This window comes from Nerophis ophidion, linkage group LG01 (assembly GCF_033978795.1).
Source record: "Nerophis ophidion isolate RoL-2023_Sa linkage group LG01, RoL_Noph_v1.0, whole genome shotgun sequence".
NCBI lineage: Eukaryota > Metazoa > Chordata > Actinopteri > Syngnathiformes > Syngnathidae > Nerophis > Nerophis ophidion.
In genome coordinates, this window is record NC_084611.1 from 89,777,657 (window position 1) to 89,838,604 (window position 60,948).

The 60,948-nt window shown below is 44.8% G+C and overlaps 1 protein-coding gene across 1 annotated transcript; it reads right to left on the reverse strand.

Moving 5' to 3' along the window:
• Window positions 1-2,648: 2,648 nt before the first annotated feature.
• LOC133561709 (hexokinase-1) lies at window positions 2,649-60,538 on the reverse strand. Its single transcript, XM_061915179.1, has 18 exons — window positions 60,206-60,538; window positions 51,243-51,405; window positions 44,203-44,351; window positions 35,228-35,347; window positions 35,040-35,135; window positions 34,869-34,968; window positions 34,581-34,764; window positions 22,962-23,117; window positions 22,659-22,892; window positions 22,275-22,579; window positions 19,644-19,792; window positions 19,406-19,525; window positions 19,207-19,302; window positions 12,937-13,036; window positions 12,688-12,871; window positions 12,454-12,609; window positions 8,866-9,099; window positions 2,649-3,705 (listed from the first exon to the last, which is right to left on the reverse strand). The coding sequence occupies exons 1-18, from the start codon at window positions 60,266-60,268 to the stop codon at window positions 3,555-3,557; spliced, it is 2,760 nt and encodes a 919-aa protein (XP_061771163.1). The 5' UTR covers window positions 60,269-60,538; the 3' UTR covers window positions 2,649-3,554.
• Between the last annotated feature and the right edge of the window lie 410 nt (window positions 60,539-60,948).

Consider the following 60,948-nt stretch of genomic DNA (forward strand, 5'->3'; position numbering starts at 1 on the left):
ATGCCATAGTTTTAGACCAATCCTGCTCTAATTCGACACGCACATGCTCGTCAGTCTCCTTAATGTGTGTACTAACTTTCATAGTGATTGGTCAAAACACCCTGATGTTACAGGGGGTGTTTTTTCGAGCTGTGCGAGAAATTTCAAGTCTTGACAGCGACTATAGTTTTCGGCCAATCTTGCTCAAATTTGACAGACACATGCTTGTCAGTCCCCTAAATGTGTGTATTAACTTTCATAGTGATTGGTCAAAACACCCTAAAGATACAGGGGGTGTTTTGTCTAGTTGTGTGAGAAATTCCAAGTCAATCAATGCCATAGTTTTCGGCCAATCTTGCTAAAATTTGACACACACATGCTTTTCAGTTCACTGAAGGTGTGTACTAACTTTCATAGTGATTGGTCAAAACACCCTGATGTTACAGGGGGTGTTTTGTCAAGCTGTGTGAGAAATTTCAAGTCTTGACTGTGGCCATAGATTTCAGTCAATCTTGCTCAAATTTGACACATACATGCTCGTCAGTCCCCTGAAGGTGCGTACTAACTTTCATAGTGATTGGTCAAAACACCCTGAAGTTACAGGGGGTGTTTTTTTGAGCTGTGTGAGAAATTTCAAGTCAACCAATGCCATAGTTTTAGACCAATCCTGCTCTAATTCGACACGCACATGCCTGTCAGTCTCCTTAATGTGTGTACTAACTTTCATAGTGATTGGTCAAAACACCCTGATGTTACAGGGGGTGTTTTTTCGAGCTGTGCGAGAAATTTCAAGTCTTGACAGCGACTATAGTTTTCGGCCAATCTTGCTCAAATTTGACGGACACATGCTTGTCAGTCCCCTAAATGTGTGTATTAACTTTCATAGTGATTGGTCAAAACACCCTAAAGATACAGGGGGTGTTTTGTCTAGTTGTGTGAGAAATTCCAAATCAATCAATGCCATAGTTTTCGGCCAATCTTGCTAAAATTTGACACACACATGCTTTTCAGTCCACTGAAGGTGTGTACTAACTTTCATAGTGATTGGTCCAAACACTCTGATGTTACAGGGGGTGTTTTGTCGACCTGTGTGAGAAATTTCAAGTCTTGACTGTGGCCATAGATTTCAGTCAATCTTGCTCAAATTTGACACATACATGCTCGTTAGTCCCCTAAAGGTGTGTACTAACTTTCATAGTGATTGGTCCAAACACCCTGACGTTACAGGAGGTGTTTTGTCGAGCTGTGTGAGGAATTTCAAGTTTTGACAGCGACTATAGTTTTTGGCCAATCTTGCTCAAATTTGACACACACATGCATGTTAGTCCACTGAAGGTGTGTACTAACTTTCATAATGATTGGTCAAAACACCCTGACGTTACAGGGGGTATTTTGTGGAGCTGTTTGAGAAATTTCAAGTCTTGACGGCGGCCATAGATTTAGACCAATCTTGTTAAAATTTGACACACATGCATGTCAGTCCACTGAAGGTGTGTACTAACTTTTATAGTGATTGGTCAAAACACCTGATGTTACAGGGGGTGTTTTTTCGAGCTGTATGAGCAATTTCAAGTCTTGACGGCGGCCATAGATTTCAGTCAATCTTGCTCAAATTTGACACATACATGCTCGTCAGTCCCCTGGAGGTGCGTACTAACTTTCATAGTGATTGGTCAAAACACCTGATGTTACAGGGGGTGTTTTTTCGAGCTGTGTGAGCAATTTCAAGTCTTGACGGCGGCCATAGATTTCAGTCAATCTTGCTCAAATTTGACACATACATGCTCGTCAGTCCCCTGAATGTGTGTACTAACTTTCGTAGTGATTGGTCAAAACACCTTGACATTACAGAGGGTGTTTTTTTGAGCTGTGTGAGAAATTTCAAGTCAATCAATGCCATAGTTTTCGGCCAATCTTACTCAAATTTGACACACACATGCTTTTCAGTCCCCTAAAGGTGTGTACTAACTTTCATAGTGATTGGTCCAAACACCCTGACGTTACAGGAGGTGTTTTGTCGAGCTGTGTGAGGAATTTCAAGTTTTGACAGCGACTATAATTTTCGGCCCATCTTGCTCAAATTTGACACACACATGCATGTCAATCCAATGAAGATGTGTACAAACTTTCATAATGATTGGTCAAAACACCCTGACGTTACAGGGGGTATTTTGTGGAGCTGTTTGAGAAATTTCAAGTCTTGACGGCGGCCATAGATTTAGACCAATCTTGTTCAAATTTGACACACATGCATGTCAGTCCACTGAAGGTGTGTACTAACTTTCATAGTGATTGGTCAAAACACCTGATGTTACAGGGGGTGTTTTTTCGAGCTGTGTGAGCAATTTCAAGTCTTGACGGCGGCCATAGATTTCAGTCAATCTTGCTCAAATTTGACACATACATGCTTGTCAGTCCCCTGAATGTGTGTACTAACTTTCATAGTGATTGGACAAAACACCTTGACATTACGGGGGGTGTTTTTTTGAGCTGTGTGAGAAATTTCAAGTCAATCAATGCCATAGTTTTCGGCCAATCTTACTCAAATATTACACACACATGCTTTTCAGTCCCCTAAAGGTGTGTAATAACTTTCATAGTGATTGGTCAGGCACATGCGGTGGGCATGTGCCTGTGCAACGGTTAGAAAAAGAGACAGCAGACAGAGCTCCACAACAAAATATAATTTAATCATGAACTGACTTTCACGGTGTCCATCACAACTCTATACCCATGTGAAAGAAACAGAAAGACCCCTAGGTCTGAGTGTAAGGCATGCAGTCTCCACGGAGCTTTGGACATTGAAAGCTTACAGTCGGACACACGTACACTCTTGTCACAAATACACGGTAAAGCGCTCGCAGTATTGTTCCACTTCTCCCTGGGCCCATTAAGCATGGATTGATCACGACAACAAAGCTTAGTAGTTCACTAGTAGTTCTAAAATTTACGTTAACTCTCCCGCCTGCTCAGAGCCGCCGGAGGACTTGAAGACGTGAGGTACACGGACAGACACACGACGGCGGGTCAGAAACGTAGCACAAGATGTCATGAGGAGGAGTCGAACAGCCGTGACTCGTTCGTTAGAGCCTCTGCAGCGAGCCCTTGGTGATACCGGTAAAAACGGCTCTGTTGGTTCGGCGAGGACGACATCCGGCGTTTGGAACGCCGCGGCCATACCTGTCGTATAAAAAGTGCGGGTGTTTTCTTGTCTCGGCGGTGTAAAATGCTAATGACCTCTGGGATCCAAAGTGGCCTCAGCTATATAAATACAGTCATATATTTGCCTCCATATAAAAATAAAATTAGCAATACACAAATATTACATGGCTAAGGAGGTTCGATCCGATTGGGACAAAGCACGAACAAGAACGCAAGAAAGCTGCTGGTGCAGTAGAAATAAATACTTAGCAGTGGCTGCGAGTTGGCTGTGCTTTGTAGCACGCCACCCTGACTGTAGGGGGGGGTGCAGAGGTGGAGTCACGGCTGTTAGGCGTAGGCGGGGTGGTTGTGCGGCGGGTGAAAGGTGGCGATGGCGCAGCGGGGTCAATATCCTCCGAGGTGGGGCGGGGGTCTCAGTGCTGCTGGGCCTCCAACTCCCTCTGGCGGCAGCCCACCGCCGTGATGAGGGCGGCTCCCTTCCCGCTGCCGTCCTCCGACAGCAGGAAGGTGACGTCGCATTTGGGGGAAAGTTCCTTCACCGTTTGATGGAAGATCCGGGAGAAACTGTTGAAGAAAGATGCATTGGAAGTTTTCTTGCAATAATGCGTCTTAGTTCTTAAACGTACCGTATTTTACGGACTATAAGGCGCACTTGAAGTGAAGTGAATTATATTTATGTAGCGCTTTTTTCTAGTGACTCAAAGCGCTTTACATAGTGAAACACAATATCTAAGTTACATTGGCACTGGGAGCAGGTGGGTGAAGTGTCGTCACAATGGCAATGACTAGGATGGCGAAAGCGGGAATCGCACCTGGAACCCTCCAGTTTCTGTCACGGCCACTCTACCAACGGAGTTACCGTATTTCCTTGAATTGCCGTCAGGTATATAGTATGCGCCTGCCTAGAATTACTGCCGGGTCAAACTATTTTCGCAAAATAATTAGCATATGCCTAGAATTTCCGCAGGGTCAAACTCGTCACGTCACGAGTGACGCCTCACCTGTCATCATTTTCAAAATGGAGGAGGCTGATTTCAATCATTTGAAATCGCATAAAGGGAAGAAGATTAAGAGCTATTTAGTAGGATTTAAGGTCCAACCTATAGAATATGCTAAAAAGAACAGTAACCAGCTATATTTTATTAATATACCATAGCTGCGTGTGTCAAATATTTGTCATTAAATGACTCCCGCCTCCTGGTGGTAGAGGGCGCTCGTGATCCTTCTTGCGACAACTCGGCTGCAGAAGAAGTGACAACAAGCAGCAAGAGTTTATTTTTTCCTCTCGCTTGCACTTTTAACATGGGGGATTACATATCTAAAATAAAACAGTTTTCTAAACTGGACTTTCAATTAAAGCAGGAGGTAATAAAGGAAGATCACCATCCAGACAGAGACTTTTAAAACTGAAGAAAGATAAGGAAGACTTCTATAAACAAGTTATCGATGCTTTTGATCAGAAGGAGCTGCGCATGGACTTCATTTATAAGTAAAGTTAAGACCATAATAAAGTTTTTTTTAATTCAATGTGGTTTTCATGATGGTATCCTTACATCACACTCAAATTTATAAGCGCAGGCCTAAATTTACCGCATGCCTTTGGCATGTGCCGGAGGGAAAAGAGGTTTTAAAATAATTAGCGCATGCTTGCCTTTACTGGATGCCTTTGGTAAACGCCGGAGTGAGAAGAGGCTTTAAATTAATTAGCGCCCCGGCGGCAATTCAAGGACATACTTTATTATATACATTTTTTTCTAAATGTAAAAGACTTCCTTGTAGTTCTTTGGTCAAAATGTTGCATGGATTGTGTTTGACAGATCATCTTCAAGTTGCTTCCGAATGCCTCGTTTTGTGGGCGGTCTTATTTACGTGGCTCACCTTCGACAGCGTTTTCTCCCCGCCATCCTTGTCGAAGCGGTGTAGCATGCAAGGACGGGCGTGGAAGAAGTGTCAAAAGATGGAGCTAACTGTTTTAATGACATTCAGACTTTACTTCAATCAATAACAGACCAGCATCTCCTCATCCGTGGCTCACTAGTATAACAACAACAACGCCGGAAATGTGTCTTGTGGAAAACCGTCCGACCGAAACTCTAGTAACTAAAGTTCTTTGGGTGAATAATGTAAAATCACTACACCGGTATGTTTTAGCGCTTTCATGGCGAGTTTACTGACAGATATACGTAAGAATTTTGTACTTCTTTTTATTACTTTATAAAGTATAACTACTGTATATACTTGCCAACATTGAGACCTCCGATTTCGGGAGGTGGGGGGCGTGGTTGGTCGCTAAGAATGCGCTAATTATTTTGCGAAACGAGTAATTCTAGGCAGTCGTATACTAATATCGCTAAAATTCGCTCCATTCTGTCCACTAAAGACGCCGAGATCATTATCCATGCGTTTGTTACGTCTCGCCTCGATTACTGTAACGTATTATTTTCGGGTCTCCCCATGTCTAGCATTAAAAGATTACAGTTGGTACAAAATGCTGCTGCTCGACTTTTGACGAGAACAAGAAAGTTTGATCACATTACGCCTGTACTGTATATACCTTTATATACATATATACATACATATATACCTGTACTGTATATACCTTTATATACATACATATATACCTATACTGTATATACCTTTATATACATATATACATACATATATACCTATACTGGCTCACCTGCACTGGCTTCCTGTGCACTTAAGATGTGACTTTAAGGTTTTACTACTTACGTATAAAATACTACACGGTCTAGCTCCATCCTATCTTGCCGATTGTATTGTACCATATGTCCCGGCAAGAAATCTGCGTTCAAAGGACTCCGGCTTATTAGTGATTTCCAAAGCCCCAAAAAAGTCTGCGGGCTATAGAGCGTTTTCATTTCGGGCTCCAGTACTCTGGAATGCCCTCCCGGTAACAGTTCGAGATGCCACCTCAGTAGGAGCATTTAAGTCTCACCTTAAAACTCATTTGTATACTCTAGCCTTTAAATAGACCTCCTTTTTAGACCAGTTGATCTGCCGCTTCTTTTCTTTTTCTCCTATGTCCCACTCTCCCTTGTGGAGGGGGTCCGGTCCGATCCCACTGTCCCTAACCACTATCTAGCGAAACCACAGCCAAGGGAACGGGCTTGGCAGAATCAGCGGGGAAAGAAGACCCTGTTGAGCTTGACTCTAGTCTGCAACTGTGAAGAGACATGAGGGGTGTAGAATAAGTGGGAGGCCCCGTGCGGGGCTCCGGCCCCAGGGCGTCGCAAGTGAAATACCACTGCCCCTTAATGAGCAGTGAATTAAACGCACGATATAAAGATATCCAAGGAACCTGGGGAACCCTGTTACGAGCCCTGGCGGGTGCATGGTGGGCACAATGATGGGCCCTCGTGTGCGCGTGTGGGGAGGCGGACAGGCAACCCCGGCGTGAGCCCACTCCATGTGGGGTGACCCCTGTTACGAGTCCTTAGTGGGCGCGGGCACAAATAACCTAGTGCAGGGGTGCCCATTACGTCGATCGCGAGCTACCAGTCGACCGCGGGGGGTGTGTCAGTCGATCTCCAGCCAGGCTTTTAAAAAAAAAATAGACCTAAAAATGAGTGATCATCAATCTTCACCAAGACGTCACTTAAATGACATTCACGGTACCGGAGGGTCTTGTGAGATGACGCTGGCTGCTGCAAGATCATTATTATGAAAATATGACCGAGAGGAAGGCGAGAAACACTTTTTATTTCAACAGACTCTCGCGCCGTACCTTCCGTCAAAACTCTAAAGGCCGACTGCACATTTCCTATCTTCACAATAAAAGCCCTGCTTCATGCTGCCTGCGCTAACTAAATACAGAGTCTCGGAAAACTGGCGTGCACAAGCGATCCCTCAGAAAGCTGGCGTGCACATCACTTGTGCACGCCAGCTTTCCTGTAACGATCTGTCACTTACTTTCTGATAGTTTTTCGTGTTTTGTACTTTATTTCCTGTTACTGTTGGGATGTCGCATGGCTGCAGTTGTGTGACCTCAAGTATGCAAAAATCCAGGAGAGCAGAAAGCAGGTAAGATGATTTTAATTTCATCAAAGTAAAAGATATAAACAGAAAGCAGTCTTGCATGGAGATGTTCCCAACATGGTTTTAACTTCGAGCACTGAGGAGTGCTCGAGTGAAACATAAATAGACCTATGTTGATTGACAGCAGCTGAGGACCGCTGCCAATCAACGGCGAGTGTGACAAAAACAGTGCTCAGCGGAGTAAACAGGAAGTATGACAAAATAAGAGCACTGAACAGGAAATAAAGTACAAAACACGAAAAACTATCAGAAAGTAAGTGACAGATCGTTACATTTCCGAGACTCTTATTTTGTTAGCGCAGGCAGCATGAAGCAGGGCTTTTATTGTGAAGATAGGAAATGTGCAGTCGGCCTTTAGAGTTTTGACGGAAGGGACGGCGCGAAAGTCTGTTGAAATAAAAAGTGTTTCTCGCCTTCCTCTCTGTCATTTTTTCATAATAATGAACCGGCAGCAGCCAGCGTCATCTCACAAGACCCTCGGGTGCGGTGAATGTCAATCAAGCAAGCTACGGAATTTGCCGCCAATGTTTTTCTTGTAAAGTGTATGGAAGCTGGATGAATTTGATGCCAAAAACCAACCACTTACATGTGGTATTGTACAGAAATCAGAATCAGGTAATACACCAACTTATATTCTTGTCTTCGTGGAAGAAAGACATCTATATGTGTTACACATGCTTGTATTATCATTAAACACATTTAACTTGTTTACAAAAATGTCTCTTTCATAAATAAATAAATATAAATGATATATATAAATGAGGTAGATCCCCTCGAGTTGGTCAATTGAAAAGTAGCTCGCCTGCAGAAAAAGTGTGGGCAGCCCTGTCCTAGTGGATCTGTGTTGCGCCTACGGTGGATGGCGGGCAGGTAAGCCCCACGTGCGAAGTGTTTACAGCGAACATGGTGATGCCTATTACGGACCCGAACATGTGCGGGCACGACTGCCAACAGACAGACCCGTGTTACGCGTGCGAGGGCGACGGGTAGGCAAAACCGGCGTGTGCCCACTGTAGGAAGAGGAACTGGTTACGAGCCCTTAGTAGGAGCGGGCGCGACTGCAATCAGCAGACCCGCGTTACGCATACGATGGGAGGCGGACCAGGGAACTCTCCTGCGACCAGCAACCTAGGAGATTCCTGTCACGGGGTCCCGACGGGTGTGATGTTTTCCTGCTGTGAACGGGACTCTCACTGCTGTGTTGGATCCGCTTTGGACTGGACTCTCGCGACTGTGTTGGATCCATTATGGATTGAGCTTTCACATTATCATGTTGGACCCGCTCGACATCCATTGCTTTCGTCTTCTCCAAGGTTCTCATAGTCATCATTGTCACCGACGTCCCACTGGGTGTGAGTTTTCCTTGCCCTTATGTGGGCCTACCGAGGATGTCGTAGTGGTTTGTGCAGCCCTTTGAGACACTAGTGATTTAGGGCTATATAAGTAAACATTGATTGATTGATTGATACTTGGCGGCAATTCAAGGAAATACGGTATGACTCTTTAATGCGCCCTATAATCCGATTCGCCTTATATATGAGAAAAGATAGAAAATAGACCATTCATCGGCAGTGCGCCTTATAATCCGGTACGCCCTATGGTCCGGAAAATACGGTACTCCCGTAAAAAGATGCTCAACCGTTCACGGATCTAACCAAAACTTACTGTGGATGCAGCTTGTAGAGCGTTCCGTCCACACCCACGGTCACATCCAGGTGGTCCAGTTTTCGGTTCTCCCGGATCTTGTCCACCACCGCGGCCATGCCGGCCCCGCAGATCTGTGCGGCGCGGCGGGACACGGTGCCGCACACCTCCTTGACAATGATACTGTCGTCACAGGTGCTGTCCAGACCCAGTTGCTGCAGGATCGCTCTGACCTGCAACAGCGCCAGACGATCGCTGTGCGAAGGGGGGGGGGGACATGTCAGAGGTCAGCAAACAGCAGGAGAGTCACCGGATCCCTCACAGCTGTTGCCAGAGTCCAAGGTAAGCTTGAGTATTCAGACACTGTATTTTTTTGGATGTATTCTACTGCATATTTAAATCATTTATAGACTTTATATTCTATATCAGGGGTCACCAACGTGGTGCTCGCGGGCACCAGGTCGCCCGTAAGGACCAGATGAGTCGCCCGCTGGCATGTTCTAAAAATAGCTCAAATAGCAGCACTTACCAGTGAGCTGCCTCTATTTTTTTCATTGTATTTATTTGCTAGCAAGCTGGTCTCGCTTTGCTCGACATTTTTAATTCTAAGAGAAACAAAACTCATAGAATTTGAAAATCAAAGAAAATATTTTTTAAAGACTTGGTCTTCACTCAAATCTTCAGCTCTCATTGGATTGGTTCGCAGCCGAGTGTGAAGCGACCGGAATGAGAATCGGCACCTCCAAGTCCGAGTCCATGGTTCTCACCTGGAAAAGGGTGAGAAAAAGGAGACCCTGCCCCAAGTGGAGGAGTTCAAGTACCTAGGGGTCTTGTTCACGAGTGAGGGAAGAGTGGATCGTGAGATCGACAGGCGGATCGGTGCGGCGTCTTCAGTAATGCTGTATCGATCCGTTGTGGTGAAGAAGGAGCTGAGCCGGAAGGCAAAGCTCTCAATTTACCGGTCGATCTACGTTCCCATCCTCACCTATGGTCATGAGCTTTGGGTTATGACCGAAAGGACAAGATCACGGGTACAAGCGGCCCAAATGAGTTTCCTCCGCCGTGTGGCGGGTCTCTCCCTTAGAGATAGGGTGAGAAGATCTGCAATCCGGGAGGAGCTCAAAGTAAAGCCGCCGCTCCTTCACATGGAGAGGAGCCAGATGAGGTGGTTCGGGCATCTGGTCAGGATGCCACCCGAACGCCTCCCTAGGGAGGTGTTTAGGGCACGTCCAACCGGTAGGAGGCCACGGGGAAGACCCAAGACACGTTGGGAAGACTATGTCTCCCGGCTGGCCTGGGAACGCCTCGGGATCCCCCGGGAAGAGCTAGACGAAGTGGCTGGGGAGAGGGAAGTCTGGGTTTCCCTGCTTAGGCTGCTGCCCCCGCGACCCAACCTCGGATAAGCGGAAGAAGATGGATGGATGGATGGATGGTCTTCACTTGTTTAAATACATTTTTACTTTGCTTCTTATAACTTTCAGAAAGACAATTTTAGAGAAAAAATACAACTTTAGAAATGATTTTAGGATTTTTAAACACATATACCTTTTTACCTTTTAAATTCCTTCCTCTACTTTCCTGACAATTTAAATCAATGTTCAAGTATTTTTTTTTTATTGTAAAGAATAATAAATACATTTTGATTAAATTATTCATTTTAGCTTCTGTTTTTTTGACGAAAAATATTTGTGAAATATTTCTTCAAACTTATTATGATTAAAATAAAAAAAAATATTCTGGCAAGTCTAGAAAATTTGTAGAATAAAATTTAAATCTTATTTAAAATTATTTTTAAAAAAGATTCTGGAAAATCTAGAAGAAACAAAGATTTGTCTTTGTTAGAAATATAGCTTGGTCCAATTTGTTATATATTCTAACAAAATGCAGATTGGATTTTAACCTATTTAAAACATGTCATCAAAATTCTAAAATTAATCTTAATCAGAAAAAATTACTAATGATGTTCCATACATTTATTTTTATTTTTTATTTTTTTCAAAAAGATTTGAATTAGCTAGTTTTTCTCTTTTTTTTTTCGGTTGAATTTTGAATTTTAAAGAGTCGAAATTGAAGATAAACTATGTTTCAAAATTTAATTTTAATTTTTTTCCTGTTTTCTCCTCTTTTAAACCATTCAATTAAGTGTTTTTTTCATCATTTATTCTCAACAAAAAACTTTCTGTAAAAGGAAAAAAAATGTACGGAGGAAAGACAGACAGAAATACCCATTTTTATATATATTGGGATTTATTTATTAAAGGTAAATTGAACACATTGGCTATTTCTGGCAATTTATTTAAGTGTGTATCAAACTGGTAGCCCTTTGCATTAATCAGTACCCAAGAAGTAGCTCTTGGTTTCAAAAAGGTTGGTGACCCCTGTTCTATATTCTGTAAAAGTGAGGACCGTGTTTGTTTGTTTATTTTACATAAAGCTATTTAATGACTATTGCAAATGTATTGGCAAATATGTATACTAGTTCTTACTATTATATTAAACATCCATCCATCCATCCATCTTCTTCCGCTTATCTGAGGTCGGGTCGCGGGGGCAGCAGCCTAAGCAGGGAAGCCCAGACTTCCCTCTCCCCAGCCACTTCGTCTAGCTCTTCCCGGGGGATCCCGAGGCGTTCCCAGGCCAGTCGGGAGACATAGTCTTCCCAACGTGTCCTGGGTCTTCCCCGTGGCCTCTTACTTGCTGGACGTGCCCTAAACACCTCCCTAGGGAGGCGTTCGGGTGGCATCCTGACCAGATGCCCAAACCACCTCATCTGGCTCCTCTCGATGTGGAGGAGCAGCGGCTTTACTTTGAGCTCCTCCCGGATGGCAGAGCTTCTCACCCTATCTCTAAGGGAGAGACCCGCCACCCGGCGGAGGAAACTCATTTGGGCCGCTTGTACCCGTGATCTTATCCTTTCGGTCATGACCCAAAGCTCATGACCATAGGTGAAGAAGGGAACGTAGATCGACCGGTAAATTGAGAGCTTTGCCTTCCGGCTCAGCTCCTTCTTCACCACAACGGATAGATACAACGTCCGCATTACTGAAGACGCCGCACCGATCCGCCTGTCGATCTCACATCCACTCTTCCCCCACTCGTGAACAAGACTCCTAGGTACTTGAACTCCTCCACTTGGGGCAGGGTCTCCTCCCCAACCCTGCACATTTAAACATTTAAAAACTTAAAAAAGGCTGAGTTTAACAGGATTATTTTTCAATCATCATACCGGTTTATATAGTTCAATTTGAAACTATAAAACTTAAGACTCTTTGACTTGTAGAAAATGTGGACAGCTCAGTTGTTTCCTGTTAGCTTGGCTGTACAGTTCTTGTTTCTCTCGCTCACAATGTTTCATTAGCCGCTAAGCTACGGTACAGTCCGTCCAGCCAAGAGGAAACCACCTGTGTCTGCAGTGAGCTCAAAACTAAGATTAACTTTGGCAGACTCTTCAAAGGGTTGGTTGGCAGAGAGCTTTAGTTGTCCATGCTTCTGCCAAGAGTTGGAAACTTAGCAAGAACCCCAGGATCGCAAAGGCACGTGGTCGTAAACAAGCAACTCACCGGAGACACAAGGTGACACGAAGCTCATTTTTTATAACAACTTACTCACCTCTCGATCTGAGACAGAAACTTGGTCTCAAAGATGCCTCTGGTCTTCAGCGTTTCAGAGATTTGTCCCCGGAACAGGAATCCACGTTTGGTCAGATCAATCAGAATCTGCCTGACGATCTCTCCAAGGTACATGCCACTGCACATTTTCTCATACCTAAGGAGACCAGGACAAAAAACCGATGAGGAAACCTTGAGGTGAAAATGTTACTGTAAAACTGAACAGCATCCTGACCGTTGTTTGCCTTCGTTGAGCGAGTTCTCATCCACCGCCTGGTCGTACTTGGTCCTGATGTCATCCAAGCAGCCGTTGTCTCCAAATGCTCCCCATTCCATGTTGACGCACATACGACCTTGGTTTCCCTCCACGATCTCGATGTTCTTGGTCTCCTCCATGTAACATGCGTTACTACCCGTCCCTGAGGGGAGACCAAAACCAGGTTACCTCCTTCTTGGCCTCACCTCCCACAAGTCCTTTACACACCTGCAATCAGGCCAACTTCACAGGTGGGTTCCTCGTAGGCGCAGGTCATCATGGTGCCAACTGTGTCGTTGACTATAGCAACCACATCCAACTCAAATTCCTTAAGGGGAGAAAACGACAGTAGAGGATACTTCAAAGGCTGCTGAAAGATCATCACCTTTTCATTTTCCACAAGTAGACAAGAAGCATGCGTTGGATTTTGTCTTCGTGCTACTGGACTGACTATGCATTTCTTTGAATACCGTATTTCCTTGAATTGCCGGCGGGTATATAGTATGAGCCTGCCTAGAATTAAAAACTCGTTTCGCAAAATAATTAGCGCACTCTTAGCATTAACGCCGGCTCGGGATTAACGCCAGGTCAAGCTCGTTTCGCAAAATATTATTATTATTAGCCCATGTCTAGAATTTCCGCCGGGTTGAACTCGTTTTGCAAAATAATTAGCATATACCTAGAATTTCCACCGGGTCAAACTCGTCACGTCACGAGTGACACTTCACCTGTTATCATTTTCAAAATGGAGGAGGTTGATTTCAATAATTTCAAATCGCACAAAGGGAAGAAGATTAAGAGATATTCTGTAAGAATTAAGGTCCAAGCTATTGAATATGCTAAAAAGAACAGTAAGCAGCTATATTTTATTAATATACCATAGCTGCGTGTGTCAAATATGAGTCATTAAATGACTCCCGCCTCCTGGTGGTAGAGGGCGCTAGTGATCCTTCTTGCGAAAACTCGGCTGCAGAAGAAGTGACAACAAGCAGCAAGAGTGAGCAGCGATCGTTTATTTTATCATCAATCAATCAATCAATGTTTATTTATATAGCCCCAAATCACAAATGTCTCAAAGGACTGCACAAATCATTACGACTACGACATCCTCGGAAGAACCCACAAAAGGGCAAGGAAAACTTACACCTCTCACTGGCACTTTTAACATGGAGGATTACATATCCAAAATAAAACAGTTTTCTAAACTGGACTTTCAGTGGAAGCAGGAGGTAATAAAGGAAGATCTCCATCGAGACAGAGAGACTTTTAAAACTGAAGAAAGATAAGGAAGACTTCTATAAACAAGTTATCGATGCTTTTGATCAGAAGGAGCTGCGCATGGACTTCATTTATAAGTAAAGGTAAGACCATAATAACGTTTTTTTTTAATTAAATGTGCTTTTCACGATGGTACCCTTACATCACACTCAAATTTATAAGCGCAGGCCTAAATTTACCGCATGTAAGCGCCGAAGTGAGAAGAGGTTTTAAAATAATTTGAAAATTCAAGGAAATACGGTAGGTATAATACAGTTTCTGTCACAAACAATCACAAAAACCCAAATCTCCCCAAAGTCTTAGATTGTTGCTGATGTTCAACCCAAAACAAGATTTGTACACCACACACTAGTTGCAGACAACACTAGACACAACCTGTTCCCCAACCCGACCGAATACCAAGGAGCACCCTTGTCCCCGGGAAAAGACCCCACACTGCAGGCTCAGACGTCGGGTGGTGAGTTAGGACATGCTAACACAACAGTTGCCACACTTCTCTCCACCTTTGCACCGCGTTACCTTGGACTTAACGACTAACAGTCACCCAATACTTACTGGCTCCTCCATCTAGAAGGGTGAGACTACTGTTAGAGAATGAGAAACGATGACCTTCCAACTATTAGTCACACACTAATCAGGAAGTGTCTTTTCTCGAAGTTGTATGCGGCGGACATGTAGGAAGCATGGAGGAAACGGTTGTTCAGCGGCATCCTGTGATAAAGATGTGTTTAGAGCAGGGGTCTCAAACTCAATCTACCCGGGGGCCACTGGATGCAGAAACGGGGTGAGGCTGGGCTGCTGGAAAAGATTTCTTAAAGGGGAACATTATCACAATTTCAAAAGGGTTAAAAACAATAAAAACCAGTTCCCAGTGGCTTGTTGTATTTTTTGAAGTTTTTTTAAAAATTTTACCGGTCTCGGAATATCCCTAAATAAAGCTTTACAGTGCCTTATTTTCTCTATCTTCGAAACCACTATCCATTTCCCTGTGACGTCACACAGTGCTGCCAATGTAAACAAACAATGGGAATACCACAGCAAGACATAGCGACATTAGCTCGGATTCAGACTCGGATTTCAGCGACTTAAGCGATTCAACAGATTACGCATGTATTGAAACACAGATGGTTGGAGTATGAAAATATTGAAGAAGAAACTGAAGCTATTGAGCGAATTCATAGCCATAGCATGGCCGAATAGCTGCGTTAGCATCGCCGGTAAAATGTGCGGACCAAACGATCAGGACTTTCGCATCTTTTGACACTGGAGCAACTTCAATCCGTCGATTGGTAAGTGTTTGTTTCGCATTAAATGTGGGTGGAAGGAAACGTAATATAGTTGCAAATGCATCTGCAGGTTATCCATACATCTCTGTGCCATGTCTGCTTTAGCGCCGCCGGTAAATAGCATGTTAGCATCGATTAGCGTAGCATGTTAGCATCGATTAGCTGGCAGTCAACATCAACAAAACTCACCTTTGTGATTTCGTTGACTATCGTTGCAAATGCTTTTGCAGGTTATCCATACATCTCTGTGCCATGTCTGCTTTAGCGCCGCCGGTAAATAGCATGTTAGCGTCGATTAGCGTAGCATGTTAGCATCGATTAGCGTAGCATGTTAGCATCGATTAGCTGGCAGTCAACATCAACAAAACTCACCTTTGTGATTTCGTTGACTATCGTTGCAAGTGCATCTGCAGGTTATCCATACATCTCTGTGCCATTTCTGCTTTAGCACCGCCGGTAAATAGCATGTTAGCGTCGATTAGCATAGCATGTTAGCATCGATTAGCTGGTAGTCATGCCGCGACCAAATATGTCTGATTAGTACATAAGTCAACAACATCAACAAATCTCACTTTTTTGATTTCGTCGACTTGTCCAGGGTGTAAGTGCCTTCCGCCCGATTGTAGCTGAGATAGGCGCCAGCGCTCCCCGCAACCCAGAAAGGGAATAAGCGGTAGAAATGGATGGATGACTTTATCATTGCAAATGCATTTGCAGGTTATCCATACATCTCTGTGCCATGTCTGCTTTAGCATCGCCGGTAAAATGTGGAGACACTCCGGCACATTCAATGGGGGTCTGGCGGCAGACACTTTGGCATCTTGGGGCCAGTGGCGCAACTTGAATCCCTCCCTGTTAGTGTTGTTACACCCTCCGACAACACACCGACGAGGCATGATGTCTCCAAGGTTCCGAAAAACAGTCGAAAAAACGGAAAATAACAGAGCTGAGACCCGGTGTTTGTAATGTGTTGAAAATGAAAATGGCGGCTGTGTTACCTCGGCGACGTCACATTCTGACGTCATCGCCTCCAGCGCGATAAACAGAAAGGCGTTTAATTCGCCAAAATTCACCCGTTTAGAGTTCGGAAATCGGTTAAAAAAATAGATGGTCTTTTTTATGCACCATCAAGGTATATATTGACGCTTACATAGGTCTGCTGATAATGTTCCCCTTTAAAAAAAATCCAACCAGCACTTTTTAATGACTTCACCTTCTTTGAATGGCTTTCCCGCCTTAGCAACTTACTTGCCAACTCTCGCGATCTTTAGGGGAAACACACGAATATCAGTGCCCTTCCCGACAATTTCCCGGGGGCAATCGTTCTCCCGGTTTTCACCCGCACAATAACAAGAAGGGCGTGCTGAGATGGCACTGCCTTTAGCGTCCTCTACAACCTGCCGTCTCGTCCGCTTCTCCACTTTTATATGTGGCTTCTGCAAGCCTGCGGAAGTGACTGCAAGACATACTTGATCAACAGCCATACAGGTCACACTGAGGGTGGCCGTATAAACAACTTTATCACTGTTAGAAAATATGCACCACACTGTGAACCCACACCAAACAAGATTGACAAACAGGGCTGCATGGGATTCTGGGTATTTGTTCTGTTGTGTTTATTTTGTGTTACGGTGCGGATGTTCAACAAGGTAGACAAGCATTGGCTGCAGTTCGCAGGGGTGACGACAGCCATTGTTGAATGCATGTTATCGCCAGTTAATAAATGATTGAACGTGCTTTTGTGGCTGTATCTCCACTTGTCCACAAACGTGCTGTAGGATTAGTTTCGTGTACACCTTAAACGCACCATTCGCCGTTGCACCGGAGTCTACTTTGTCTGCAATGTAAATTAGTATGGCTAACAGAACATGAATCCTCTGTTGTAATGCTGACGTCAGTCATCTTATGAAGGAAAAGTGGGGAGTATCGTTGAAACTGTGACTCTTGCCGATTGTATTGTACCATATGTCCCGGCTGAAATCTCCGTTCAAAGAACTCGGGCTTGTCAGTGATACCCAGAGCCCGAAAAAAGTCTGAGGGCTTCAGAACATTTTCTATTCGGGCTCCAGTATTCTGGAATACCCTACCGGTAACGGTTAGATGCTACCTCAGTAGAAGTATTTAAATCCCATCTTAAAACTCATTTGTATACTCTTGCCTTTAAATAGACCCCCTTTTTAGACCAGTTGATCTGCCGTCTGTCCGTCTTTCTTGCTCTGCCCTTCTCTCCTGCGTGGAAAGGTTATCAGGTGACCACAGATCAGCCTCCATGGAGGAAGTGCTAGCTGTTTTAAGTCGGGACCGAGGACTCCTTATGCATCAATGACGTCTCGGAGTCCCGACTTGTGAAGTGAAGTGAATTATATTTTATATAGCGCTTTTCTCAAAGTGACTCAAAGCGCTGTACATTGTGAAACCCAATATCTAAGTTGCATTTTTAAACCGGTGTGGGTGGCACCTGGAGCAGGTGGGTAAAGTGTCTTGCCCAAGGACACAACGGCAGTGACTAGGATGGCAGAAGCAGGGATCGAACCTGCAACCCTCAAGTTGCTGGCACGGCCGCTCTACCAACTGAGCTATACCGCCCCAACATGTAGACCCAAAATGTGTTTGTCATTCTTGTTTGGTGTGGGTTCATAGTGTGGCGCATATTTTTAACAGTGTCGAAGTTCTTTATACGGCCACCCTCAGTGTGACCTGTGTGGCTGTTGATCAACTTTGTCTTGCAGTCACTTATTGTGTCTACTGAAGCAACTTGTGGCTTGGCTGGCACGCAATTTCTACAGGTTGTAGAGGACTTCAAAGGCAGGGCCTCCACGGTGCCCCCTTAATAATGTTGTATAGGCAAAGTTCGGGGGAATGATCACCCCTGGAGGGGCACTGAAAGTTGGGAGTCTCCTGGGAACATCAAAGGTATACAGATACCTTACGGGCCACACCAACATTAAATTCTTACATTAAGGTACGGGCCGCGAAATAACGTCTCGTGTTTGAGACCCCTGGTTTAGAGTGTGTACTTTATGAGGCGGGTTAACTAAACATATAGAGTCACCAGAAAACTACAGACGGATTAAATTGTCTGAGTTGTTTGGTTGATTAAAACTTGTCAAGGATTTCATTTATTCGGGATGTTTGCGGGAGTTAAACTATTAGGTATGTAGGGGATCACACTATAGTTATTAACGACATGCGGTCCATTTTTATTTATGTATTTTTTTTCTCCTATGTCCCCCCCTCCCTTGTGGAGGGGGTCCGGTCCGATGACAATGGATGAGTCGAGACCCAGGATGGACCGCTCGTCTGTGTATCGGTTGGGGACATCTCTACGCTGCTGATCCGCCTCCGCTTGAGATGGTTTCCTGTGGACGGGACTCTCGCTGCTGTCTTGGATCCGCTTTGAACTGAACTCTCGCGGCTGTGTTGGAGCCACTATGGATTGAACTTTCACAGTATCATGTTAGACCCGCTCGACATCCATTGCTTTCGGTCCCCTAGAGTGGGGAGGTTTGCCCACATCTGAGGTCCTCTCCAAGGTTTCTGATAGTCAGCATTGTCACTTGCGTCCCACTGGATGTGAATTCTCCCTGCCCACTGGGTGTGAGTTTTCCTTGCCCTTTTGTGGGTTCTTCCGAGGATGTCGTAGTCGTAATGATTTGTGCAGTCCTTTGAGACATTTGCGATTTGGGGCTATATAAATAAACATTGATTGATTGATCGAAGTGCAGCTGAAACCAGTCACAATCATGATGGTACTTCATCTTTTTAAAACATTATTAGATTGATACCAAGTCTAGTATGGTATTTTTTTACTTTTGTTGTACAATTTCCAGACGAGACAATTCATCTAAGCTGAATGCGGAAAATAAACTTTTTTCGGACTCTGGAATTATGGAGGAAGACAGTAAAAACACTGACTGATTTATTCACTAATCACCTCTTTCCTCTTGATGGCATCCCTCAGAAGCTCCACCACGTCTTCGCCCTCACAGTCTGTCGCTTTGAAGCCTTTGGTCCAGGTCACGAGTATTCCCTGACAACCGCAGAACATGGTTATCCATAGTCCCAGGACCACGCTCTGAACTGTGTTCTACTATCAAGCCATAAAGTCTTGGATCTTTTCTAGGGGAACTCACGGCATCCAGACTGGTCTGATGACAAGGGAAGGAGAACGTAAAACCCAGAGGTAGACGAGCGCTTTTCATTCCCATGTAGTCCAGGAAGTCAGAGATGCAGTGCACAATGTGGTCAAAGAGCTGCAAAAAGATGATTCACACAAAACTTTGAGTCTTTTCCTTACTTTGGGTTTTTAAATCACTAGTCGTTGCCACAAAAGTCACATTTTGAATGCGGTGAAACTACCTAAAGTCTTACCTCCTCGCCTGTGCCCTGCATGACTTCAATGGGAATGGCGTAGATTTTGTTATGCATCTCCACCGATCGCCTCTTCCCGCTGCGAATCTTGACCAGGAGGACACGGAAATTTGTCCCTCCAAGGTCCAGAGCTAGGAAATCTCCATTCTCTGTATTGCAAGGAAATTTGTTTTTCAGAAATCATTCCTGGCATGTAGGGATGGGTACCAGTCACAGTTGTATATGTTGCATTTGCAGGTAAGCATTCATTTCAGTTTGTCCTAGGTGTGTGTCTGTAGTCAGGAATAAGTCTTATCCTTTGTTGAGTCCTACAAAGTGTTTATAATGTAAGTTTCAGGCTTGCCCCTGACAGTTTGGTTGTGTTTCAGTTTTTCCTCTGTGTTGGTTGTATTTCCTGTCAGCGCTCTTGTTTTGGTTCTGTTTCCTGTTTGTGTCCCTGTGGCTGATTGGCACCCGGCCACACCTGGTGTCAATCAGCCCGGTACTATTTAAACCTGCTTTGTCCTCCACTCGCTGTTGGAGTATTGTCATGTCAGGTCGTGTCGTTTTGTTGGTAGCTGTCAGCTGTAAGCCAGGGGTGTCAAACTCAAATACAGAGTGGGCCCAAAATTCCAAACTGAACAAAGCCGAGGGCCAAAGTTGAACAACTTAACCTTTTGATAGGAACCCAAACAAGTTTTGCATTGAATATTGAACAAGTAAGTCTTATACAACTTTATAGTGACATGCAAAATCGAGTTTTGTTGGTAGCCGGGGTGTATATTGTAGCGTCCGGGAAGAGTTAGGGCTGCAAGGGGTTCTGGGTATTTGTTCTGTTGTGTTACGGTGCGGTTATTCTCCCGAAATGTGTTTGTCATTGTTGTTTGGTGTGGGTTCACAGTGTGGTGTAACAGTGTTAAAGTTGTTTATACGGCCACCCTCAGTGTGACCTGTATGGCTGTTGACCAAGTATGCCTTGCATTCACTTGTGTGTGTGTAGAAGCCGCATATATTACGTGACTGGGCCGGCACGCTGTTTGTATGGAGGAAAAGCGGACGTGACGACAGGTTGTAGAGGATGCTAAAAGCAGTACCTTTAAGGCACGCCCCCAATATTGTTGTCCGGGTGGAAGTTTGGGAGCATGGTTGCTTAGGGAGATTTTCGGGGGGGGGGCAAATATGAGAATTAGCGTTGAATGCGGTGATACAGCGGCACCGCCACTGTTTAATACCGGCGGGCCAGCTCTAATGTTAATTTATTATTGCCTCAAGGGCCAAATGAAATTACACGGCCCGCGGGCCAGAGTTTGACACCCATGCTGTAAGCTATTCCCTAGATCCTGATTCCTGTTCCCTGCTTCCAGTTTGTTTGTTCCTGGTTCCTGGTTTGTGTTTCTTCATTATTTGTACATTTTTGGACATTAAATTATGTTTTCTTATACAATGCCTGCCCCCGTCTCTGCATCTTGGGGTTCGTCAAAAACTCAACCTGACAGTAAGTATTTTACTTATTACACACCAGCTGTTTGATCGTTACGGTAGTTGTAGTTTTTAATCACAAAATTTGGAGGTGTTGAAATGCTAACCATGCTAACCTGCAGCATTTATATTCCATCCATCCATCCATTTTCTACCGCTTATTCCCTTCCAGGGTGGCGGGGGGCGCTGGCGCCTATCTCGGCTACAATCGGGCGGAAGGCAGGGTACACCCTGGACAAGTCGCCACCTCATCGCAGGGCATTTATATTCCATATCCAATGTAAATTTGCGCATTTTTTAAAGTAGAGCCTTACTTTTGAGCGCTTTCTACCAGACATGCTTGATTTGTTGGCATGGAAGATTGCAACATTACTTAAAGACAGTCCACTCTTTAGCCGGTGTCGAGTCTGCAACCTGAGTATCGAAAAATGCCAACATTTGGGGGAGTCGGTATCCGGTAGAGTGGAGGAGTTCAAGTACCTAGGAGTCTTGTTCACGAGTGGGGGAAGAGTGGATGGTGAGATCGACAGGCGGATCGGTGCGGCGTCTTCAGTAATGCGGACGTTGTACCGATCCGTTGTGGTGAAGAAGGAGCTGAGCCGGAAGGCAAAGCTCTCAATTTACTGGTCGATCTACGTTCCCATCCTCACCTATGGTCATGAGCTTTGGGTCATGACCGAAAGGATAAGATCACGGGTACAAGCGGCCCAAATGAGTTTGGGTCTCTCATTTAGAGATAGGGTGAGAAGCTCTGCCATCCGGGAGGAACTCAAAGTAAAGCCGCTGCTCCTCCACATCGAGAGGAGCCAGATGAGGTGGTTCGGGCATCTGGTCAGGATGCCATCCGAACGCCTCCCTAGGGAGGTGTTTAGGGCACGTCCAACCGGTAGGAGGCCACGGGGAAGACCCAGGACACGTTGGGAAGACTATGTCTCCCGGCTGGCCTGGGAACGCCTCGGGATCCCCCGGGAAGAGCTAGACGAAGTGGCTGGGGAGAGGGAAGTCTGGGTTATCCGACCTCGGATAAGCGGAAGAAGATGGATGGATGGATGGATGGATGACGGAATTTGGCCGCTACCTATAATAGTAACAAATTAGGCCCCCATCCCTACTCTTGTGACTTGTAATTGAAGGATTGAGGCTGGTTCGTCATCGCAACCGCAAGCGAGTCACCTGTTCCATCTGGTGTACTTCGGACATATGTGGGCAACATTTTGACGGTCGCTTCCTTGTGGGTGTCCTTCTTGAGGCCTCTTTCAATCTCCACCCGCATCCGCTTCTTCACCTCCAGCAGTTGGGCCTTGCTGAGCCGGAACTCGGCCATGGTCTGCTGAATCTGTCGAGACTGCTCCGTCAGGCGGTACGCCACCGCTGTCACCATGGCAGCGCCCTTAGCGCTGCCGCTCTCCGACAGCAGGAAGCGGACGTCCGAATCCGGGACCAAGCGACGCACCGTCTTGTGCAGACGGCGGGCGTACCTGTGAACAGAGGAGATCGCGTCATCGTGAGGCTTGGTCGTTTCGCTCCAATCCAAACTCTTCTTGTGTTTTCTCTTACTGCGGATGCATCTTGTAGAGGGAGCCGTCAATGCCCACTGTGGTGCGCAGGCGAGCAACGCCCTTGTTCTCTTTAAGACGAGAGAGAATGCCCCCCAGTGTCGTGGAAATAAGATTTGCCGAGCGAAAAGAGACAATGGTGCACACGTGCTGCACGGCCAGACAGTCTTCATCCGAGGGCTCCACCCCGAGCCTCGTTAGGATTTCCATGCACTTCTTTAGCCCTTCTTTAGTCCTGACGGAGGAAGCGTCATCAACTTCACTCACACATGTTGTGCGCATGAGAAAATATAATTTCACTCACTTTTCAATGGCAGAAACATGCTTGGTCTCAATCTTCCCTTTTGTCAGGAGCTCTGGGGTTATCCGGCCCTCAAACAGCAGACCCTCTTTGGCCATCTTGACCAGAATGAGTCGCACCAGTTCTCCCATGTACATGCCACTGGCCATCTTTTCAAAGCTAGGCAGAAACAAATACATTTGGCTTTGACATGAGTCATTGCAACGGGGATGCAAGTATACTTAGTCCTTTGTATTTGTCCTTCCCAGAGCCTCCGATTGAGGAAGGCAAATAACATCCGATTGAAGTCATATAAGCCACATTTTGGATGGTATCACAGTTTTATCACGACGATACCTCAGTAGAAGCATTTCATTCCCATCTTAAAGCTTATTTGTATACTCTAGCCCAGGGTTCGGGAACCTTTTTGGGCAAATATTTTAAAAAGTATTTCCGTGAGAGCCATATAATATTTTTTTTTAAAGGGGAACATTATCACAATTTCAGAAGGGTTAAAAACAATAAAAATCAGTTCCCAGTGGCTTGTTGTATTTTTTGAATTTTTTTTCAAAATATTACCGGTCTCGGAATATCCCTAAATAAAGCTTTAAAGTGCCTTATTTTCGCTATCTTCGAAACCACTATCCATTTCCCTGTGACGTCACACAGTGCTGCCAATGTAAACAAACAATGGGAATACCACAGCAAGATATAGCGACATTAGCTCGGATTCAGACTCGGATTTCAGCGACTTAAGCGATTCAACAGATTACGCATGTATTGAAACAGATGGTTGGAGTATGAAAATATTGAAGAAGAAACTGAAGCTATTGAGCGAATAGCTATTTACGCTATTCATAGCCATAGCATGGCCGAATAGCTGCGTTAGCATCGCCGGTAAAATGTGCGGACCAAACGATCAGGACTTTCGCATCTTGTGACACTGGAGCAACTTCAATCCGTCGATTGGTAAGTGTTTGTTTCGCGTTAAATGTGGGTGGAAGGAAACGTAATATAGTTGCAAATGCATCTACAGGTTATCCATACATCTCTGTGCCATGTCTGCTTTAGCACCGCCGGTAAAATGTGGAGACACTCTGGCACATTCAATGGGGGTCTGGCGGCGGACACTTTGGCATCTTGGGGCCAGTGGTGCAACTTGAATCCCTCCCTGTTAGTGTTGTTACACCCTCCGACAACACACCGACGAGACATGATGTCTCCAAGGTTCCAAAAAATAGTCGAAAAAACGGAAAATAACAGAGCTGAGACCCGGTGTTTGTAATGTGAAAATGAATATGGAGGGTGTGTTACCTCGGCGACGTCACATTCTGATGTCATCGCCTCCAGTGCGATAAACAGCAAGGCGTTTAATTCGCCAAAATTCACCCATTTAGAGTTCGGAAATCGGTTAAAAAAATAGATGGTCTTTTTTCTGCACCATCAAGGTATATATTGACGCCTACATAGGTCTGCTGATAATGTTCCCCTTTAAGACTGAAGACAACTAAATGTTTGCATTTTTAAGTAAGACCAACATTTTTAGAGTATAATAAGTCTCTTATTCTTCTTAATAACATTGTTATTCTGAAGCTAACCAACAATAAATAAAATACTTCTTACCATTAATACGACTTCTTGAACAGGTGCGGTAGAAAAACGGATTGATGGATTAATATGTATGAGAATGTTTTATATTTTGAACGTTATTTTTGACACTGTGATTACCAGCGGAATTATTCATTACTTATCGTGTTAAGCAATGTCAGCTAAGATTTATCTGAGAGCCAGGTGTAGTCATCAAAAGAGCCAGATCTGGCTCCGGAGCCACAGGTTCCCTACCCTTGCTCTGTCCTTTAAATAGACCCCCCTTAAGAGCAGTTGATCTGCTGTCTCTTGTTTTGCTCTGCCCCCTTCTCCTGCGTGGAGAGGTTATCAGGTGACCACAGATGAGACTCTAACTGTTGAAAGTCGGGACCCGGGGTGGACCTCTCCTCTGTGCATCAGTCAGTAATGTCTCTGCGCTGCTGACTTGTCTCCATTCAAGATGACCCCCTGCTGGCCTCACCATGGACTGGACTCTCACATTATTAACTAGATCCACTCGACATCCATTGCACCGGTCGCCCGGGGCAGGTCCCCCCCATCTGCGGCCCCCTCCAAGGGTTCTCATTGTGCCCACTGGGTTGAATTTTTCTTGCCCTGATGTGGGATCTGAGCCTATGTTGTTGTGGCTTGTGCAGCCCTTTGAGACATTTGTGATTAAGGGCTATGCAAGTCAACTTTGATTCAATCAATCAATCAATGTTTATTTATATAGCCCCAAATCACAAATGTCTCAAAGGACTGCACAAACCATTACGACTACGACATCCTCGGAAGAACCCACAAAAGGGCAAGGAAAACTCACACCCAGTGGGCAGCGAGAATTCACATCCAGTGGGACGCCAGTGACAATGCTGACTATGAGAAACCTTGGAGAGGACCACAGATGTGAGCAACCCCCCCCCCCTCTAGGGGACCGAAAGCAATGGATGTCGAGCGGGTCTAACATGATACTGTGAAAGTTCAATCCATAGTGGATCCAACACAGCCGCGAGAGTTCAGATTAAAGCGGATCCAAGACAGCAGCGAGAGTCCCGTCCACAGGAAACCATCCCAAGCGGAGGCGGATCAGCAGCGTAGAGATGTCCCCAACGGATACACAGGCGAGCGGTCCATCCTGGGTCCCGACGAGCGGTCCATCCTGGGGCTCGACTCTGGACAACCCGTACTTCATCCATGGTCATCGGACCGGACCCCCTCCACAAGGGAGGGGGGGACATAGGAGAAAAAGAAAAGAAGCGGCAGATCAACTGGTCTAAAAAGGGAGTCTATTTAAAGGCTAGAGTATACAAATGAGTTTTAAGGTGAGACTTAAATGCTTCTACTAAGGTAGCATCTCAAACTGTTACCGGGAGGGCATTCCAGAGTACTGGAGCCCGAACGGAAAACGCTCTATAGCCCACAGACTTTCTTTGGGCTTTAGGAATCACTAATAAGCCGGAGTCTTTTGAACGCAGATTTCTGGACGGGACATATGGTACAATACAATCGGCAAGATAGGATGGAGCTAGACCGTGTAGTATTTTATACGTAAGTAGTAAAACCTTAAAGTCACATCTTAAGTGCACAGGAAGCCAGTGCAGGTGAGCCAGTATAGGTATATATGTATGTATATATGTATATAAAGGTATATACAGTATAGGTATATATGTATGTATATATGTATATAAAGGTATATACAGTACAGGCGGAATGTGATCAAACTTTCTTGTTCTTGTCAAAAGTCTAGCAGCCGCATTTTGTACCAACTGTAATCTTTTAATGCTAGACATGGGGAGACCCGAAAATAATACGTTACAGTAATCGAGGCGAGACGTAACAAACGCATGGATAATGATCTCGGCGTCTTTAGTGGACAAAATGGAGCGAATTTTAGCGATATTACGGGGATGAAAGAAGGCCGTTTTAGTAACGCTTTTAATGTGTGCCTCAAAGGAGAGAGTTGGGTCGAAGATAATACCCAGATTCTTTACCGAGTCACTTTGTTTTATTATTTGGTTGTCAAATGTTAAAGTTGTATTATTAAATAGAGGTCTGTGTCTAGCAGGACCGATAATCAGCATTTCCGTTTTTTTGGCGTTAAGTTGCAAAAAATTAGCGGACATCCATTGTTTAATTTCATCAAGACACGCTTCCAGCTGACTACAGTCCGGCGTGTTGGTCAGCTTTAGGGGCATGTAGAGTTGGGTGTCATCAGCATAACAGTGAAAGCTAACACCGTATTTGCGTATGATGTAACCTAGCGGCAGCATGTAGATGCTGAAGAGTGCAGGGCCAAGGACCGAACCCTGGGGAACTCCACACGTTACCTTAACATAGTCCGAGGTCACACTTTTATGGGAGACGCACTGCACCCTGTCAGTAAGATAAGAGTTAAACCAAGACAGGGCTGAGTCTGACATACCAATTCGTGTTTTGATACGCTCTAATAAAATATTATGATCGACGGTATCGAAAGCAGCGCTAAGATCGAGGAGCAGCAACATAGATGACGCATCAGAATCCATCGTTAGCAATAGATCATTAGTCAATTTTGCGAGGGGTTTCTCAGTAGAATGATTTGCCCTGAAACCGGATTGAAAGGTTTCACATAGATTGTTCATACAGATGACCCCTGCTGGCCTCACTATGGACTGGACTCTCACATTATTAACTAGATCCACCCGACATCCATTGCGCCGGTCGCCCAGGGGCAGGTCCCCACATCTGCGGTCCCCTCCAAGGGTTCTCATTGTGCCCACTGGGTTGAATTTTTTCTTGCCCTGATGTGGGATCTGAGCCAATGTTGTTGTGGCTTGTGCAGCCCTTTGAGACATTAGTGATTAAGGGCTATGTAAGTCAACTTTGATTGATTTGTGCCACAGTTTTCCGTTCAGCGTGCCTTTTTGTTCTTTTTCAAAAGACTCCGGCTTATTAGTGATTCCTAGAGCCCAAAAAAAGTCTGCGGGCTATAGAGCGTTTTCCGTTCGGGCTCCAGTACTCTGGAATGCCCTCCCGGTAACAGTTCGAGATGCCACCTCAGTAGAAGCATTTAAGTCTCACCTTAAAACTCATCTGTATACTCTAGCCTTTAAATAGACCTCCTTTTTAGACCAGTTGATCTGCCGCTTCTTTTCTTTCTCCTATGTCCCCCCTTCCCTTCTGGAGGGGGTCCGGTCCGATGACCATGGATGAAGTACTGGCTGTCCAGAGTCGAGACCCAGGATGGACCGCTCGTCGGGACCCAGGATGGGCCGCTCGCCTGTATCGGTTGGGGACATCTCTACGCTGCTGATCCGCCTCCGCTTGAGATGGTTTCCTGTGGACGGGACTCTCGCTGCTGTCTTGGATCCGCTTGAACTGAACTCTCGCGGCTTTGTTGGAGCCACTATGGATTGAACTTTCACAGTATCATGTTAGACCCGCTCGACATCCATTGCTTTCGGTCCCCTAGATAGGGGGGGTCGCCCACATCTGAGGTCCTCTCCAAGGTTTCTCATAGTCAGCATTGTCACTGGCGTCCCACTGGATGGGAATTCTCCCTGCCCACTGGGTGTGAGTTTTCCTTGCCCTTTTGTGGGTTCTTCCGAGGATGTCGTAGTCGTAATGTTTTTTTGCAGCCCTTTGAGACATTTGTGATTTGGGGCTATATAAATAAACATTGATTGATTGATTGATTTTTAACCACCCCAGTATAGAATTAATCCACTGGTACCAATTATCAGTTGTGGTTCTTGCAAAACAACCTTGTAGGCGGCATAGCTCGGTTGGTAGAGCGGCCGTGCCAGCAACTTGAGGGTTGCAGGTTCGATTCCCGCTTGTGCCATCCTAGTTACTGTCGTTGTGTCCTTGGGCAAGACACTTTACCCACCTGCTCCCAGTGCCACCCACACTGGTTTAAATGTAACTTGGATATTGGGGGTCACTATGTAAAAGCGCTTTGAGTCACTAGAGAAAAGCGCTATATAAATATAATTCACTTCACTTCACTTGTAAAATATAACTAAAGTACTCATGCTCTGGCCGATGAATTTCTATAAACAACCGAGGCTAAGACGACAAGTCTGCACTCGTCCTGCGTTGGCGCCTCGCCGGTTCGGTACTTAGGTGACCTCTAATTGCGAACTATTTGGCTTTTGCCAAATACTTGAATATCGAAACATCTCAAAAACAAATTCATGACAGGGCAACAATATTTTGGCAATATTTGAGAGGTTTTTTTTATAAATATGGGTAGTTCCTTATTGCGCATTTCTAGGGGGAGTGAAAACGCAGATTCTGTGAGTTTTTGCCCTGGCTGACTTTTTAAATGTTAAATGACAGAAGTGATTTTGAAGTAAACCCTGCAGTAACAAGTTGTAGTCGTGTATACCATTGAGAAATGTTTCAGGAGACCAGAAACACGACTGTTGCCAAGTCTCGAGCCACATCAACAAGGTGGACAAGCACTGGCTGCAGTTCGCAGGGGTGACGACAGCCATTGGTGAATGCATGTTATCGCCAGTTAATAAATGATTGAACGTGCTTTTGTGGCTGTGTCTCCACTTGTCCACAAACGTGCTGTAGGATTAGTTTGAAAGCTCGACTTTCGTGTACACCTTAAAAGCACCATTCGGCGTTGCACCGGAGTCTACTTTGTCTGCAATGTAAATTAGTATGGCTAACAGAACATGAATCCATCCATCCATCCATCCATCATCTTCCGCTTATCCGAGGTCGGGTCGCGGGGGCAGCAGCCTAAGCAGGGAAGCCCAGACTTCCCTATCTCCAGCCACTTCGTCTAGCTCTTCCCGGGGGATCCCGAGGCGTTCCCAGGCCAGCCGGGAGACATAGTCTTTCCAACGTGTCCTGGGTCTTCCCCGTGGCCTCCTACCAGCTGGACGTGCCCTAAACACATCCCTAGGGAGGCGTTCGGGTGGCATCCTGACCAGATGCCCGAACCACCTCATCTGGCTCCTCTCGATGTGGAGGAGCAGCGGCTTTACGTTGAGCTCCTCCCGGATGGCAGAGCTTCTCACCCTATCTCTAAGGGAGAGCCCCGCCACCCGGCGGAGGAAACTCATTTCGGCCGCTTGTACCCGTGATCTTATCCTTTCGGTCATGACCCAAAGCTCATGACCATAGGTGAGGATGGGAACGTAGATCGACCGGTAAATTGAGAGCTTTGCCTTCCGGCTCAGCTCCTTCACCACAACGGATCGATACAACGTCCGCATTACTGAAGACGCCGCACCGATCCGCCTGTTGATCTCACGATCCACTCTTCCCCCACTCGTGAACAAGACTCCTAGGTACTTGAACTCCTCCACTTGGGGCAGGGTCTCCTCCCCAACCCGGAGATGGCACTCCACCCTTTTCCGGGCGAGAACCATGGACTCGGACTTGGAGGTGCTGATTCTCATTCCGGTCGCTTCACACTCGGCTGCGAACCGATCCAGTGAGAGCTGAAGATCCCGGCCAGATGAAGCCATCAGGACTACATCATCTGCAAAAAGCAGAGACCTAATCCCGTGGCCACCAAACCGGAACCCCTCAACGCCTTGGCTGCGCCTAGAAATTCTGTCCATAAAAGTTATGAACAGAATCGGTGACAAAGGACAGCCTTGGCGGAGTCCAACCTTCACTGGAAACGTGTCCGACTTACTGCCAGCAATGCGGACCAAGCTCTGACACTGATCATACAGGGAGCGGACTGCCACAATAAGACATTCCGATACCCCATACTCTCTGAGCACTCCCCACAGGACTTCCCGAGGGACACGGTCGAATGCCTTCTCCAAGTCCACAAAGCACATGTAGACTGGTTGGGCAAACTCCCATGCACCCTCAAGAACCCTGCCGAGAGTATAGAGCTGGTCCACAGTTCCACGACCAGGACGAAAACCACACTGTTCCTCCTGAATCCGAGGTTCGACTATCCGGCGAAGCCTCCTCTCCAGTACACCTGAATAAACCTTACCGGGAAGGCTGAGGAGTGTGATCCCACGATAGTTGAAACACACTCTCCGGTCCCCCTTCTTAAAGAGAGGGACCACCACCCCGGTCTGCCAATCCAGAGGTACCGCCCCCGATGTCCAACCAAGACAGCCCCACAGCATCCAGAGCCTTAAGGAACTCCGGGCGGATCTCATCCACCCCCGGGGCCTTGCCGCCGAGGAGCTTTTTAACTACCTCAGCGACCTCAGCCCCAGAAATAGGAGAGTCCACTACAGATTCCCCAGGCACCGCTTCCTCAAAGAAAGACGTGTTGGTGGGATTGAGGAGGTCTTCGAAGTATTCCCTCCACCGATCCACAACATCCGCAGTCGAAGTCAGCAGAACACCATCCGCCCATACACGGTGTTGATAGTGCACTGCTTCCCCTTCCTGAGGCGCCGTATGGTGGTCCAGAATCGCTTCGAAGCCGTCCGGAAGTCGTTTTCCATGGCTTCCCCGAACTCTTCCCATGTCCGAGTTTTTGCCTCCGCGACCGCTAAAGCTGCACATCGCTTGGCCCGTCGGTACCCGTCCACTGCCTCCGGAGTCCTATGAGCCAAAAGAACCCGATAGGACTCCTTCTTCAGCTTGACGGCATCCCTCACTGCTGGTGTCCACCAACGGGTTCTGGGATTACCGCCACGACAGGCACCAACAACCTTGCGGCCACAGCTCCAATCAGCCGCCTCGACAATAGAGGTTCGGAACATGGTCCACTCGGACTCAATGTCCCGCACCTCCCTCGTGACATGTTCAAAGTTCTCCCGGAGGTGTGAATTGAAACTCTCTCTGACAGGAGACTCTGCCAGACGTTCCCAGCAGACCCTCACAATGCGCTTGGGCCTGCCAGGTCTGTCCGGCATCCTCCCCCACCATCGCAGCCAACTCACCACCAGGTGGTGATCGGTAGAAAGCTCCGCCCCTCTCTTCACCCGAGTGTCCAAAACATAAGGCCGCAAATCCGATGACACAACTACAAAGTCGATCATGGAACTGCGGCCTAGGGTGTCCTGGTGCCAAGTGCACATATGGACACCCTTATGTTTGAACATGGTGTTTGTTATCGACAAACTGTGACGAGCACAAAAGTCCAATAACAAAACACCACTCGGGTTTAGATCCGGGCGACCATTCTTCCCAATCACGCCTCTCCAGGTTTCACTGTCGTTGCCAACGTGAGCGTTGAAGTCTCCCAGTAACACAAGGGAATCACCCGGAGGAGCACTTTCCAGTACTCCCTCGAGTGTACCCAAAAAGGGTGGGTATTCTGAACTGCTGTTTGGTGCGTAAGCACAAACAACAGTCAGGACCCGTCCCCCCACCCGAAGGCGAAGGGAAGCTACCCTCTCGTCCACTGGGTTGAACTCAAACGTACAGGCTTTGAGCCGGGGGGCAACCAGAATTGCCACCCCAGCCCGTCGCCTCTCACTGCCGGCAACGCCAGAGTGGAAGAGGGTCCAGTCCCTCTCGAGGGAACTGGTTCCAGAGCCCTTGCTGTGCGTCGAGGTGAGTCCGACTATATCCAGCCGGAACTTCTCTACCTCGCGCACTAGCTCAGGCTCCTTCCCCCGCAGTGAGGTGACGTTCCACGTCCCAAGAGCTAGCTTCTGTAGCCGAGGATCGGACCGCCAAGTGCCCTGCCTTCGGCTGCCGCCCAGCTCACAATGCACCCGACCTCTATGGCCCCTCCTATGAGTGGTGAGCCCATTGGAGGGATGACCCACGTTGCCTCTTCGGGCTGTGCCCGGCCGGGCCCCATGGGAACAGGCCCGACCACCAGGCGCTCGCCATCGTGCCCCAACTCCGGGCCTGGCTCCAGAGCGGGGCCCCGGTGACCCACGTCCGGGCGAGGGAAATCTGGGTTCATTTTGTTGTAATTCCATGAATCCTCTGTTGTAATGCTGATGAAGTGGGGGGTATCGTTGAAACTGTGACTCGTGCCGATTGTATTGTACCATATGTCCCGGCTGGAATCGCCGTTCAAAGAACTCGGGCTTATCAGTGATACCCAGAGCCCGAAAAAAGTCTGAGGGCTTCAGAACATTTTCTATCCGGGCTCCAGTGTTCTGGAATACCCTACCGGTAACGGTTAGATGCTACCTCAGTAGAAGCATTTAAGTCCCATCTTAAAACTCATTTGTATACTCTTGCCTTTAAATAGACGCCTTTTTAGACCAGTTGATCTGCCGTCTGTCCGTCTTTTTTGCTCTGCCCTTCTCTCCTGCGTGGAAAGGTTATCAGGTGACCACAGATCAGCCTCCATGGAGGAAGTGCTAGCTGTTTTAAGTCGGGACCGAGGGTGGACCACTCCTTATGCATCAATGACGTCTCGGAGTCCCGACTTGTGAAGTGAATTATATTTTATATAGCGCTTTTCTCAAAGCGCTGTACATTGTGAAACCCAATATTTAAGTTACATTTTTAAACCGGTGTGGGTGGCACCTGGAGCAGGTGGGTAAAGTGTCTTGCCCATCGACAGAACGGCAGTGACTAGGATGGCAGAAGCAGGGATCGAACCTGCAACCCTCAAGTTGCTGGCACGGCCGCTCTACCAACTGATCTATACCGCCCCAACATGTAGACTTGCATGTTGACTTGTCTACATGCAAGAGGATTTCCTGCTGACCCCTGTCTTGCCTCTGGTGAGGGCGGTCGCATTTTTTCCGCTCCCTCTTCTCCCAGGTAGGTGGCGACTTGTCCAAAGTGTACTCGGCCTTCCGCCCGGTTGTAGCTGAGATAGGCGCCAGCGCCCCCCGCGACCCCGAAAGGGAATAAGCGGTAGAAAATGGATGGATGGATGAACTTTTTTGAAGCCGCGTTCTTTGCGCTGTCCTCAAATCTAAACACCTAGAACAGACAAGTCATTGTTTTTTGTCTGCTCGCTGAATACAAAAATCCTAATCTACGATTTGACTCCCTCGAACAGCCTTGACGCTGGGGCGGCATGGCGTAATGGGTAGAGCGGCCGTGCCAGAAACCTGAGGGTTGCAGGTTCGCTTCCCACCTATTGACATCAAAGTCACTGCCGTTGTGTCCTTGGGCAGGACACTTCACCCTTTGCCCCCGGTGCCGCTCACACTGGTGAATGAATGATGAATGAATGACAGGTGGTGGTCGGAGGGGCCGTAGGCGCAAACTGGCAGCCACGCTTCCGTCAGTCTACCCCAGGGCAGCTGTGGCTACAGATGTAGCTTACCACCACCAGGTGTGAATGAATGATGGGTTCCCACTTCTCTGTGAGCGCTTTGAGTATATAACAATAGAAAAGCGCGATATAAATCTAATCCATTATTATTATTATTGACGTTGTGGAAACAGGACAAGGCTGTTCTGAAAACACCCCCGAGGACACCCCAACCATAGACACTTTTGACCTCCCTCCCCCCTCAACGACACCTGGAGTCGAACTTTTAAAGATCGGCCTCAGTCTAAAAAAACATGACATCATCACACCCAAGACAATTGGGCATACACACACCCCACCCCCACCTTACGCCTTCACCACCGCTTTTTCCCCTCGGGTGATGGTCGGATAGCAGCACTTCAAAGCAGCATTCGCCTTCCAGGGCCCCAACTCCCCGAGTTTGTCGTGATTAAATGTAACTTGTTTATGTGTGCATTGCACAGAGGGTTTTTTTCCCCATTCCAGACTAGACCCCCTTAGGAGCCCAGTCTAAATTGTATATTTTTACTCATCTTCTTCCCCAGCGTTTTACCTTTTCCCATCATTTACCCATCAGCGTTCCTGTTCTGTAACCCTGTCCACTGTTTGTTTGTCTAATCTCAAAATTGTCTAATTTTGTTGTACTTTTTCCAATGACAATAAAGACCTACCTACCTACCCAATATGGACTGGACTCTCACATTAATAACCGTATCCACTCGGCATCTATTGTACGGTTCACCCGCAGAGCTACTCATTGTTCCCGTTGGGTTGACTTTTTTCTTGCCCTGGTGTGGGATCTGAGCCGACAATATCGTTGTGGCTCATACAGCCCTTTGAGACACTTGTGATTAAGGGCTTTATAGTAAACTTTGATCGATTGAACCCCTGTCAGAGACAAGAAAAAAACAGAATCTCACAGCTGCTTTCCTGGGTTGAGGGATCCCCTGTCGATCTCTCGATCAAACTCTGTGCGGATGTCCTCTAAAGAGCCGTCGTCCCCAAAGGACCCCCACTCGGTGTTGATGCACATCCGACCCTCGTCGCCCTCCACCTGGTCGATGTGACGCATCTCTTCCATGTAGCAGGCATTGGTTCCTGTGCCTGAAAAGGGTTAGGACATAGTAGAGAGGGATCAGTGGAGCGCCATAACCCCCATCCTAGATGAGCATAGAACTGTTGGCCTCAGTCGAACGATCCATGCTTACCAATGATGATGCCCACTTCACAGCGCTGATCATCAAATCCGCACGTCATCATGGTGCCGACGGTGTCGTTCACCACCGCCATGATGTCTGCCTCGTAGTCCTGAGAAACACCCGAGACGTTTAACTCGACAACGGATGCCACTTCCGTTTTCAGCGATCAGTCAAACTCACCCCTCGTTTCTTAATTGCCTTGTTGAGGAGTTTCACAACATCCATGCCTTCCACGCCGCTGGCTTTGAACTTTTTCGTCCATGTCACTAAAACAGCCTGTAAATAAATCGTAAAAACAAAGTCGGATGGGTCCGAGGGTCCCACAATTTTCAGATTTGAAAAGTTGCAACCTGAGCTAAAATGTTTACCTCGTCCAGTTTAGTTTGGGCGCAGGGAAAAGAGAATGTAAATCCAACTGGCAGCTTCTTGTCCTTAATTTTCTGTTTCTCCATAAAGTCCCCGAGGCATTCTGCCACGTGGTCGAAGAGCTGCAACGATACGGGATGGTAATAAAACACAACTGCCACTAATGCCATAATCGTCTTTGCGCGTTAATCTCCCAGCATTACGCGATAAAGATGCCAGACCTCCGGCATGAGCGGTTCCTATTATTGCTTGTAGTACAAAACCCATGTGGTGATATCCTTTACACGCTGATGTCGCTTATCGACCATGAGTACTCTGGAATGCCCTCCCGGCAACAGTTCGAGATGCCACCTCAGTAGAAGCATTTAAGTCTCACCTTAAAACTCATTTGTATACTCTAGCCTTTAAATAGACTCCCTTTTTAGACCGGTTGATCTGCCGTTTCTTTTCTTTTTCTCCTATGTCCCACTCTCCCTTGTGGAGGGGGTCCGGTCCGATCCGGTGGCCATGTACTGCTCGCCTGTGTATCGGCTGGGGACATCTCTGCGCTGCTGATCCGCCTCCGCTTGGGATGTTTTCCTGCTGGCGCCGCTGTGAACGGGACTCTCGCTGCTGTGTTGGATCCGCTTTGGACTGGACTCTCGCGACTGTGTTGGATCCATTATGGATTGAACTTTCACAGTATCATGTTAGACCCGCTTTCACCTTTGCTTTCCTCCTCTCCAAGGTTCTCATAGTCATCATTGTCACCGACGTCCCACTGGGTGTGAGTTTTCCTTGCCCTTATGTGGGCCTACCGAGGATGTCGTAGTGGTTTGTGCAGCCCTTTGAGACACTAGTGATTTAGGGCTATATAAGTAAACATTGATTGATTGATTGATTGATTGATCGATGCAGTTCGGCCTGAGGGATCAAAGGTCCGTAATATCATGGTTGAGTTGGGTTGAGTTTTTCCTTGCCCTGATGTGGGATCTGAACCGAGGATGCCGTTGTAGCTTGTGCAGCCCTTTGAGACACTTATGATTTAGGGCTGTATAAGTAAACATTGCTTGATTGATTGATCATCACTTACGTGCAGTGATTTCTCCAGGTTCTCTGAACCTTTTGATGATATTACGGAGCGTAGATGGTGCAATCCCTAAATTCCTTGCAATAGCTGGTTGACAAATGTCATTCTTAAACTGTTGGACAATTTGCTCACGCATTTGTTGACAAAGTGGTGACCCTCACCCCCGTCCTTTTTTGCGAATGATTTCATGGAAGCTGCTTTCATACCCAATCATGGCACCCACCTGTTCCCATTTACATACTTGCCAACTTTGAGACCTCCGAATTCGGGAGATGAGGGGGGGTGTATATATTTTCAAGTATTTCTTATAAGTCCCCCCCCCAAACCCTCCACCCCCCACCCCCACCCCGAAGCCGTTCAAGCTGTCCTGGATGAACTAAAATTATTTTTTCCCAATCGTTTTAAAACTTGCAAGCGTACTTCTTCTTCTTACTCGTCGTCGCCATGTCTCTTCTTCGTTCTTCTGCTCCGTCTCTCTTTCGTTTTTGGACATTACTACTTGCTGTAGTTTTGAAGCAATGCATGATGGGAATCCGGATGTGGTGTTTGTCAGTGTATTAACGAGCCGACTGGATTAAACACACGCTGAGAAATAGCTCCGTGCCTGCATACTTTATGGGTTATAGATCAACTTATGGATGACAGGGACATATATAATAGTCTCCTTTTCAGGTGAGAGAAAAGGGACTCTAAAGGCAGTGCCTTTAAGCCCCCAATATTGTTGTCCGGGTGGAAATTGAGAGAACTTCGGGATAATGGTTGCCCCGGGAGAGTTTCGGGAAGGATACTGAAATTCGTGAGTCTCCCGGGAAAATCGTGGGGGTTGGCAAGTATGCAGTCAGCCTGTTCACCTGTGGGGATGTTCCAAATAAGTGTTTGATGAGCGTTCCTCAACATTTTGAGTCTTTTTTGCCACTTGTGCCAGCTTTTTTGAAACATGTTGCAGGCATCAAATTCCAAATGAGCTAATATATGCAAAAAATAACAGTTCGAACGTTAAAGGGGAACATTATCACAATTTCAAAAGGGTTAAAAACAATAAAAATTAGTTCCCAGTGGCTTGTTGTATTTTTTGAATTTTTTTTTCAAAATTTTACCGGCCCCAGAATATCCCTAAATAAAGCTTTAAAGTGCCTTATTTTCGCTATCTTCGAAACCACTATCCATTTTCCTGTGACGTCACACAGGGGTGCCAATACAAACAACATGGCGGTTACCACAGGAAGATATAGCGACATTAGCTCGGGTTCAGACTCGGATTTCAGCGGCTTAAGCGATTCAACAGATTACGCATGTATTGAAACAGATGGTCGGACTATGGAGGCAGATAGCGAAAACGAAATTGAAGAAGAAATTGAAGCTATTGACGCTATTCGGCCATAGCGTGGGTGTACCTAATGAAGTGGCCCATAGCATGGCTGCCTTGTTAGCATCGCCGGTAAAATGTGTGGACCAAACGATCAGGACTTTCGCATCTTGTGACACTGGAGCAACTTAAATCCGTCGATTGGTAAGTGTTTGTTTCGCATTAAATGTGGGTATCTAGTTTCAAATGTACATACAGCTAGCGTAAATAGCATGTTAGCATCGATTATCCTAGCATGTTAGCATCGATTAGCTGGTAGTCATGCCGTGACCAAATATGTCTGATTAGCACATAAGTCAACAACATCCACAAAAATCACCTTTGTGATTTGGTTGACTTAATCGTTGCAAATGCATCTGCAGGTTATCCATACATCTCTGTGCCATGTCTGTCTTATGTGAAGACACTCTGGTACATTCAATGGGGGTCTGCCGGCAGATTTCTTGCCAGTGGTGCAACTTGAATCCCTCCCTGTTAGTGTTGTTACACCTCGACGAGACATGATGTCTCCAAGGTTCCAAAAAATAGTCGAAAAAACGGAAAATAACAGAGCTGAGACCCGGTGTTTGTAATGTGAAAATGAATACGGCGGGTGTGTTACCTCGGTGACGTCACGTTCTGACGTCATCGCTAAGACCGATAAACAGAAAGGCGTTTCATTTGCCAAAATTCACCCATTTAGAGTTCGGAAATCGGTTAAAAAAATATATGGTCTTTTTCCTGCACCATCCAGGTATATATTGACGCTTACATAGGTCTGCTGATAATGTTCCCCTTGAAGTATTTTGTCTTTGAAGTCTCTTCAATTAAATATAGGTTGACCCGGATTGGCAAATCATTGTATTTAGTTTTTATTTACAATTCACACGACGTGTCTGAATCTTCAACCGCACACAGGTGTCGGACAATCTCCACTGTGACGCCAGAAAGACATCTTTACCTATAGTTTTTTTTTTTGCTGTGAAACAACCTCGGTTGTTTATGAAGCCGTTCATATATCACGTTACTCGTTGAAGACAGCTGTGCTTTCATGGAAGTGCATCTGTCGCTACCCGTTGTGTGGAAGTCGCGTTGCGAGCCGGCCGTACAGAGCCGGGGCGTCTCTTGGTGTTTTTTGGTGATCACGTTACAGCTCGGCCCGCCAGCTGCTGTCGGCGAGTTCGCTGGAGGTCACACACGTGACGTCGCTCCCCGCAGAGCTGTGTCTTGGATCCGCTTGAACTGAACTCTCGAGGCTGTGTTGGAGCCACTATGGATTGAACTTTCACAGTATCATATCCATTGCTTTCGGTCCCCTAGAGGGGGGTCGGTTGCCCACATCTGAGGTCCTCTCCAAGGTTTCTCATAGTCAGCATTGTCACTGGCGTCCCACTGGATGTGAATTCTCCCTGCCCACTGGGTGTGAGTTTTCCTTGCCCTTTTACGGGTTCTTCCGAGGATGTCGTAGTCGTAATGATTTGTGCAGTCCTTTGAGACATTTGTGATTTGGGGCTATATAAATAAACATTGATTGATTGATGTTGTGTTTTTATTTTTAATGAGCATTTTTCCTGAAGCTCGTTGAGAGAACTCTGTCTCAGTGTTGCGTAACAAGACTAAGCGAGAAAACAATACACGCCCTCTCCCCCCGAGTATACATTGTCTAAAAAATTGTTATAAGTACACCTCTGCATAACATTCTAGCCGTGTTAACATTAAGGATTTTTTTTTTTTAATTCATTATATTTATATAGCACTTTTCTCTAGAGACTCAAAGCGCTTTACATAGTGAAACCCAATATCTAAGTTACATTCAAACCAGTGTGGGTGGCACTGGGAGCAAGTGGGTAAAGTGTCTTGCCCAAGGACACAACGGCAGTGACTACGATGGCGGAAGCGGGAATCGAACCTGCAACCCTCAAGTTGCTGGCACGGCCGCTCTACCAACCGAGCTATGCCGTTGGTAGAGAAAATATATTAACGTACAACAAATAATAATTATATTAACAATGTTCTTGGTCTGTAACTACTCAGTGGCCTTGAGGTTAGTCCAGGGGTCTCAAAAGCGCGGCCCCGAGACGTCATTTTGCGGCCCGCACCTTGATGTGAAAGTTTAATGTTGGTCATACTTGTATACCCTCGATTTGTCCGGGAGAGTCCCAATTTTCAGGGTGATCATTCCCCAGAATTTCACCTGATCAACAATATTTCGGGGGTACCGTGGAAGCACGGTCTTTAACGTCCTCTACGGCATAGCTCGGTCGGTAGAGCGGCCATGCCAGCAACTTGAGGGTTGCAGGTTCGATTCCCGCTTCCGCCATCCTAGTCACTGCCGTTGTGTCCTTGGGCAAGACACTTTACCCACCTGCTCCCGGTGCCACCCACACTGGTTTAAATGTAACTTAGATATTGGGGTTTCAGTATGTAAAGCGCTTTGAGTCACTAGAGAAAAGCGCTATATAAATATAATTCACTTCACTTCACTACATCCTGTACAAACAGTGTGCCAGTCACATGTTGTATTTCGCCTTTGTGGACGCAGTAAGCAGCTGCAAGGCATACTTGATCAACAGCCATACAGGTCACACTGAGGGTGGCCGTTAAAACAACTATATCGCTTTTACAAATATGCGCCACACTGTGAACTCACATCAAACAAGATTGACAAACACATTTTGGCAGAACATCCACACTGTAACACAACATAAACACAAATGAACATTGATTGATTGATTGATACTTTTAGTAGATTGCACAGTACAGTACATATTCCGTACAATTGACCACTAAATGGTAACACCCGAATAAGTTTTTCAACTTGTTTAAGTCGGGGTCCACGTTGATCAATTCATGGTAACAAATACCTAGAATCCAATGCAGCCCTAATTATTTCGGGCTACAATAGGGGGCGGGGTTGTGGGGTTGTATACTGTAGCCCGGAAGCGTTAGGGCTGCATGGGATTCTGGGTATTTGTTATGTTGTGTTTATGTCGTGTTACGGTGCGGATGTTCTCCCAATATGTGTTTGTCAATCTTGTTTGGTGTGGGTTCACAGTGTGGTGCATATTTGTAACAGTGTTCAAGTTGTTTATACGGCCACCCTCAGTGTGACCTGTATGGCTGTTGATCAAGTATGTCTAGCAGTCACTTCCGTGGGTCTGTAGAAGCCTGATATGATGCGGCAGGTTGTAGAGGACGCTAAAGGTAGTGCCATCACAGCATGGCCTTAATATTGTTGTCCGGGAGACTGTCGGAAGAGGCACCGATATTCGGGTGAAATCCTGGAAAGATCGCGAGAGTTGGCAAGCATGTTGCTAGGGCGGGAAAGCCAGTCAAAGAATTCATTAAAAAGAAATCTTTTCTTGCGGCCCAGTCTCACCCAGACTCTGCATCCAGTGGCCCCCAGGTAAATTGAGTTTGAGATCCCCTGAGATTGGTAGGTCGTGAGTTCGAACCCAGGCCGAGTCATACCAAAGACTATGAAAATATGACCCATTACCTCCCTGCATCAAGGGTTGGAATTGGGGGTTGAATCACCAAAAATGAGCTGCTCACTGCTCCCCTCACCTCCCAGGGGGTGGACAAGGGGGATGGGTCAAATGCTGAGGGCCAATTTGACTACACGTAGTGTGTGTGCGACAATCATTGGTACTTTAACTTAAAAAGTTATAAGGTGCATCAATTTGCCTGAAATTAAAAGAAAAATAAATCTTTATCTAAACTAAAACATTTTTGACCGACTTGAACCATTTGATATTTTAAAAAAAATGTATTTCAACTCATTTAATAATTATCAAATTAATTGAGAACATTTTCTCAGGAGCACAATAAATAAAACTTGCCTACAAGACAAAAATTGATACAAAAATGTGTGCTTTTTGTTTTTAATCAAAACGAGGAAGTCAGCATTAATGGCTACAATAAGCTTTTTTTGTAAGGCGGAGGTTTTCGAAGCAGGGCTTGAAGCATGATACTGATAAAGCATCTTGTCCCCCCCCCTCCCCCATTTGAGAAGATTTAGTTAAGTTGGTCAACTTTCGATAAAACTAGTGTTCCCCATGTATTTGTGTATTAATACATTCTGGGCCACCACAAATAACTGAGTTTTAATTTTATTTTTTTTACAAATGTATCCTTTTTTAAAAGATTTGGCATTACAAGAAGGTAACACTAAGGGTAGTGCTGCCCTCTCCTGGCAATCATGTTCCACTAAACCGGGGGTCGACAACCCGCGGCTATAGTCTTTAGCGCCGCCCTAGTCGCTCTCTGGAGCTTTTTCAAAAATGTATGAAAAATTGGAAAAAAATAGGGGGGAACATTTTTTTTTTTTTTTTTGTTTTAACATAGTTTCTGCAGGGGGACAAACATGACACAAACCTCCCTAATTGTTATAAAGCACACTGTTTTTCTTAAACATGCTTCACTGATTCGAGTATTTGGCCAGCGCCGTTTTGTCCTACTAATTTTGGCGGTCCTTGAACTCATCGTGGTTTGTTTACATGTACAACTTTCTCCGACTTTCTAAGACGTGTTTTATGCCACTTCTTTTTCTGTCTCATTTTGTCCACCAAACTTTTAACGTTGTGCGTGAATGCACAAAGGTGAGTTTTGTTGATGTTATTGACTTGTGTGGAGTTCTAATCAGACATATTTGGTCCCTGCATCATGACTGCAAGATAATCTAATAGATTAGATTAGATCTAATAGATTAGACCAATCTAAATCGAAGACTCCATTTGACCAATCTAAGTCTAAGACAATATATGACCAATCTAAGATTAGATCCAACCAATTTAGGTCTAAGACTAGATCTAACAATCTAAATTTAAGACTAGATCTGACCAATCTAAGTCCAAGACTCCATCCGACCAATCTATGTCCAAGACTATATCTGACTAAACTAAGACTAGATCAGACCAATTTAAGTCTAAGACTAGATCTAACCAATCTAAATTTAAGACTAGATCTGACCAATTTTAAGTCTAAGACTAGAGCTGACTGATCTAAGTCTAATACTAGATTTGACCAATCTAAGTCTTAGACAAGATCCGAACAATCTAAGTCTAAGACGAGATCCGACCAATTTAAGTCTAAGACGAGATCCGACCAATCTAAGTCTAAGACTAGATGTGACCAATCTAAGTCTGAGACTAGATCCGACCAATCTAAGTCTAAAACGAGATCGGACCAATTTAAGTCTAAGACGAGATCCAACCAATTTAAGTCTAAGACAAGATCTGACCAATCTAAGTCTAAGACAAGATCCGACCAATCTAAGTCTAAGAAGAGTTCAGACCAATCTAAGTCTAAGACGAGATCTGACCAATCTAAGTCTGAGACTAGATCTGACCAATCTAAGTCTCAGACTAGATGTGACCAATCTAAGTCTGGGACTAGATCGGACCAATCTAAGTCTGAGACGAGATCCAACCAATCTAAGTCTCAGACTAGATGTGACCAATCTAAGTCTGGGACTAGATCGGACCAATCTAAATCTGAGACGAGATCCAACCAATCTAAATCTGAGACTAGATCCGACCAATCTAAATCTGAGACTAGATCCGACCAATCTAAGTCTAAGACTAGATCCGACCAATCTAAGTCTCAGACTAGATGTGACCAATCTAAGTCTGAGACTAGATGTGACCAATCTAAATCTCAGACTAGATGTGACCAATCTAAATCTGAGACTAGATCCGACTAATCTAACTCTGAGACCAGATGTGACCAATCTAAATCTGAGACTAGATCCGACCAATCTAAGTCTCGGACTAGATGTGACCAATCTAAGTCTGAGACTAGATCGGACCAATCTAAGTCTGAGACGAGATCCGACCAATCTAAGTCTGAGACTAGAACCGACCAATCTAAGTCTGAGACTAGTTGTGACCAATCTAAGTCTGAGACTAGTTGTGACCAATATAAGTCTGAGACTCGATCTGACCAATCTAAGTCTAAGACTAGATCTGACCAATCTAAGTCTGAGACCAGATGTGACCAATCTAAATCTGAGACTAGATCCGACCAATCTAATTCTCAGACTAGATGTGACCAATCTAAGTCTGAGACTAGATCGGACCAATCTAAGTCTGAGACTAGATCGGACCAATCTAAGTCTGAGACTAGATCGGACCAATCTAAGTCTGAGACTAGTTGTGACCAATTTAAGTCTGAGACTAGATCTGACCATTCTAAGTCTAAGACTAGATCCGACCAATCTAAGTCTATGATCATGAACTGATGAAATCTACTCGGATGAGAGGCCAAACGTCTTCTCAGACCAACCAGTCCAGTTGTGATGGTTGGAATGCCCTGAGACTACAATGACCCGGATAAATCAGAACCTTCATAGACACCAACCAATAATTGAAATTAAAAGACCTTGCCGCCACTGATAGTTTGTTAGTTCTGTTGGAAACACTGGAGAAGGTTATTTCAGGGATCAGGGGAAGACTTTGTCTAGTCAGAATCCAGACCATGTTCGACTACCATATTTGTCGCAAGAACAGGACGAAGTTTTTGTTGTGGTTTATGAGATCTTAGTTAACAAAACAGGAGTTCACCTGTGTCCCACTTCCATGGATGATGTTGTCTGGGGTCTCATAGGTCTGGCTTTCCATTTGAACCGGTTGCTTTTTGTCCCGGGTCACCTTCACCCGCAGGATCCGGAAGTTGGATCCGCCGAGGTCCAGAGCGATGAAATCCCCCTTTTCTGTCAGAATGAGAACGTTGCAGTTGGTGGTAAGCAAACCAGAGTAATAATAAACTTTGTGTTTCTGTGGTGTCCTCCGTTTCCGGTTGAACCCATCCGAGACCCAGACCTCTATCCTCGCTGGTCACACGATAGAACAGTTGGAGTCGGAGCTGTCAATGTAGCCTCTGTCAACTCTGCCCTTTGCGCGTGCCCTCAAGCCGCGGTACCTCGGAGTTATTTTTACTGCGGGTGACGAGGACGTGTTGCAGCAAGTGCAAGGCTTATCATCGACCAACTCTCCTTCCAACAGTTTTTCGTGTCGCCCGTACAAAGAAAGTTTGTTTCGTTGACTCAGAACTCGCCGTGATATCGGCGAGGTCAGGAGTCGGACGCAGACGCCAGCCTGCCAAAAACAACAGTGACCACAAAGAGGCTCGTGTCGCCGGCGCCGCGCTCGCACATCAGCACATTTTTTTGCAAGCGGGTAGACGCGGGATGGACCGGCGTGCGCCCGCAGTGCACTCGCACAATGTGGTGCAGAGGGGAAGGTGATGACTTTGCAAAACTCGGATGGGTTCACATTTGAACCAAGAATCCGTACCGCTACTCAACGGTATCAATTTTCGGTACTGTTTCGATAGTACAGTCCAGACGTTTCTCCTCATTGAGCCGAATTTAATTCAAGGAAGAGTGGAGCCTTACTTAACTCACATTTCTCAGTCTCATTTGCAAGTATGACACTAAGTCGCCGTTCTAAGTCCAAGACGTGAGATGGCAGTAGTGTATGGTTTATGTTGTTTTGAGTATTTCAGCCTTTGCTGTCTGTTGTGCCCTACAAAGTGTTAATACAGTAAGTCTTGTACGTATTACGCACTAGCTCGTGCATCTTATTTGTCATTTGTTTTTAAGACATTCAAAGTTGTTAAAATTACCATGTGTAATCGCTAATGCTAATCAGTAGCGTGGCAGTGGCAAAGCCGATGTATATTAGCATCAAGCTAGCACATTTTTGGAAGAGTAGAGCCTTACTTAACTCGCAATTCTGTGTCTCATTTGCGAGTATGACACCAAGTCGCCGTTTTAAGTCCAAGACGTGAGATGGCAATAGTGTATGGTTTATGTTGTTTTGATTATTTCAGCCTTTGCTGTCTGTTGTGCCCTACAAAGTGTTAATACGGTAAGTCTTGTTTGTATTACGCACCAACTCGTGCATCTTATTTGTCATTTGTTTTTAAGACATTCAAAGTTGTTAAAATTACCATGTGTAATCGCTAATGCTAATCAGTAGCGTGTCAGTGGCAAAGCCAATGTATATTAGCATCAAGCTAACGTATTTTTGGAAGAGTAGAGCCTTACTCAACTCACATTTCTGAGTCTCATTTGCGAGTATGACACTAAGTCGCCGTTTTAAGTCCAAGACGTGAGATGGCAGTAGTGTATGGTTTACGTCGTTTTGGTCGTTCAGCCTTTGCTGTCTGTCGTGCCCTACAAAGTGTTAATGCGGTAAGTATTGTACGTGTTACACACCAGCCTGTGTATCTTCTTTGTCATTTGTTTTTAAGACATTCAAAGTTGTTAAAATTACCATGTGTAATCGCTAATGCTAATCAGTAGCGTGGCAGTGGCAAAGCCAATGTATATTAGCATCAAGCTAGCGCATTTTTGGATGAGTAGAGCCTTACTTAACTCACATTTCTCAGTCTCATTTGCGAGTATGACACCAAGTCGCAGTTTTAAGTCCAAGACGTGAGATGGCAGTAGTGTATGGTTTATGTTGTTTTGTTCGTTCAGCCTTTGCTGTCTGTCGTGCCCTATAAAGTGTTAACACGGTAAGTATTGTACGTGTTACGCACCAGCCTGTGCATCTTATTTGTCATTTGTTTTTAAGACATTTGAAGTTGTTAAAATTACCATGTGTAATCGCTAATGCTAAACAGTAGCGTGGCAGTGGCAAAGCCAATGTATATTAGCATCAAGCTAACGCATTTTTGGAAGAGTAGAGCCTTACTTAACTCGCACTTCTGAGTCTCATTTGCGAGTATGACACCAAGTTGCCGTTCTAAGTCCAAGACGTAAGATGGCAGTAGTGTATGGTTTATGTTGTTTTGATTATTTCAGCCTTGGCTGTCTGTTGTGCCCTACAAAGTGTTAACACGGTAAGTATTGTACATGTTACGCACCAGCTCGTGCATCTTATTTGTCATTTGTTTTTAAGACATTTGAAGTTGTTAAAATGACCATGTTTAATCGCTAATGCTAATCAGTAGCGTGGCAGTGGCAAAGCCAATGTATATTAGCATCAAGCTAACACATTTTTGGAAGAGTAGAGCCTTACTTAACTCACATTTCTCAGTCTCATTTGCGAGTATGACACCAAGTCGCCGTTTTAAGTCCAAGACGTGAGACGGCAGTAGTGTATAGTTTACGTTGTTTTGTTCGTTCAGCCTTTGCTTTCTGTCGTGCCCTACAAAGTGTTAATACGGTAAGTCTTGTACGTGTTACGCACCAGCTCGTGCATCTTATTTGTCATTTGTTTTTAAGACATTTGAAGTTGTTAAAATTACCATGTGTAATCGCTAATGCTAATCAGTAGCGTGGCAGTGGCAAAGCCAATGTATATTAGCATCAAGCTAACGCATTTTTGGAAGAGTAGAGCCTTACTTAACTCGCACTTCAGAGTCTCATTTGCGAGTATGACACCAAGTTGCCGTTTTAAGTCCAAGACGTGAGATGGCAGTAGTGTATAGTTTACGTTGTTTTGTTCGTTCAGCCTTTGCTGTCTGTCGTGCCCTACAAAGTGTTAATACGGTAAGTCTTGTACGTGTTACGCACCAGCTCGTGCATCTTATTTGTCATTTGTTTTTAAGACATTTGAAGTTGTTAAAATTACCATGTGTAATCGCTAATGCTAATCAGTAGCGTGGCAGTGGCAAAGCCAATGTATATTAGCATCAAGCTAGCGCATTTTTGGAAGAGTAGAGCCTTACTTAACTCGCACTTCTGTGTCTCATTTGCGAGTATGACACCAAGTCGCCGTTTTAAGTCCAAGACGTGAGATGGCAGTAGTGTATGGTTTATGTTGTTTTGATTATTTCAGCCTTTGCTGTCTGTCGTGCCTTACAAAGTGTTAATACGGTAAGTCTTGTTTGTATTACGCACCAGCTCATGCATCTTATTTGTCATTTGTTTTTAAGACATTTGAAGTTGTTAAAATTAGCATGTGTAATCGCTAATGCTAATCAGTAGCGTGGCAGTGGCAAAGCCAATGTATATTAGCATTAAGCTAACGCATTTTTGGAAGAGTAGAGCCTTACTTAACTCGCATTTCTCAGTCTCATTTGCGAGTATGACAACAAGTCGCCGTTTTAAGTCCAAGACGTGAGATGGCAGTAGTGTATGGTTTATGTCGTTTTGGTCGTTCAGCCTTTGCTGTCTGTCGTGCCCTACAAAGTGTTAACACGGTAAGTATTATACGTGTTACGCGCCAGCTCGTGCATCTTATTTGTCATTTGTTTTTAAGACATTTGAAATTGTTAAAATTACTATGGGTAACTGCTAATGCTAATCAGTAGCGTGGCAGTGGCAAAGCCGATGTATATTAGCATCAAGCTAACGCATTTTTGGAAGAGTAGAGCCTTACTTAACTCGCATTTCTCAGTCTCATTTGCGAGTATGACACTAAGTCGCCGCTTTAAGTCCAAGACGTGAGATGGCAGTAGTGTATGGTTTATGTTGTTTTGATTATTTCAGCCTTTGCTGTCTGTTGTGCCCTACAAAGTGTTAACACGGTAAGTATTATACGTGTTACGCACCAGCTCGTGCATCTTATTTGTCATTTGTTTTCAAGACATTTGAAGTTGTTAAAATTACCATGTGTAATCGCTAATGCTAATCAGTAACGTGGCAGTGGCAAAGCCAATGTATATTAGCATCAAGCTAACGCATTTTTGGAAGAGTAGAGCCTTACTTAACTCGCACTTCTGAGTCTCATTTGCGAGTATGACACCAAGTTGCCGTTCTAAGTCCAAGACGTAAGATGGCAGTAGTGTATGGTTTATGTTGTTTTGATTATTTCAGCCTTGGCTGTCTGTTGTGCCCTACAAAGTGTTAACACGGTAAGTATTGTACATGTTACGCACCAGCTCGTGCATCTTATTTGTCATTTGTTTTTAAGACATTTGAAGTTGTTAAAATGACCATGTGTAATCGCTAATGCTAATCAGTAACGTGGCAGTGGCAAAGCCAATGTATATTACCCTCAAGCTAGCGCATTTTTGGAAGAGTAGAGCCTTACTTAACTCGCACTTCTGTGTCTCATTTGCGAGTATGACACTAAGTCGACGTTCTAAGTCCAAGACGTGAGATGGCAATAGTGTATGGTTTATGTTGTTTTGATTATTTCAGCCTTTGATGTCTGTTGTGCCCTACAAAGTGTTAATACGGTAAGTCTTGTTTGTATTACGCACCAGCTCGTGCATCTTATTTGTCATTTGTTTTTAAGACATTCAAAGTTGTTAAAATTACCATGTGTAATCGCTAATGCTAATCAGTAGCGTGTCAGTGGCAAAGCCAATGTATATTAGCATCAAGCTAACGTATTTTTGGAAGAGTAAAGCCTTACTCAACTCACATTTCTGAGTCTCATTTGCGAGTATGACACTAAGTCGCAGTTTTAAGTCCAAGATGTGAGATGGCAGTAGTGTATGGTTTATGTTGTTTTGATTATTTCAGCCTTTGCTGTCTGTTGTGCCCTACAAAGTGTTAACACGGTAAGTATTATACGTGTTACGCACCAGCTCGTGCATCTTATTTGTCATTTGTTTTTAAGACATTTGAAGTTGTTAAAATTACCACGTGTAATCGCTAATGCTAATCAGTAGCGTGGCAGTGGCAAAGCCAATGTATATTAGCATCAAGCTAACGCATTTTTGGAAGAGTAGAGCCTTACTTAACTCGCATTTCTCAGTCTCACTTGCGAGTATGACACCAAGTCGCCGTTCTAAGTCCAAGACGTGAGATGGCAGTAGTGTATGGTTTATGTTGTTTTGTTTGTTCAGCCTTGGCTGCCTGTTGTGCCCTACAAAGTGTTAATACGGTAAGTCTTGTACGTGTTACGCACCAGCTTGTGCATCTTATTTGTCATTTGTTTTTAAGACATTTGAAGTTGTTAAAATTACCATGTGTAATCGCTAATGCTAGTCGGTAGCGTGGCAGGGGCAAAGCTGATGTATATTAGCATAAAGCTAACGCATTTTTGGAAGAGTAGAGCCTTACTTAACTCACATTTCTCAGTCTCATTTGCGAGTATGACACCAAGTCGCCGTTTTAAGTCCAAGACGTGAGATGGCAGTAGTGTATGGTTTACGATGTTTTGTTTGTTCAGCCTTTGCTGTCTGTTGTGCCCTACAAAGTGTTAACACGGTAAGTATTGTACGTGTTACGCACCAGCTCGAGCATCTTATTTGTCATTTGTTTTTAAGACATTTGAAGTTGTTAAAATGACCACGTGTAATCGCTAATGCTAATCAGTAGCGTGGCAGTGGCAAAGCCAATGTATATTAGCATCAAGCTAACACATTTTTGGAAGAGTAGAGCCTTACTCAACTCACTTTTCTGAGACTCATTTGCGAGTATGACACCAAGTCGACGTTCTAAGTCCAAGACGTGAGATGGCAGTAGTGTATGGTTTATGTTGTTTTGTTCGTTCAGTCTTTGCTGTCTGTTGTGCCCTACAAAGTGTTAACACGGTAAGTATTGTACGTGTTACGCACCAGCTCGAGCATCTTATTTGTCATTTGTTTTTAAGACATTTGAAATTGTTAAAATGACCACGTGTAATCGCTAATGCTAATCAGTAGCGTGGCAGTGGCAAAGCCAATGTATATTAGCATCAAGCTAACGCATTTTTGGAAGAGTAGAGCCTTACTTAACTCACATTTCTCAGTCTCATTTGCGAGTATGACACCAAGTCGCCGTTCTAAGTCCAAGACGTGAGATGGCAGTAGTGTATGGTTCACGATGTTTTGTTTGTTCAGCCTTGGCTGCCTGTCGTGCCCTACAAAGTGTTAACATGGTAAATCTTGTACGTATTACGCACCAGCTCATGCATCTTATTTGTCATTTGTTTTTTAACGAATTGGAAGTTGTTAAAATTACCATGTGTAATCACTAATGCTAATCAGTAGCGTGTCAGTCTTAAAGCCAATGTATTTTAGCATCAAGCTAATGAATTTTTGGAAGAGTAGAGCCTTACTTAACTCGCACTTCTGAGTCTCATTTGCGAGTATGACACCAAGTCGCCGTTTTAAGTCCAAGACGTGAGATGGCAGTAGTGTATGGTTTACGTTGTTTTGTTCGTTCAGCCTTGGCTGTCTGTCGTGCCCTACAAAGTGTTAACACGGTAAGTATTGTACGTATTACGCACAAGCTCGTGCATTTTTTTTTTAAACAAATTTAAAAGTGTTTAAATTACCGTGTGCAATGGTTAATGCATATCAGTAGCGCGCCAGTGGCATTGCCAATGTATATTAGCATCAAGCTAGCGCATTTTTGGTAAAGTAGAGCCTTACTTAACTTAGGTTTGAGCGTTTTTGTTGTTGTTGTTTTTTTGTGAATTTCTTTGTTGGCATTGAAAATTGCAACATTACCTGAAGGTACATTCAAAGTTCCAATTAACGCGGTCGTTAGGGTCCATAAAATATTCCCGAGAATATTCGAAAAAGCTATTATTGTACACATGTTATCAAAGTAGTCCTTCTTGGTACTGATTATTGTATTGCTTATTTTGCTGCATAACAAAACAAGCGATATATTCTTATTTTCCTAATACCGCATTACGTGAAGAGCAACGGTAACACACAAAAACATCCTTTCAACAATCCATTTCTGTTTTCTCCTCGTGGACTCTACCTGATCCGTCCGGGATGGACCTGACGAAGGTGGGCAACATTTTGACGGTGGCGGTGGGGTTGGTGTCGTGGCCCAGCCCGTCCACCATCTCCCGGCGGAAGCGGTTCATGACATCCTTCAGGGTGTCATCGGAGAACCTCATGGAGTAGAGGTACTTGTCGATCTGAGGACGCAAACACACGTTAGCCGCGTCGGTTCCGTTCCGCCCCTCGCCACTCGGGGGCGGCAGAGAAAAGGGTCTTGGTGAATGGTCGCTCATTGCGTATAAGTGACACAAATCGGGAGGAAAAGAATATGATTGTAAGCCAAACTGTCCCTGTCAGGTTCAAACACTGATGATATTTATTAAACAAGACAAGAAGCAAGGAATTAAACAGAGACAGAATTAAATTTGGCTCAATGAGGAGAAACGTCTGGACTGTACTCTTTTTAACAGGGCTCACAAACGCGGTGCCCGTAAGGACCGGATAAGTAGCCCGCTGGCCTATTCTAAAAATAGCTCAAATAGCAGCACTTACCAGTGAGCTGCCTCTATTTTTCAAATCTTATGTATTTACTAGCAAGCTGGTCTCGCTTTGCTCAACATTTTTAATTCTAAAAGAGACAAAACTCAAATAGAATTTGAAAATCCAAGAAAATATTTTAAAGACTTGGTCTTCACTTGTTTAAATAAATTAATTTATGTTTTTACTTTGCTTCTTATAACTTTCAGAAAGACAATTTTAGAGAAAAAAATACAACTTTAAAAATGTTATGCTGTCCTCTCCAAGGTTCTCATAGTCATCATTGTCACTGTCACCGACGTCCCACTGGGTGTGAGTTTTTCCTTGCCCTTATGTGGGCTCTGTACCGAGGATGTCGTTGTGGTTTGTGCAGGCCTTTGAGACACTTGTGATTTAGGGCTATATAAATAAATAAACATTGATTGATTGATTGATTCTTTGACCTCACTTTTTGAACTCTTTTACGACCTCCTCTTTGAACTCTTTTACGAACCTCTTTTCGAACTCTTTTGCGACCTCTTCTTTGAACTTTTTTACGAACCTCCTTTTGCACTCTTTTACGACCTCTTCTTTGAACTCTTTTACGAACCTCTTTTCGAACTCTTTTGCGACCTCTTTCTTGAACTCGTTTACGACCCCCGTCCCTTGGGAAGCAGCTGTTGCCATGTGGTCAGGGAAGGTCCAAATAAAAGAAGGAGGCGTGCAATCTTTCGGGAGCGCGTGTTGAGACGCTGTCCAGATGTTTCTCCTCAAATTGAGCCAAATTGAATTCTGTCTCTGTTTAATTCCTTGCTTCTTGTCCAGACGTTTCTCCTCAAATTGAGCCGAATTGAATTCTGTCTCTGTTTAATTCCTTGCTTCTTGTCCAGACGTTTCTCCTCAAATTGAGCCGAATTGAATTCTGTCTCTGTTTAATTCCTTGCTTCTTGTCCAGACGTTTCTCCTCAAATTGAGCCAAATTGAATTCTGTCTCTGTTCAATTCCTTGCTTCTTGTCTTGTTTAATAGATGTCGTCAGTGTTTGAACCTGACCGTTTGTGTCAAAGCAGTATTTTCACACTGCAACAAAATGACAACCCAGCATGTTTGCTACCAATATTTGTGTTGTTATTCTCGTCAGGGCACCTTGACCGATTCAACTTGGGGCGAGTGGGATCGATTTCCCCCTCTGCAAATAACCAGATCACTTTGTAAAACTTCAAACACACACAAACCTAAACTGCTCATAGACTTCTAGAAAGATTGTCATGGACTGAATGGTGTACTCGTCTTCTAATTGGCTGACCGGCTTGCTATTTTTTCACGCGTAATCTTAGCAGCCGTCAAACGCTGAGTCACGCACGTTTGTTTGCCGTCATGTTGACCTTTGTGGCGTTGCTATTATTAACTGCTCATTAACACAGCATGGCATGCAACTGTTTGTGGGCTCCAACAGCTCACTCGCGATATCCAAAATGCCGCACAATTGTCAGCCTGATAGATAATTTGTAGTTAAGTTATCACAAAACTTTGTGTGACGTTAAGTTCGGCTCGCCCTGCGAGAGGACAAATGCTGTCTTTGATCCGACCAAGCAAAAAAGCTTGTAAAACTCCACTGTGTAGGATGGGGTGCGACATGAAGGCGTCGGTTTCTTTCTTCTATTGTAACCACAGGAAGATTTTATTTAGAACCGAGATCAGGGCCTGACCACCTACAGGCACCTTTTCTTTGAACTGTTTTGTAACCAAAGGCGACGGCAGTTTATGACCCCCCTTCCCTTAGAAACAGCTGTTGCCATGTAATCAGGGAAAGTCCAAATAAAAGAGGAGGCGTACAATCTTTCGTCAGAGCGTGGGATGACACTGTACAAGAGTACAGAGTCTACATGTTTCTCCTCAATTGAGCTGAATTGAATTCTGTCTCTGTTTAATTCCTTGCTTCTTGTTTTGGTTAATAGATGTCATCACATACTTGGTAACAATCGATAAATTGCTACGTTTTCTTTCGTCTCCGGCTTTCAAAAGGGATGCAATTTGCTGGGATGTTTCATGACATCACGCCCCGCCCAATGAATACAGGTGGCGGTCAAGCTAGCTCTGTTCTCAATTAGCCTTTCTCAACAACAACAAAATGCCTTATGACTGTATTTTTTTGGGGGGGCTGTACAAATGGTTCAAATTGCAAAAAAGTTTCTTTAGAGTTCCTTGGGAGGTAATCAAGGAGTGCGGAAGAGTGCAAGATTTTACGAAAGACGACGACAAAAGTAGCTCACACTCCGGTTCAAGGAGGCAGAGTCGAAGAATGCACGAGTTGTCAGTGATCACTTGGTTAAAGGTTTGTTTGATATACTTTTAACGTTTATTATTTCCCACTGAATATTATATTGATGTTATTTGGATTTCTTAAACACTTGTTTGCTACGAGTGTTTGGAAAAGCACCAATTTGGCAAGTGTAAATAAAAGAAATCCAATGTGAGCAAAACCTACAATGATTAAGTGTTTACCAAAGACAACAATCATAAATGACTCTTTCAGCACATACACAATGTTGGCATTTATAGTTAAATTTTGATAAAAACAAGCAACTCGTAAACAAAACATGCAACAACAACAACAACAAGCATGGCAGTAGACACTAAGTTCAAACATGAAATGCAATCCTGCCCGAGCCAAAACAATGCACATTTATACCATGGAGTCTTGATACCAATGTCCTTGACCCAGCCACACACAAAGAAGTTGTAGACTTTTATGATTTTACAACTTTCATCTGGTTTGTCGTGTACAGATCCCGTTTCCAAAAACAATTTGAAATGTGGACTCGTCAGACCACAGAACACTTTTCCACTTTGCATCAGTCCATCTTAGATGATCTCGGGCCCAGAGAAGCCGACTGCATTTCTGGATGTTGTTGATAAATGGCTTTCGCTTTGCATAGTAGAGCTTTAACTTGCACTTACAGATGTAGCGACCAACTGTATTTAGTGACAGTGGTTTTCTGAAGTGTTCCTGAGCCCATGTGGTGATATCCTTTAGAGATTGATGTCGGTTTCTGACACAGTGCCGTCCGAGGGATCGAAGGTCACGGTCATTCAATGTTTGTTTCTGGCCATGCCGCTTACGTGGAGTGATTTCTCCAGATTCTCTGAACCTTTTGATGATATTATGGAGCGTAAATGTTGAAATCCCTAAATTTCTTGCAATTTCACTTTTTTGAGAAACGTTGTTCTTAAACTGTTTGACTATTTGCTCACGCAGTCGTGGACAAAGGGGTGTACCTCGCCCCATCCTTTCTTGTGAAAGACTGAGCATTTTTTTGGGAAGCTGTTTTTATACCCAATCATGGCACCCACCTGTTCCCAATTAGCCTGCACACCTGTGAGATGTTCCGAATAAGTGTTTGATGAGCATCCCTCAACTTTATCAGTATGTATTGCCACCTTTCCCAACTTCTTTGTCACGTGTTGCTGGCACCAAACTCTAAAGTTAATTATTATTTGCAAAAAAAAAAATGTTTATGAGTTTGAACATCAAATATGTTGTCTATGTAGCATATTCATCTGATGATCTCGGGCCCAGAGAAGCCGGCGGCGTTTCTGGATGTTGTTGATAAATGGCTTTCGCTTTGCATCGTAGAGCTTTAACTTGCACTTACAGATGTAGCGACCAACTGTATTTAGTGACAGTGGTTTTCTGAAGTGTTCCTGAGCCCATGTGGTGATATCCTTTAGAGATTGATGTCGGTTTCTGACACAGTGCCATCTGAGGGATCGAAGATCACGGTCATTCAATGTTTGTTTCTGGCCATGCCGCTTACGTGGAGTGATTTCTCCAGATTCTCTGAACCTTTTGATGATATTATGGAGCGTGGATGTTGAAATCCCTAAATTTCTTGCAATTTCACTTTTTTGAGAAAGGTTGTTCTTAAACTGTTTGACTATTTGCTCACGCAGTTGTGGACAAAGGGGTGTACCTCGCCCCATCCTTTCTTGTGAAAGACTGAGCATTTTTTGGGGAAGCTGTTTTTATACCCAATCATGGCGCCCATCTGTTCCCAATTAGCCTGCACACCTGTGGGATGTTCCAAATAAGTGTTTGATGAGGATCCCTCAACTTTATCAGTATGTATTGCCACCTTTCCCAACTTCTTTGTCACGTGTTGCTGTCACCAAACTCTAAAGTTAATTATTATTTGCAAAAAAAAAAAAATGTTTATGAGTTTGAACATCAAATATGTTGTCTTTGTAGCATATTGAACTGATGATCTCGGGCCCAGAGAAGCTGGCGGCGTTTCTGGATGTTGTTGATAAATGACTTTCGCTTTGCATAGTAGAGCTTTAACTTGTACTTACAGATGTAAGTGATTGACTGTTACAAGCGGCCCTCTAAAGGCGGCCATGACTGCGGTTTGGCCCTCAATGAAAACAAGTTCGACACCTCTGCCTTAGACCTTAGACCTTAGGTCAGGGGTCGGGAACCTTTTTGACTGAGAGAGCCATTAAAGCCAAATATTTTCAAATGTGAGAGCCATATAACGTTTTTAACACCGAATACAACTGTCAGGTTCAAACACTGATGACATCTATTAAACAAGACAAGAAGCAAGGAATTAAACAGAGACAGGATTCAATTTAGCTCAATGAGGAGAAACAAGAGAATTCTACACCTCTTTTATTTGGACTTATATTTCTTATTCTTTTTAATAACATTGTTATTCTATTCTGAAGCTAACCAATAATAAATAAAACACTTTTGACTATTAATGCAACTTCTTGAACAGGAGCGGTAGAAAACGGATGGATGGATTCAAATGCGTGAGAACGTTTTATATTTTGAACGTTATTTTTAACGCTGTGATTAGCACTTATCGTGTTAAGCAATGTCAGCTAAGATTTATCTGAGAGCCAGATGCAGTCATCAAAAGAGCCACATCTGGTTCTAGAGCCATAGGTTCCCTACCCATGCCTTAGGTGGTTCCGTCCCCTCGGGGTCATCGTTCTGTCACAAGCTGAGATTTACTTTGTTCACAGGTGCAATTTCTTTATCGTTTGTCCTCCTCCATGTTGTCAGTGGTCTTCCCATTTTTTCTTTTGCCTCCTGAGGGTTTTTACATCCTGGTGTTTGGTATTCTGGTCACACGCCCAAGTCATACCAGTCTGTGTTTGCTTAGGTTTTGTGTCGCTAGTTTGTGTTTGGATTTGCATTATTCCCCTGAGGCATTTATGGTGGAAGGTGTTTGTCTTCTTCTTATCTTTTGCAGTTCTTTGCCATGACTGGCAGGCATGCAGCTTCATTGTGTGACTGCCCCAAAACATTCACACATATGCTTTTCTACACCAAAAATTAATCTATTTATTCAAATTCTTCTACTTCCCGATTTTGGCGCGCTCTACCTTCCACATTTTTCACCTGATTCAAACCGTTCCAACTTGAAACTGTTCAGCCTATTCGGGAAATCGCGGGCTTTCCCTTGACAAAATCAGAAAATTCCCAGATTTCCCAGAATTCCCGGTTTTCCGGGACATTTTTCCCCCATTCGAAATGAATTGGCCATTTTTCACACTTCCACCATTTCCACATTTTTCAACCGATTCAAACCATTCCACCTTCAACATATTCAGGAATTGTGTGCTCACCTTCAACAACTTTAAAAGAAAAATTCCCGGAATTTCAAGGATTTACATTTTCCAGGGACTTTTTCTCATTCGAAATGATTTGGCCATTTTTCAAACTTCCACAATTTCCACATTTTTCAACCGGTTCAAACCATTCCACCTTTGACATATTCAGGAATTGTGTGCTCACCTTCAACAATTTAACAAAAATTCCCAAAATTTCAAGGATTTACATTTTCCAGGGACTTTTTCCTAATTCGAAATGAATTGACCATTTTTCAAACTTCCACAATTTCCACATTTTTCAACCGGTTCAAACCATTCCACCTTTGACATATTCAGGAATTGTGTGCTCACCTTCAACAGCTTGACAAAAATTCCCAGAATTTCAAAGATTCTCATTTTCCAGGGAACTTTTGCCCCATTCGAAATGATTTGGCCATTTTTCACACTTCCACAATTTCCACATTTTTCAACCGATTCAAACCATTCCACCTTCAACATATTCAGGAATTGTGTGCTCACCTTCAACAACTTAACAAAAATTCCCAGAATTTCAAAGATTCTCACTTTCCAGGGACCTTTTTCTCATTCAAAATGAATTGGCCATTTTTCACACTTCCACAATTTCCACATTTTTCAACCGGTTCAAACCATTCCACCTTTGACATATTCAGGAATTGTGTGCTCACCTTCAACAACTTAACAAAAATTCCCAGAATTTCAAAGATTCTCACTTTCCAGGGACCTTTTTCTCATTCAAAATGAATTGGCCATTTTTCACACTTCCACAATTTCCACATTTTTCAACCGGTTCAAACCATTCCACCTTCGACATATTCAGGAATTGTGTGCTCACCTTCAACAACTTAACAAAAATTCCCGGAATTTCAAAGATTCTCATTTTCCAGGGAACTTTTCCCCCATTCGAAATGATTTGGCCATTTTTCAAACTTCCACCATTTCCACATTTTTCAACCGATTCAAACCATTCCACCTTCAACATATTCAGGAATTGTGTGCTCACCTTCAACAACTTTAAAAGAAAAATTCCCGGAATTTCAAGGATTCACGTTTTCCAGGGATTTACCTCATTCGAAATGATTTGGCCATTTTTCAAACTTCCACCATTTCCACATTTTTCAACCGGTTCAAACCATTCCACCTTCGACATATTCAGGAATTGTGTGCTCACCTTCAACAACTTTAAAAGAAAAATTCCCGGAATTTGAAGGATTCACATTTTCCAGGGATTTACCTCATTCGAAATGATTTGGCCATTTTTCAAACTTCCACAATTTCCACATTTTTCAACCGGTTCAAACCATTCCACCTTCAACATATTCAGGAATTGTGTGCTCACCTTCAACAACTTAACAAAAATTCCCGGAATTTCAAAGATTCTCATTTTCCAGGGAACTTTTCCCCCATTCGAAATGATTTGACCATTTTTCAAACTTCCACCATTTCCACATTTTTCAACCGATTCAAAACATTCCACCTTTGACATATTCAGGAATTGTGTGCTCACCTTCAACAACTTAACAAAAATTCCCAGAATTTCAAAGATTCTCATTTTCCAGGGAACTTTTGCCCCATTCGATATGATTTGGCCATTTTTCAAACTTCCACCATTTCCACATTTTTCAACCAATTCAAAACATTCCACCTTTGACATATTCAGGAATTGTGTGCTCACCTTCAACAACTTAACAAAAATTCCGAGAATTTCAAAGATTCTCATTTTCCAGGGAACTTTTCCCCCATTCGTAATGATTTGGCCATTTTTCAAATGATATTATGGAGCGTAGATGTTGAAATCCCTAAATTTCTTGCAATTGCACTTTGAGAAAGGTTGTTCTTAAACTGTTTGACTATTTGCTCACGCAGTTGTGGACAAAGGGGTGTACCTCGCCCCATCCTTTCTTGTGAAAGACTGAGCATTTTTTAGGGAAGCTGTTTTTATACCCAATCATGGCACCCACCTGTGGGATGTTCCAAATAAGTGTTTGATGAGCATTCCTCAACTTTATCAGTACTTATTGCCACCTTTGCCAACTTCTTTGTCACGTGTTGCCGGCACCAAATTCTAAAGTTAATAATTATTTGCCCAAAAAAATAAAGAAAGTTTATCAGTTCGAACATCAAATATGTTGTCTTTGTAGCATATTCACCTGAATATGGGTTGAAAATGATTGGCAAATAATTTGATTCCGTTTATATTTACATTTAACACAATTTCCCAACTCATATGGAAACAGGGTTTGTAAAAAAATGATTTGGGAAATTACTGAACAGATGTTTACCTTATCCCAATAAACTGCCTGCTCTCATTTTGTCGCACATTTGACCCTCTGATGTTCTGTGTACCTACACCCTGTCCGCCTTAATTTGCCCAGGTCCTGGCCTAATACGCCCGTAGTTATTAATGCGAGGTACGATCCTTCCCCGGCCTACTCCTTGTTCACCTTACGTGATGGCTTCTCCATCCCCATGGCAACACGCCTGCCGCTCTGTCATCACGCGTGACGCGGCGCATGTGTGGAAATGTGTCGAGCGCGGGCCTAAAAAAAAAAATGACAGCGGTCTGCTTGGGACCAGACATGGAGTCCTCCATGTAGACCTTGTCAAGGACACATTCTCCCCCCCCACCACCCCACCCCCCCAGCCAACCTCACCTCACTTCCTGGTGACCACATCCAGATAGGCGACCCTGCCCTCCCCCCGCTCCTTCCCAAATGCTGCATTGTCTCTCCCCCCCTGCACCCACCCCGCCAGGCGACCCGCCCCTCAGGGCTCTCGGCTGACATGCAGCCGGCGTTCAACATGGCCGCTGTCCTCCCGTTTATAAGCCGCTCTCACGCACCTTTTTGAGTTGGTCATCCTTCAACTCGGTGAAGTAGTAGGCCAGGAGCTGAGCCGCGATCATCCTGCCCGCCAACCGCTCGGGTTCGTCAAGAAGTGGTCACAGGAAGCCCGGCGTCCCCTCCCGCCACGACCCCTCGGCCCGTCCTCTGCGGTGGAGCTTCTGTGACGGAGCAGGGCAAGGCGGAAAAAGCCGGAGTGCGGAGGCAGCGGCGGTCGTGCTTCCTAGGCTGCGACTGACACACACTTACACACACTTACACTTACACACACACACACACACACACACAGGGAGGCTGCCTGTGGCTTCAGTCCCCTCCCCCCTGAGCTGCTAGCAGTCCGGACATGCAGCAGCTCAGCTCTGGAATGGTGCTTTCAACATGCACCAGCCCCCATCCAGGGCTCTGATTGGCTGAGCTTTGGAAGTGTCGGACAGGGGAGTGGCCGGGGGGCAGGGGCGGGGCTTAAGGATGAAGCTGCATCGACATGATAACCCTGGACTCCTCCCTCAGCTGCATCTCGTGATCATCCCCCGCCCTCTCCCTGGCCCGGCACGTCTCCCCCGTTGCCACGGCAGCCGGGAGGCGGACGTGCGGGGAGGCAGGCGGCCGCTGCGTGATGTCATCCTCCCAGCGCCCCGCTGCGTCACTCGCGGCGAGGAAGGTTCATCCTTCACGACATGCTCGCTTCAGAAGGCAGAAGACTCAACGGCCAGACGCAGGGTCACCAATCCCGTTCCGGTCT

What these genes read in the sequence shown, in the direction of transcription:
- LOC133561709 (XM_061915179.1), bottom strand. Translation starts at nt 60,268, where the DNA reads ATGATCGCGGCTCAGCTCCTGGCCTACTACTTCACCGAGTTGAAGGAT. An exon ending in AGGATGACCAACTCAAAAAG is followed by an intron (nt 51,406 to 60,205) that starts GTGCGTGAGAGC and finishes TTGCGTCCTCAG; the next exon opens with ATCGACAAGTACCTCTACTC. An exon ending in ATGCCATCAAGAGGAAAGAG is followed by an intron (nt 13,037 to 19,206) that starts GTGATTAGTGAA and finishes TCTCCCCTTAAG; the next exon opens with GAATTTGAGTTGGATGTGGT.